This window comes from Pinus tabuliformis, chromosome 5_1, assembly GCF_031772625.1.
Source record: "Pinus tabuliformis cultivar Carrire ecotype Pingquan chromosome 5_1, CPIR1, whole genome shotgun sequence".
In the NCBI taxonomy this organism is placed as follows: domain Eukaryota; kingdom Viridiplantae; phylum Streptophyta; class Pinopsida; order Pinales; family Pinaceae; genus Pinus; species Pinus tabuliformis.
The window spans coordinates 156955607-157027695 of NC_142305.1; the positions used below are offsets into that span (position 1 = coordinate 156955607).

At 35.4% G+C, this 72089-nt stretch overlaps 3 protein-coding genes across 3 annotated transcripts; all 3 read right to left on the reverse strand.

Annotated features, from left to right (window-relative positions):
- Positions 1-1223: 1223 nt before the first annotated feature.
- Positions 1224-2620, reverse strand: LOC149163907 (heavy metal-associated isoprenylated plant protein 23-like). Its single transcript, XM_089430836.1, has 3 exons — positions 2422-2620; positions 2185-2260; positions 1224-1966 (listed from the first exon to the last, which is right to left on the reverse strand). Exons 1-3 carry the CDS (start codon positions 2500-2502, stop codon positions 1671-1673), a joined length of 453 nt encoding a protein of 150 aa, XP_089286962.1. The 5' UTR covers positions 2503-2620; the 3' UTR covers positions 1224-1670.
- A 2445-nt stretch (positions 2621-5065) lies between these two features.
- On the reverse strand, positions 5066-13684 carry LOC149163908 (uncharacterized). The gene is made up of 3 exons (XM_089429299.1): positions 13314-13684; positions 13106-13171; positions 5066-5254 (listed from the first exon to the last, which is right to left on the reverse strand). The coding sequence occupies exons 1-2, from the start codon at positions 13682-13684 to the stop codon at positions 13132-13134; spliced, it is 411 nt and encodes a 136-aa protein (XP_089285425.1). The 3' UTR covers positions 5066-5254; positions 13106-13131.
- Positions 13685-28291: 14607 nt separating this feature from the next.
- On the reverse strand, positions 28292-29462 carry LOC149163909 (heavy metal-associated isoprenylated plant protein 23-like). The gene is made up of 3 exons (XM_089430837.1): positions 29171-29462; positions 28915-28992; positions 28292-28695 (listed from the first exon to the last, which is right to left on the reverse strand). The coding sequence occupies exons 1-3, from the start codon at positions 29249-29251 to the stop codon at positions 28402-28404; spliced, it is 453 nt and encodes a 150-aa protein (XP_089286963.1). The 5' UTR covers positions 29252-29462; the 3' UTR covers positions 28292-28401.
- Positions 29463-72089: the final 42627 nt, after the last annotated feature.

Consider the following 72089-nt stretch of genomic DNA (forward strand, 5'->3'; position numbering starts at 1 on the left):
ATAAAAGTGGTTGCAGTAAAACCTAAATACTTTCAAATGTCTAATTCCATATAATATTGTTCTATAATTTATGCTTACTTGCCTTTATCTAATGACCTTTCAACTTCCCTTTAACACATTTGTTGTCGTGTTTTAATCATATTCTTAATAAGAAACTTTACTTTATCCATGTATGGTCTTCATTCTGATTTTTCATACAGAATCTTCCCTTACATTGCAATTTTTATACTTTCATATCCACGCTTTATATTTTTTAATTATACTTAAATTTATTTTAATTGTATTTTCTTTTTATTATACCTTTACCTATTTTGTGCCTTTATATTAACAATTTCGCATAGTCACCGGATAGTTAATAAGCACCCCCAATCCTGCATTGGTTGCACTATATCCTGGCATACTTATCATGTCATTTAACGTGCTTTCAAATATATGTTTCAATGCATTGTTTCGACATACCAAAGCGTTATTTTGACACGACAAGTAAATAATGCTTATAAATTCAACGATGAGCTCTAATTTGAAATATTTGATGAGACGTCATGTTCTTGCAACCAATGCCGAAAACCCATGTGCTAGGCATGCATTATGACTCCTGGGCAATTAATGGGAAGACTTGATTTGAGCCCATTGCCAACGAACGACGTTAGAAGGAATACCCAGTGTTGTTTTTTCATTACTTTGATCTTCTAATCTGTCTAGCAAGTGGCGTCCATTCCTCTCATGGTGTCGTTAATAACCTCAACCTCAGACATGGTGTCGTTAAGAGTCTTGCTAGTTCAGTGGGATGCATTGCCGTAAAGACACTCACATAGAACAATATGAAATGGGCTAACACTTGAGATTGGCATTGGGCTATTGATAAGTTACTGACAATTTAATATCAATTAACGGAGAAAACATGAATCACTCTTTGTTTATTATAATGGTTAGAAATCATTTTAATCAAGGTAAGCTGGTAATCCAACAGGGCAAATACAGCTGCCGGGCATTTATGACGGATTGGCAGGCTGGTCATTTTCAGTCTTAGGTTTTAGGGGACCAGTCAGGCCCACGCTGAATTGTATAAGTGTGATTTGATGGTACATATTGTTTTGAAGTACTTTTTAATTTAATGAGTTGAGGGTTAAAGGTTGCGATTTGATGGTACATATTCCTGTGCAATAATTTTCTATTTAATTAATTGACGGTGAATGATTTTCCAATTGTCAATCCAGAGTCCCTTCAATTAGAAGGGGCCCCTTATATTCTTACAGCGATCCTCTGCAGAAACAATTTTCCTGAAGACCCAACTTACATGGCTTTTGAGGTTTAACAATGCAATTGCAGGAAACCAAATCTAACATTGCACACACTCAATCTGCACCCTTGTGATTTCTTTGAAAGAAGCCATATCAACATAACGTGATATTATTTCGATTTTTCTGTCTCATGCTTTTCACGGTCCACAAGAAGTACAGAATCGTTTATCAAAAGTTCCCAAGGTTTTAATAATACTTCTTCATAACAATTCAAAGCAGCAGACTCGATGATCTTTACAATTAAAACCAGTCATGAGGAATATGACTAGAGTTCATTAAGATATTTCTCTAGTTTTGTGAATAAAATTTGTTCTCTCGATAAAGCTTCATAGATTATATCTATTTCAAAGAAATCTCTACTATTCAACCTTACATAATCCTGCAAGCATTCGCGTTGTCATCGCTAAAGAGCGTTGTGTACTGCTCGTCTGTGGGATTAGGGTTTGAAAAAGTGTTGGACTCGACCTTCCGAACATACCCAGCAGGGGCTTTCTTATCATATGCTTGGGCAGCGTAAGGCTGAGCAACCAAACTGTATGGCACATATGGCCACAGCTCTGCACGTTTCCCAGTGGCCTTCACCTTCTTCAGCACCTTGTTTGCCTCCACGTAACCTGTCACTGTCACCCTCTGCTCCTTTCTGTTTACATCCACAGACCTCACACCTGCAAGTAACACCAACACCAGCATTATGATAGCTTTCAAGAAAACTGCATTCAATTTTTTTAACAGAAACCAGACAGGTTTTAGTGGTGCTGCATTCTACAATTCATTATGAGAACATGTGTATGTCCATTCTAGTCCTCATTTCCATGTTTTATAAATCCACGGTTAAAACAGATTTACACTGATATTCCAAGACAGATTGGATCTCCATACATACCTTTCATAGAAGATACAGAGTTTTTCACTTTCAGCTCACAGCCATCACAGTCCATGCGAACCTTCAGCTCTACAGTCTACAATTCAAAAGTGAGATTAACAATGTTTAGGTTTTCGGATTCAGTGTATAGAGGGAAGCCCTACATTAGCATTTTACTCTACGTTATATTATCTTCTTGGGCTGATGGGTATGGACACACTGACAACATTGAGATCAAATGAGTATGGGTTTTTATACCTGCATCTGTTTCATCTTTTTGTGCTTCCTACTTCCTCTTCCGCTCAGCAGATCCGAGAGATACTCCAGTGGACCGGCCATCGTTCACAAATCTCTGATCTCAAACCACAAAATATATTTCTTTCTACAATGCAGAAGTTTTGCAATTCTAAGCCTTTGCTCAAACCATAGTAGCTAAGAAGAGCAAACTCAGACAATACAATTCGAGTTGTAGCCACCAATTTATACACGAAAGATGGAGTAGGATAATAGCCCTACGCCTCTGTGATAGCGGTGTCCAAATCAGTTACGCGAGCAACCACATGAGATGGAGGAACAACTAGTATTGAGACGTGCAGAATTTGGTTTTCCTTGAAATATATGTGGGCTCCCTGTTTGAATTTAAATATAGAAATCTGGGTTTTCAACAATAGCTTTCGGTCTCAAAGCAAAGAAAGCGAGGGTTTTAGAAACTAAAAGATGTATAGTTTGTCGACACGAAGCTAGCAAGAACGTGGTTGTCGTGTCAATTATATGAAACATGGACCGTGGTGGTTCTGTAGGGGCTTTAGGGGGGTACTACCTACGTTATAATTATTGAGCACTACATTATATAAATGGTATTGTACTTTATAGGAAGAATTGGGTTGGTGTGTCAATTAAACGAAGCGTGGACAATAGTGGTTCTGTGGGGGCTTTATAGGGTACACCTGCTTATAATTATTTAGTTAATATGTTATATAAATTTTATTGTGCTTTATCATGGAGAATTTGGTGTTATATGATAGGTTAATTTATAACTGAACAAAAATGGATTTATTTCGTCTCGAGGTATTTGGAGTTTTAATCCTAATCTTCAAATTTTAATTTTAAAAGTAGAGTGACCAAATATCTCTTGAAAAAAATAAAAAAATTGAACATTTTTATTTTCGAAAAGGTAAGATGATTTGAAATATTTATTACTTTGAATTTTATTTAAAAAAAATAGGAAAACTATTCGAATCACATAAAAAACAATTATATAATAAAAATGTGATGACCGCGGAAAAATGTAAATGTGGAAATGTTACTGTGGTAAGAAACTGATGTGAAGTTGTTGTTCAGTTATTGTTTAAAAAAAAAAAAAAAAACTATAATGACATTATCTTATTGATAAAATTAAATATATTGGAAATATATATTTCTTTTTGAAATGCTGGCAGCCTCTGGGTGGAGGATTTTAAAAGAAAAGAAATCAGTTATGAAACTGAAGAAACTACCCTTTCACTCAGGAAAAGTCCTGGGAAAGGAAACTCCTGGGCTGTTGGGACAGACAGGAGGGATTCCAAAGAAAAGGGAAGAAAACAAGAAAACGGGTTAAGTCTGGTAAGGACCAGATAACCCAAGCACTGTGTGCAGGAATCTTGTTGAGGGCTGTAGGCCTGCAAGATAGCTCGGGGGGAGAATCCATGTGGTGATGGATCTCAAGGTTGGGTGGTCAAGAGCAAGCTGAAAATGTAGGTGAACTTCTGGAGCACCAAATCCTGTAACTGGCAGACCAGGTACGAGTTTATCACAGAGATTAACTCAAATAAACTGTATACAGAATGGTATGGATAGTAGATATAGCCTGAGTCTGAATCTCTTTTAGTAATTAAAAAAAAAGAACTTGAGGAAACTGTAACAGTAGAATATCTATGAAGAAGGGCAGTATGTCATAGGTTAATTAAATACTTAGATACTACCTGTTATGAGTAGATAAATGCTCAGAGTCTATCTGTTGTAAACAAGCAGTAATATATATGTAAGTACGAAGGTATCTATGAGGTCCTGAGAACCCAATAGAATGACGTTTAGAACGTTAGAAAATTATTTAAACAATACAACATAATGAGTACCTAAAGGGCTTAGTGCCCAACAAGAACGAAAGGAAACAATTCAAGAGGTACATTATATCTTTCGGTACAGAGAATCAGTGTCCGTCAAAAGAAAACCAATTTTATTTCAACATTATAAGAAGGGTTTAGCTAACGAACACAAAAAGATAAATATATAGCAGATCCCTGCATCGAGGGTTCAGAGGCAAGAATCGCTTCATGTACCATGTATTACAGCGAATCATAAGATGTATTGTGTAACGCTGCGCCAGGGTTAGTCTGGCTAAAGCATACAATGAAACAGTTACAAGCACCACAGAAACTGTACCATACTCCACCTCAGAGCGAACGCACCTAGCCGTGGGTATACAGCCACATACCTCGCTATAGGAACAATCAAATATCGCGAAACAAATATATGCATACACGACTTTATAAAGACCTACATCAGAGTCAGTTCAACTCTGCAACAGTCGGAAACAATAAACCATAATACTGTAAGCAAGGGTAATGGCGTCATAGAACGGGAATTGACCGTTAATGGAATAGACCCAGCCGACTGTAGGAAACAAAGTAATATAAACACAGTATACGGGAAAAGCATGTAAACAGAACCATATTATTAACTCAACCAGTCGCTATAACCCTTAGCATATGAAGCGAAACATCCCATTGCAAATGCCCGGAGGACCGGGAATACATTACATATCTCAAAGAAAAACAAGTATGAAGTTCTGTAGAATAACCAGTAGACATCATATATAATATGAGAACAAGGGCGAGCGTTTGGTCGCCAAAATTAAACCGGTTCAATTAAATCGGCTTGGAGGCCGAAGAAAATTACTGTTCAAATGTATATACAACATGACCGGCATATATGCCAAGAACTACATCAGACAATAGCTTAAATAAAACCAAAAACAAACGCTGCCTAGGTTCCAGCATGGGATGGTCGGCCACGAACCATAAACCAATGGTATGGGTCGAACGCGGAAACCCTGGAGACAAGTGAAATGAGCGCCATGAAGAAAAACCTCTGGCAAATTCCCATACGGGCTCACATGTACAGAACATTTTATCATCGAGGTAAACCCAAGACTCGCTTCTGGTTAAGAGGATGTCATACCTGAGGGGTTGATGAGGTCGGTTCGGTCACACCGCAAATAGTGGAAAGGCCATGGCCGTGACCCGCCTGCACATCCCAAGTAGCCGAAGATTAGCATATATGCATTTCAAAGTAAACAGTTAACCTCAAGTTGAAACCAACGCAGGGCATACATTTATATATAGACTGAGCAAGAAAAATCTGTGCGGCAGGCGGCCTATACATACCTGAACGAGTGCGGTAGCAGAGTCATTTCATTCGGAGCAGCAATGGAGGGATAGCTCTCAGAACAAGTAAGCAAGATGCACCGCAGGACTGTCTGTCTCTCATACCCAAATGAACCAGGGAAATGAAACGATGGAATATGTATAAACCCTCCAAACCCTTGAACGCGTGAGGGCCCTTGGATGTGGATAGTGAATCCCCATCGTTGATTTGAGCGGGAGTCTTGGCGCGAAGACCAACGGCGTGGCGCCCAAGGAGACCACGTGATCACACAACTGTGCCAGGCCACATGGCAAGGGGTTGGTAAGGCCATCAAAGCTCAGTTTCCACCTGGCGCCGGAAAGGAGTCCGGATGGAATTTCCCGTTGGATAAATCATTCAAACGAACATTGACATAGTTTTTTAAGACTCATAAGCTAGGAAATAAACATATGCGCAACAACCATAGTGTATGTCAAGAACCAACATTCATGTTAATAATCTGTAGTGTGTGCCGATGCGTATAGGCTAAGAAATGACCAATATACTCATACATAATAATTGGAGATTGAACCATTGTGCTGGCAACCTGAACCGTGTGGTTGGGGTCTCATCCGTGTGTCCTTGTGTGGTTAGGAGTGTGACCGTGAAGTTTAAAGTAAGATATTTACTTTATTTATTATTTTTTTTTTTATGTAATAGCTATATTGTGGGGATCGTGACAATGTGGTATCAGAGCGAGGCTCCAATACTGTGGCCTCTGGAGCAGTAGTATTCAGTTGTATGGATGACTATCTTATATACATATAAAAGGGATTTAAATCAACTGACTGACTTTCTTGTTCTATTAATTAGGGGAATAGAGAAACAGTAATCAGCTAACAGTCAACAATAGAAAGTAGAAGAAATGCAGGGAGCTGGCAGCGTTCTTCGGGAAAACCCAGAGCTGTGGGTACAGCTTGGTGAAGAGACACGCAGTACCAACCTGGCGATATTAGAAACTGTTCAAGAGCTGAAAAATGAGATGGCACGTCTGCGAGAAGATAATGCGCGTTTGACGGTGGAGCAGGAAAGAATTCTGAAGAGTTTGTCGGACAGACAAAACCCACCGTTAGCTAATCCCAGTGCAGAACAACAGAGGGTAACAGAAGAACGAAATTATCAAACTGCACCTGAAAATTCAGAGGAGAAGGAGGACCATTCTGATAATGTACTGGAACAACAGACCTCGAAACGACAGAAGATGGAGTTGCAGGGGGAATTTCGAAAAATTAAACCTCCATATTTCGATGGGGAACAGGAGGAAGCGGCGGAGGCATGGTTAATTAACATGAACAAGTATTTCCAGCTGTATGAGTATGATCATAATTTGAAGGCTCGGCTGGCCATCTTCCAGTTACAGGGCAAAGCAACCCTGTGGTGGGAAGAAATTAAGATTGTTAAAGGAGTGAGTGAACAGATCATAACGTGGGAAAAGTTTCAGAAATACTTCAAGGAGAGATATCTAACCGAGCGTTTCTATGATGAGAAAGCACGAGAATTCCATGATTTACGACTAGGACAGCAGTCTATGGATGAGTTCATTAACCGCTTCACTTCCCTGCTTCGCTATGTGCCATATATTAAGGAAGAGAAGGCCAAGGTGCAGAGATTTGTGAGTAGCTTACCTGTCTATATAAGAGAACGAATTGAGTTTGACAATCCTAGAACAATGGATGAGGCTATCCGTAAAGCAAGAATCTGTTACCAACAGAATAAACAAAAAGGAGACGTTCCAAATAAAAGATGGAATGAAAGAAGGGGTAACAGAACTGCTGGTAATAACAAAGGGAGTCGCGGTAACGGCAGTAAGGGTGCTGGCAAAGGACAAATCAGCAGAAATGTAACAAAAAGTACCTTCCGGGCTAAGCCAGCCAGTGAGAGCAAGGTAAGCGAACAGCTTGCCAGACCGGAAATTGAAGGGATGGCCAGACCTCCGGTCCAATGTTGGGGTTGTGGAGGACCGCACTATGTTAAGAACTGCCCGCAGCGGAAAGGAGTGGACCAGATATCTCAGATTCACGAAGCATCGACCGTTGGGGAGGTGGCGCGCAGTGTACCAAGGATTAACGCAGCTTTGGATGATCGTCAAGCGGAATACCAGCCGACCATGGTGGAGTTTGAAGGTAAAATTTCAAATCTTTCTATAGCTGTTCTTATTGATCCAGGAGCTACTTTAAGTTATGTTAGCCCAAAGATAGTAGAACAGTGTAAGCTACAATCTGAAAAGTTCAGAAATCCATGGCTGGTACAATTAGCTACGGGAGCCAAGAGACGAGTCTTGGCAAAAATTAATAACTGCTCTTTAACAGTAGCAGGACAGCCAATAACAGTAGACCTGAATGTACTTCCGTTGGGTTCATACGACATTCTGATTGGTATGGATTGGCTGGAAAAACACTGGTCATTGGTAAATTGCAAGACCAAAACCATTTACTACAAATATGACCTTGGAAAGCAGCAGGAGTTACAGGGAATCAAGCACCCCGTGCAGATCCGACCCATTACCGCATCCCAGCTAGTTAGATGCCTCAGAAAGAAATGTCAAATTTACGCTATTCAAGTCGGCTATGCAAACCGGAAAGACAAAACATCTGCACTGGACAATATTCCGGTGATACAGGAATTTGCGGATGTTTTTCCAGAAGAGGTACCGGGGCTGCCCCCTAAAAGGGATATAGACTTTACTATAGAGCTAACACCAGGGGCAGCACCAGTGTCAAGGGCACCATACCGGATGAGCGTACCAGAATTAACAGAGTTAAAAATGCAGCTACAAGAGCTGTTGGATAAGAATTACATTCGCCCCAGCGTATCACCGTGGGGAGCTCCAGTATTATTTGTTAAAAAGAAAGATGGAACTCTCCGAATGTGCATAGACTATCGTCAGCTGAACAAGCTCACGATCAAAAATAAATATCCCTTGCCTCGGATTGATGAACTTTTTGATCAAGTAAAAGGGGCAAAAGTATTCTCTAAGATCGATTTGCGGTCTGGTTATCATCAAATTAGGATTAAAGAAGAGGACATTGCCAAAACAGCTTTTAGAACGCGCTACGGGCACTACGAATTTGTGGTGCTGCCTTTTGGTTTGACCAATGCACCTGCCACCTTTATGTGTTTGATGAATAGTGTGTTTCATAGATTTTTGGACAAATTCGTGCTGATATTTATAGATGATATTTTGATATATTCTCGTTCCCGAGAGGAACACGAGGAGCACCTTAGGGTAGTGCTGCAAACTCTCCGAGAACACCAGTTATACGCTAAGTTTAGTAAGTGCGACTTCTTCAAGGAAGAAATCCAATATTTAGGCCATGTAATTACCAAAGAAGGGATTGCAGTGGACCCTGAGAAGATAAAGACTATCATGGAATGGCCCATACCCAAAGATGTAACTGATATCAGATCCTTTATGGGACTAGCTGGCTATTATAGAAGATTTGTGGAGGGGTTCTCAAGGATAGCATACCCTATCACTTCCTTACAGAAAAAAGGGAAGGTGTTTAGGTGGACACCAGAGTGTCAGCAGAGCTTCGAACGGTTGAAACACTTACTTACCACCGCACCCATTTTGAGTATAGCTGATCCTAATAAGGATTACGTGGTATGTACTGATGCAAGTAAGGAAGGTGTGGGAGGAGTATTGATGCAGGAAGGGAAAGTAATTGCGTATGAATCAAGAAAACTAAAAGATCATGAGCAGAAATACTCTGCTTATGACTTAGAGTTAACAGCTGTTATTCATGCGCTGAAAATGTGGCGACATTATCTCCTGGGGAGAAGATTTCTGTTATTAACGGATCATCACAGCTTGACAAATTATTTCAGCCAACCTACCCTGAATACAAGACAAGCTCGTTGGGCAGATTTCCTAAGTGGATTCGATTTCGAGATTAAACACTTAAAAGGTAAAGAGAATCGGGTGGCTGATGCGTTAAGTCGTAAGGTGCAGTGCTTGTGTGAACTTTCGATCAGCAAGTGGCGGATTTCTCTGTTCGAGCAAATAAAAGCAGCAGCAGATCAAGATGCTGAATATCAACAAATAAAACAGCAGGTACAACAATCAGTTAATGGAAAAGTACAGCAAGGGTATACACTAGACAGTGCCGGAATGCTGTACTTCAATAAAAGACTGTATGTACCTGATCAGAATGACCTTAAGAATCTGATTTTGGACGAATTTCACATCAGCCATTACACTGGCCACCCAGGATACCAAAAGATGGTCACGACACTTAGAAAAGAATATTATTGGCCGGGAATGAAGAAGAATGTAGCCGAGTATTTGGCGCGGTGCTTGGAGTGCCAGCAGATTAAAGCAGAACATTTGCATCCGGCCGGGCTGTTACAACCTTTACCTATTCCGGAGTGGAAATGGGAAACCATTTCCATGGATTTTATAACCGGTTTGCCACGAACGAAGAAAAACAATGACTCCATTATGGTGGTGGTTGATAAGCTGAGTAAGGCAGCACACTTCATACCCGTGCAGTCCACTTATAAGGCTGTGCAAATTGCTCACCTTTTTATGCAGAACGTGTTCAGACTGCATGGACTGCCGAAAGTAATCATCTCAGATCGTGATGTAAAGTTCACATCCACTTTTTGGAGAACGTTGTTTGCTGAGTTAGGAACACAGCTGAACTTTAGCACAGCCTATCACCCACAGACCGATGGTCAAACCGAACGAGTGAATCAGGTGGTGGAAGATATGTTGAGAGCATATGTGATGCTGAAACCAAACCAATGGGAAGAGTATTTACACCTGGTCGAATTCGCGTATAATAATGGATATCATACGTCGACGCAGCTAAGTCCCTTTGAGGTCTTGTATGGACGGAAATGCCGCACACCCTCAAGTTGGGGTGGACCTGAGGATAAGCTGAGTTTGGGTCCGGATATGCTTAAAGAAATGGAAGACATGGTAAAAAGAGTGCGTGCCAATTTAAAGGCTGCGCAGGATAGACAGAAAAGTTTTGCGGACCGAAGAAGAAGATTCAAAGAATATCAGGTGGGTGACCATGTGTTTGTGAGGATCCAAGCCAGAAGAAGCACACTGCAATGGAGTGGGTGCGCCAAGCTGGCTCCTCGGTATTTTGGGCCTTTTCAGATCTTGGCAAGAGTGGGGCCGGTGGCTTACCAACTCGCCCTGCCAAGTCATATTAAAATTCACAATGTTTTCCACGTTTCTGTTCTAAAAAAATATGTGTACGATCCTAAACATGTGATCAGATGGCAAGATGTGCGGGTAAGAATTAATCTGGTTGTTTTCGTTAAGCAGTTGTGCTCAACAGAAACTGACTGAAAGTATTGTTGTCTGCAGGTCGAGCCGGAAGGCGAGGTTCTGGTCGAACCACAGAGCATTCTCGACCGGAGAGAAGTGCGGCTGCGGAAGCGAGTTATTACCCAAGTTAAAGTGCTGTGGCAGCACTACGGGCTTGATGAGGCTACTTGGGAGGACGAGGAACTCATTAGAAAAGTCTACCCGGACTTATTTAAGGGAAGTAGACATCGGGACGATGTCCAATCCCAGGAGGGGGAGATGTGATGACCCCGGGAAAAATGTAAATGTGGAAATGTTACTGTGGTAAGAAACTGATGTGAAGTTGCTGTTCAGTTATTGTTTTTTTTTTTTTTTAAAGAAACTATAATGACATTATCTTATTGATAAAATTAAATACATTGGAAATATATATTTCTTTTTGAAATGCTGGCAGCCTCTGGGTGGAGGATTTTAAAAGAAAAGAAATCAGTTATGAAACTGAAGAAACTACCCTTTCACTCAGGAAAAGTCCTGGGAAAGGAAACTCCTGGGCTGTTGGGACAGACAGGAGGGATTCCAAAGAAAAGGGAAGAAAACAAGAAAACGGGTTAAGTCTGGTAAGGACCAGATAACCCAAGCACTGTGTGCAGGAATCTTGTTGAGGGCTGTAGGCCTGCAAGATAGCTCGGGGGGAGAATCCATGTGGTGATGGATCTCAAGGTTGGGTGGTCAAGAGCAAGCTGAAAATGTAGGTGAACTTCTGGAGCACCGAATCCTGTAACTGGCAGACCAGGTACGAGTTTATCACAGAGATTAACTCAAATAAACTGTATACAGAATGGTATGGATAGTAGATATAGCCTGAGTCTGAATCTCTTTTAGTAATTAAAAAAAAAGAACTTAAGGAAACTGTAACAGTAGAATATCTATGAAGAAGGGTAGTATGACATAGGTTAAGTAAATACTTAGATACTACCTGTTATGAGTAGATAAATGCTCAGAGTCTATCTGTTGTAAACAAGCAGTAATATATATGTAAGTACGAAGGTATCTATGAGGTCCTGAGAACCCAATAGAATGACGTTTAAAACGTTAGAAATTATTTAAACAATACAACATAATGAGTACCTAAAGGGCTTAGCGCCCAGCAAGAACGAAAGGAAACAATTCAAGAGGTGCATTATATCTTTCGGTACAGAGAATCAGTATTCGTCAAAAGAAAACCAATTTTATTTCAAGATTATAAGAAGGGTTTAGCTATCGAACACAGAAATGTAAATATATGGCAAATCCCTGCATCGAGGGTTCAGAGGCAAGATTCGCTTCATGTACCATGTATTACAGCAAATCACAAGATGTATTGTGTAACGCTGCGCCAGGGTTAGTCCGGCTAAAGCATACAATGTAACAGTTACAAGCACCACAGAAACTGTACCATACTCCACCTCAGAGCGAACGCACTTAGCCGTGGGTATACGGCCACATACCTCGCTGTAGGAACAAACAAATATCACGAAACAAATGTATGCATGCACGACTTTATAAAGACCTACATCAGAGTCAGTTCAACTCTGTAACAGTCGGAAACAATAAACCATAATACTGTAAGCAAGGGTAATGGCGCCATAGAACGGGAATTGACCGTTAATGGAACAGACCCAGCCGACTGTAGGAAACAAAGTAATATAATCACAGTATACGGGAAAAGCATGTAATCAGAACCATAATATTAACTCAAACAGTCGCTATAACCATTAGCATATAAAGCGAAACGTTTCATTGCAAATGCCCGGTGGACCGGGGAATACATTACAGATCTCAAAGAAAAACAAGTATGAAGTTCTGTAGAATAACCATTAGACATCATATATAATATGAGAAAAAGGGCGAGCGTTTGGTCGCCAAAATTAAACCAGTTCAATTAAATCGGCTTGGAGGCCGAAGAAAATTACTGTCCAAATGTACATACAACATAACCGGCATATATGCCAAGAACTACATCAGACAATAGCTTAAATAAAACCAAAACCAAACGCTGCATAAGTTCCAGCATGGGATGGTCGGCCACGAACCATAAACCAGTGGTATGGGTCGAACGCGGAAACCCTGGAGACAAGTGAAATGAGCGCCATGAAGAAAAACCTCTGGCAAATTCCCATACGGTGCTCACATGTACAGAACATTTTATCATCGAGGTAAACCCAAGACTCGCTTCTGGATAAGAAGATGTCATACCTGAGGGGTTGATGAGGACGGTTCGGTCACACTGCAAACAGTGGAAAGGCCATGGCCGTGACCCGCCTGCACATCCACAAGTTAGCCGGAAGTTAGCATATATACATTTCAAAGTAAACAGTTAACCCCAAGCTGAAACAAACGCATGGTATACATTTATATATAGACTGAGCAAGACAAATATGTGCGACAGGCGGCATATACATACCTGAACGTTTGTGGTAGCAGAGTCATTTCATTCGGAGCAGCAATGGAGGGATAGCTCTCAGAACAGGCAAGTAAGATGCGCCGCGGGACTGTCTCGCATACCCAAATGAACCAGGAGGATGAAACGATGGAATATGTATAAACCCTCCAAACCCTTGAACGCGTGAGAGCCCTTGGATGTGGGCAGTGAATCCCCACCGTTGATTTGAGCGGGAGTCCTGGCGCGAAGACCAACGGCGTGGCGCCCAAGGAGATCACGTGATCGCACAACTGTGCCAGGCCACTTGGCAAGGGGTTGGTAAGGCCATCAAACCTCAGTTCCCACCTGGCGCCGGAAAGGAATCCGGATAGATTTCCCGTTGGATAAATCATTCAAGACGAACATTGACATAACTATTAAGACTCATAAGCCAGGAAATAAACATATGCGCAACAACTATGGTGCATGCCAAGGACCAACATTCATGTTAATAAGCTGTAGTGTGTGCCGACGCGTATAGGTTAAGAAATGAACCCAATATATTCATACATAATAATTGGAGATTGAGCCATCGTGCTCGGCAATTTGAACCACGTAGTTGGGGTCTCATCCGTGTGTTCTTGTGTGGTTAGGAGTGTGACCGTGAAGTTTAAAGTAAGATATTCACTTTATTTATCATTTTTATTTTTATTTTTTATAATAGCTATATTGTGGGGATCGTGACAAAAAAATTAAAGATAAAAATTTAACGGTTTTTATTTTCGAAAAGGTAAGATGATTTAAAATATCTATTACTTTGAATTGCATTCAAAAGAAAAGGAAAAAGATTTTAATCACATTCAAAAACGGTGGTATTAAAAGTAGTCATTATAATTTTCTATTCTGAAGAAAAAAATGGTTAAAGATTGAAGAAAGAAATATTTATAAGTGAAAAGACAAAATTTTAAATAAAAAATAAAAACTTTAAAAATGATATAAAGTATATATTAAAAAAAATCAATTTTCATTTTTCGAATGTAAGATATAAATATTATTTATTAAGGAAAATAATATCTAAAAAGTGATAAGTGGTTAATGAATTTCAATTTTCAAATATATTATACTACTTAATTTATCTTTACCTTTATTATAATTTTCAAATTTTGTCAATAAATAATAAATATATTATAGTTTTTAAAGATTAACAAATAAGTTAAAAGTCATTATAAATAAATTTTATTAAACCTTTAAAATATTATTATATTATAATAATTTTAATTATGCTAAATATAAATTATAAAACTATGTTTTTTTTAAATTATTCATTTACATTTATAAATTTTATTTAATATTTAAAATTTGATAAAAATAATATCAAAACCATTTACTATAATCTAACTCTTTTAATCTCTATATAATATAATCTGAAAATTATCTATAAAATATGCTTTAAATTTACTTTATTTTAAATATATACCTTTCTTAAATTCATGAGTAAGAAATTGTCCCTTTCCTTTGTCAAAGTTTAAACAAACTAAAATCATCATGATTTCTCAAAATAATTTATATGGTGAAAATAAGTTAATTTTAGTAAATTTAGTTGTTTTGTTTTGTTTGTGTGTTTTTTAAAATTAATACTAATGCAACTATTTAAATAAATTAGGTGCTAAACATCAATAAGTATCAGTCCAAGATATCCATCTAAACAATTAAAAAATATCATAAAAATTAATTAAAATAACTTTATTGTTATTATTATTATTATTATTATTTATAAAAATAATTTATATAAGTTAAACATATATACATTTTAAAAATATATGATAAGGTTCACCTCCACTTTGCCATGGCAATATCATGGCTTCTAAATACCACGCGTCCAAATAAAACATAACTTATCTCACATAATGCCTCATCATATGACATTTTTTTAATAAATAAAAAGAAAAATAAGAGCATAACTATTTTGGAAATAAATCTCAATCTTTCCTTTTTCAAATACCCAAAACTTTTGTAATATCTAGTGGAGATAAAATCAATACCATTAACCTAACAAGTATTGTAGGGTAGGGTAGTCCCTCCCATTGAAATTAAGAATTATGTTGCTACAAAATTTGCATATAGAAACATGTAGTATGATACATATAAAGTATTCTTTAAAATATTTAAACTAATATTAGTATAATATGGATAAGATTAATATATTTCTTTATATCAGTAAGATAATGAAAATTAATATTCTATGAAATTATTTTACAAAGCACTATTATATTCATATTTATATGACAAAGTTTGAAAATTTATATTTCCCCAAAAAAAACAAAATCTTGTAATTCAATTATGAAGTAGTAATTTTGGTGGGAGTTGTTCAAATCACATTTTCATTATGTGCATATTCTGCCTTGGTAGGGACTAATAAGGTGCACTTTAGTTATTAGATATATCCTATATTGCAATTTGGCATAATGATTTCATCAATATACTAGTGCTACATAGTAGCTAAATTAATCTTAAAAATAATAATTAACTAAAATTGAATATCTCATATCTCATGTTCCAAAAAGAATAAATTTGCATTTAGGCAAAAAATTGTAATCGCCTTTGATACATTTGTATACCATTTTGCCACAAACATTTGATCTAATGGTATATATATATATATATATATATATATATATATATATATATATATATATATATATATAAGCTACTATTCTTATTATATACATTTAAGAAGAAAATAGTTACAAAATATTTCCAAAAGTTTCAACCTACATGACTACAAAAACAAATTATTTACCAAATTAGTAAAACTAAAATCTTTTAACATTATTATATAAAAAATAATTTATAATAAAAAACACATAAAATTAATATTATCTATTAAATATTTCATTCTTTGTATAAATAAAATTAAACTCCATTTAAAAGTTTATTAAAAAAAATTATAACTCCATGACATTTATCAAAATATCAATCCACAAAGCCAATATTCATAATTTTATCAAGTAAAAATATTGAGGAGATTTCATTCTTTTATAAATAAAATTAAACTCCATTTAAAAGTTTATTAAAAAAAAATTATAACTCCATGACATTTATCTAAATATCAATCCACAAAGCCAATATTCATAATTTTATCAAGTAAAAATATTGAGGATTTTTTATTAGTAACTGCAAAAATTAAATTACATGTAAATTACATTTCGAAAAAATAAGATTTTTCTGAGATCATGAAAAGATTGGTTTGACATGGTATACAACAAAATGTCTTATAGCTTGAAATGTGTCATAAACTAGATTTTCCAAATTGTATTTCATATAAAAGAAAAAGGAGTCAAGTAAAAGGAATATTACTTGTAACAATAACAAGTAGAAGACTACAAGACTACAATTGAGTTTAAAGATCAACAACCCCATAATCAAAAGTTTAAGCAGCTTGTTAATTTTCAAATTTACAAGAAGTTTTATGTTCGGGATGGAAGCCTGGCCAAATACATTTCCACGCTCGTATAATTTTGAATGCATTTATGTAGTAAAAAAATTAGGCCAAAAATTCCAGTATAATTGCAAGCTTTATCATGTAACAATGTTGGGGATTATTGATTAGTAAGTGAAAAAATAAAATTACATATATAATTATATTTTAAACTATTGGAAATAATACTGAGAGGGCGGGGGTGAATCAGTATTATCAAATTCTTTTCAATATACCCTCTAGATTTATAATTTAATTTATTCTTCAGATGTTGACCATTAATTTGAATGTCAGTACCATATAATAATGAACAGGAACAAGAAAAACAGACAGTCACATCAAAGAAAACCAGATATAAGGTGGAAACCCAATGTGGGTGAAAACCACCTGCTGCAATGTGTCTCTATCTTCTTTCAATTAGAAACTTATTTTTACAATGGTTCTGTACTGGTGCAGTCCTTTACCAGTACGCAAGCTGCAACCTGCAGATAGCTACAACCCCTCTCGTTTTCCAGACTCTCCTGGAAGGGAGCTACAACCCCCTTAGCCCTTGTACTAGCTGAGCTACTAGTATGTAGGTGCTCACCTACTGAAGGCTTCAACCTTCTCTTTTCTTCCAGGGACCACGTTTAATAAATTTTCAGACTGGATCCATGAACATTAAACAAACATCAAGTACATGTGCATCAACGGATCTCCTTTCTACAATCCACTACTAAATCAACCACTAGCTTCTCAGAATGCAGTAACCAGAAAACAATACCAGTAACTAGACACTTATTCTAAACCCAGAACACTGCAGTAAAAAGCAGCAAAAATGAGTTTCAATAAAAGTCTGCAACTTCACCAATATAAACTTGTGGATATCCACACTCTATCTCTATCGATCCTACGGACCTCCGCACCTGCACCTGTCGGTGAACTGTGCACCTCCACACCTGCAGTTGTCACTAAACTGCGTACCTCCGCACTTGCAGTTGTCGCCAGACTGCGTACCTCTGCACCTGCAGTTGTTGCTAAACTGCGTACCTTTGCACTTGTAGTTGTCACTAAACTGCATACCTCCGCACCTTCACCCGTATGTGAACTGCGCTCCTCCGCACTTGGACTATCGACTTCTCCGTGCACCTCCGCACTTGGGGCATCTTCTGATCTGCGTACCTTCGCACCTGAACTGTTTCTGGCCTGCGGACCTTTGGATAAAGATAGTTTATCAGTCCTCAGATATACCCTCGACCGTCAGATTCACAGATCTGATCATGCGCCAACGAGATCACGACCCCTCAGTTGATCTGTCTTCTCATGCTCAAGTTCAACTATAACTCACCAATTGATTACCAGTATTTCAGATCTTGTTCGTCTTAAGATTGTTGTAGATCTAACCTAGAAATATTATAGATCTGATATGAAAATATAAGAGAATAAAAAATAACCCATAAATAATATGAAATGATTCTTTATTGATCAAAACCCTTGAGGTAGGGCAACACCATACATTCACTCCTTAAGGAAGGAGAACACTCCACAAGCCATATGCCTGTTCATACAATAATACTTCTCTTCATATCTCTCCATGTGGAGTCTCTAGCCTCTATATAGGCCTCATACATACAATATCATGCATCATTACCATGGTTTCCTCATACCATCAACTAATACCATGGGCCCTTTACATTATTATTAACTACTTGTGGTCCCTTACATGACATGGGTTAACCACTTTATTTATTACTATGGCCCATCCCATTATTACATTATTACCTTGGGTACCTCCCTTGGCACCCCATAGTATCCCCCTTAGGTATATAACGTTCCACTCCCCTAAGCATGTTTCAACCCCGAAACATGGGAAGAACACAAATAATAAGATCTATTCAAAAGAGTAGTCCACTGATACCGTGCACGTGCATCTAGCCATCCAAGAGAAAGGTGGACCCTCGATCTCGCTGGTGCCTCGCTCACTTGAGATGGAAGTTGACCGTGGCAGCTCTTCTGTGTTGATGTGTAGTAGGTGGATCGTCTCTCCTTTCTATCCGTCATGTGACTACTTGGTTTCCATCTTGATGGTTGTCTTGCAGGGTGATGTGGGTGATGATATGTTGAAGTTTTAACCCACGACGGCTTTTGCTTGACTTCACCCTGCTGTGGTGCCTGTTGTGGTGTCTTCTTTTTCAATATGACTTCAACCACTGAGCCCTCCTCTGATGTATCAGCACCTGTAACCTTTTCTTCTTCAGCCTCTATTTGTGTTTGATTGTTGATCATTAAGGGCTCATCATTTGATATGTCAGTCCCTTGAACATCTTCTGCTTCAGCCTCCATGTGCTCTACCTGTTTATGGATGGAAATATCCTGTAATGTAATTTTCTTCTTTTTATGCCATAGCTTCAGGAATTTCTTTTGCACATTAATATTGATAGTACCCACTAACTCCATCCAAGGGTATCCCAAAACAACATCCATGTTATCCATATCTGAAGCATAAAAATCACCATGAAACACATACTTATCCATAGAAAGCTTCAAATCCTTATAGATTTGAACATCCTTATCATCAACCTGTGTATTTTGAATTTGTTTTGCTGGGACTTGCAACTTTTTTGCCAAATTAACACTGATAAAATTATGTTTACAACTAGGATTGATAGAAACAATGATCTTCTCTTTCTGAATCAATCCATGAACCTGCAATAAGGATATACCAGTAGGAAATAGACCCACATGTTTCTCCTTATCTTGTTTTCTGGCATGAGACCATCTGTCTAAAAGTAACTTTTCAAATTCTTCATCGGGGAGGTTGGAACACTTCTTTTGGTTAAGTAATCCCCACCATGTGGTTGCCTCATCTGTAAAGTTCTGCACTACCCACCATTTCCAAACGGGTCTAACTAACCTCTTGTATTTATTTATGTATTCTTCAATAGTAGGACCATCATCTTTTCCTATAAAATATAGATCCTGGCTAGAAGCCATGAATGGTTTGGAAAAGAAAATCACTGACTTGGCGAAAATTTGAAAATGTCACAGTTTTGTCAATCTTGCTCAGAATCTCTATTATAACCTGTTTTTGGAAATGGAACAACCATTCTGCATCTGCCCATGTGATAGAAATCCTGATTTAGACACTGGAATTTCAGATCTGCGCTGCTACTCTCCCGCCGTCACCCAAAATTTCTGCAAAAAGAGCTGATTTTAAATCAGCGATATCTCCCTCATCCGGACTCCGATTCGACTGATTTTTTTTTTGAAATCATGTGTTTTTTCACAAAGATTCCAGATCTACAATTAGATCTTGCAGATCTGGCACCAGGACTTCTAGATCTGCGCCGCAACTCACTGTCCTGAAAATTGTCTGCAACCCCACTGATTTTTAAATCAGCGATATCTCCTTCATCCGGACTCCGATTCAATTGATTTTTTTTTTGAATTTGGGTATTTTTTCACAAGGAATACATATCTGCAATTAGATTCTGCAGATATAGCACCAAAACGTACAGATCTGATCTGCAAATTCGCCACCGCAGAAACCCTGCAAAAATGAAAAAAAATTCTCCACGGTCATAATTCAAAGGTCTCCCTGGGCAATGGTTTGGTGAGTATATCAGCAACTTCTTCCTTAGAGGGAACATACTCCAACTTGACCTTTTGTTCAAGCACTTGTTCCCGAGGAAAATGATATTTGATAAGTATATGCTTGGTCTTTGAATGCATGACTGGGTTCTTTGAAATGCTAATAGCACTTGTATTATCACATAGGATGGAGATAGGTGGAGTACAAGTGATTTGAAAATCCTGCAAAGTTTGCATCATCCAAAGAAGTTGTGTGCAACAAGATGCAGCAGCCACATACTCTGCTTCAGTTGTAGATAATGCTATTGAGCTTTGTTTCTTGTTGAACCAAGATACTAATATGGAACCCATGAAGAGTGCACCACCACTAGTGCTTTTTCTGTCATCCATGCTTCCGGCCCAATCTGCATCTGTATAAGCATGAAGTGTGAGATCTGTATCTCTAGGATACCATAAGCCATAGTTTTGAGTTCCTTGAAGATACTTGAAGATTCTCTTAACTGCCTGAAGATGAGTTTCCTTTGGGTTTTCCTGAAATCCTCCAACTATTCCCACTGCATGCATGATGTCTGGTCAGGTACCTGTCAAATAAAGCAGACTTCCAATCATGGATCTATAGGTTGGTTGATGCACTGCTGCTGATTCATCATTTGCACTGAGGCTGCATCCTGTAACCATAGGGGTACATACTGGTTTCGAATCTTCCATGCCATATTTCTTCAAGATCTGCTTGAGGTACTTGGTTTGAGATAAGAAGATACCGCCTTCATTTTATTGGATTTGTAGACCAAAAGAATATGTCAACTCTCCAAGCAATGAAATTTTGAATTCTTTCTGCATTACCAAGAAAAAGTTTTGACTCATAGCTTCTTCATTGCTGCCAAAGATAATATCATCTACATACACAACAAGTATTAGCAATTTGTCATTTTCAATTTTTATATAAAGATTGCTATCTGTTGATCCTTTTGAAAAACCTTGTTGATCAAGGTATTTGTCCAAACAATAGTACCAAGCCCTTGGAGCCTATTTAAGACCATAGAGAGCCTTTTTTAGTCTGCATACAAGATTTGGATCATCCCCAAGGATGAAACCATCTGGTTGCTCAATGTACACTTCTTCTTCTAAGTCTCCATTCAGAAAGGTTGATTTCACATCCATTTGAAATACTTTGAACTTCCGAAAGCTAGAGAGAGCAAGGAACATTCTGATGGCCTCAAGTCTAGCAACGGGAGCAAAAGTTTCTTCAAAGTCTATTCCTTCTTGTCGAGCATACCCTTTACAAACAAGTCTGGCCTTGTTTCTAATTACTTCCCCATTTTCATTCAACTTGTTTTTGAAGATCCATTTTGTCCCTATGAAATTCTTATCTTTTGGTCTAGGAACCAACTCCCAAGTGTTATTCTTTTTGATCTGCTCAAGTTCTTCATCTATTGCCTTGACCTAGCATTCATCTTTGCATGCCTCTTTTACATTTTGTGGTTCAGCGGAGGAGAGTAATGCCAAATAGCTTGAAGCTTCTACAATTGTTCTTCTTGTTTGTATACCTGCCTCCTTTTGCCCCGAAATTTGAGATTCTGGATGATTCTTTTGAACATACCTGGATGGAGTCTTTTCTTCTATCCTTATCTATTCCTCTGGTGCCTCATGGGTTTCTTCTTCATCATGAATCTGATTTGATCTTGATGGATAGTCCTCATCATCTTCGAAGTCTTCAGATCTTACCTGCCTCGGAGTGTTTTCTTCTTCATCCACCACTACATCAATGCTGTCAACAATTCTTCGAAGCCTTTTATTGTAACATTTGTATGCTTTGCTATGAGGAGAATAATTAAGGAGAATGCCTTCATCTGCTCTAGGTTCAAACTTGCCAAGATTTTCATCATTATTTTTAATATAGCATTTGCTTCCAAAAATTTTGAAATGTTTTACCAAAGGAGTCTCACCAGACCAGAGCTCATGAGGAGTTTGAGTGTTGTTTACCCAAATATTTGTCTTGTTGAGAATAACAACTACAGCAAATGCGGCTTCACCCCAGAAGGTTGCGGGAGTTCTAGACTCATGAAGCATAGCACGAGCCATTTGTTGAACCATTCTGTTCATCCTTTCGACTACTCCATTTTGCTGAGGAGTCCTAGCTGTAGAGAATTCCCTTCTTATTCCATGTTCTTCACAAAAATTGAAAAATTCATTCGAGGTAAACACCCCACCTCTATTAGACCTGAGGCATTTGATTTTGTGATCTGATTTGTTCTCCACCAAGGCTTTGAATGATTTGAACTTTTCAAAGGCTTCGTCTTTGTGCTTCATAAGTCCTATCCAACACATCCTTGAAAAGTCGTCAATGAATAATATAAAATATTCTTCTCCTCAAGGTGACCTTTTCCTAGATGGACCACATACATCAGTATGGACAAGTTCAAGCCTGCTAGCTGATCCTTCCTTCTCAGGGAAGTTAGTTCTAGTTTTCTTACCAAACTGACACGATTTGCATATTGTGTTATCTGGAATTCTGATGTCTGGAAGACCACAAACGGCCTGGTATTTGCATGATTTCCTTACCTCTGAGAAGCTAAGATGCCCCAATCTTATGTGCCATAACCAGTGTTCATCGTTCTTGCTCAGATAGCATTGATGTTGTCCTTCTTTGAATATGTATAAATTATTTGGAGTCCTTATGCCTTTGATCATTGTTTTTCCTGTATCAAGATCACGAACACTACATCCATTTGATCGAAATATTACCTCCGTTCCTTGATCGCACATCTGACTGACACTCAATAGATTATGCTTTAAGCCATCAACATACATAACATTTCCAGCTTTGACCTTTTCTTTCAACTGAACAGAACCTTTACCTTTTATGAGCACAGGGGTGTCATTTCCAAATGAGACCTTCTTCTCCCTTTCTAAGGCACTATATGACTGAAGTTTTCCTTTATCACCCGTCATATGTTTCGAACATCCACTGTCGATGTACCATTTATTTTCTTTCCCTTCCGCATATAAGGCTATACCACATCTTTCTGGTTGCGGTTCTTTCAATCTCCATGTTTTGGTATTTGAGGCTTGTTCCTTTGTCTTCCGAAACCTACTCCTGCATTCAGAATGTTCATGACTGAAGTTGTTACAAATAGAACATTCAATTTCATTCTCAAGGGCAGAAAAGTTATTGTAGGTTCTTTTCGTGATCCCAGTCATACTTCTTTGTTTTTGAGCTTCTCTAGTCATGATTGTCTTATAGGATACACATTGAGCTGCTTTGTGACCAAAGTTATGACAAGAGAAACCTTGGCCATTGAAAAACTCCTGCGATTATCAAATCTACCAACCGAATGATTGTAGTTTCTATCGACATCCATTCTTGAGGCAAATTGAGAATGTTTTACCTGTGGCTGGTTGTAGCTTCTGTTCATCCTTAAAGTAGATTGCCCCCGATTTACCTGGTAGTCTTTGTTCATTCTTGAGGTAAATTGTCCCTGATTTACCTGGTGATCTCCATAGTGCCTTTGCTGTCGATTGTCAATTTGTTCACTCCTCCTTGCTGCATCAAGATAACTTTTGGAGGTGGATGGTTTCTGCGCTTGAGATGCTTCTTCATTATATCCCAGACCTGTCTTGATTAGAGGAGAACGTTGCACATTGATAATCTCATCTAGAGTTTTAGATCCTTTAACAAATCTAAGATTAAGCGCTTTTGTTTTCTCAATCTCTTTTCTAAGACCCACAATTTCACATTCCAACTTTTCATGATGTTTTTCCCTTTCAGCCAGTTGGAATTGCAGAGTATCAATAATCATATTTTTCTCTTCTAAACAAATTTTGAGTTTAGAAATTTCTTCATACAGACCTTCTTCATCTATAGCATCCATGAAATCATCATCTTCAAAGGCCATTAAAAGTCTATAATTATTACCTTGTTCATCTTCATCACTATTTGAAAGTCCATCACTGTCTTCATGAGTGTAATAGCTTTTCTTATTTACATTATGTTTCTTGTTCCATCTAACAGGTTCCTTACCTTTGTTAAGCTTATCCTTATAAGGACACTTAGCAACATAGTGACCAACTCTTCCACAAGAAAATCATTTGAAAGGTAACTTACCTCTGAATCTTCCAGCACCCCGTTGAAGGTTCTTGACAAAATTTGATTCTTCCTCTTCTTCTGACATATGTCCTAACTCATAGCGATCTCCTTTGCCTGCAGCCTTGAATGAAGCTTCTCTCCTGTCTGATGGTCCTCCTTTCCTCATTTCGTACGCAGTTAGAATCCCGTGTAGCTGTGACATGGTAAGTTGCTGTAGATTCTGTTTTTCTTCTATTGCAGAAAATTTTGATTCAAACTTAGAGGACAAAGATCTTAGTACCTTTTCAACCACAATAGCCTCTTTTATTTCTTCACCCAAGTTTTTCATACAATTAACAATCTCATCTATACGTAGAAAATAGTTAGCCACACTTTCATCATTGTACATTTTGAGATTTTCATACTGAATTCTAAGGGTTTGAAGTTTTCCTTGTTTTACCTGTTCATCTCCTTCATAGCTCAGAACGATCTTATCCCATATTTCTTTTGCGGAATTGTACTGCATAACTTTGATGAACTCTGATTGAGATAAACATCCTAATAGAGTATTGATAGCCTTTGCATTTGTTTCATATTGCTTCTTACCAGCCGGATCTGTAGGTGTTGCTGACGAAAAAATGTACCTTGTATCTATGATATCCCAGACTTCTGTACCAAGAGATTTAAGATAGGAAGTGACTCTTACCTTCCAATATACGAAGTTTGTCCCATAAAAAATTGGTGGCCTAATCGATGCTTCTCTCTCGTAGTTGTTCATGATCATAGATATTCCTTCAAGCGATCAAGCTTTTTTTGAAGGACCTGCTCTGATTCCAATTGTTAGAAATAATACTGAGGGGGGGGTGAACCAGTATTATCAAATTCTTTTCAATATACCCTCTAGATTTATAATTTAATTTATTCTTCAGATGTTGACCATTAATTTGAATGTCAGTGCCATATAATAATGAACACGAACAAGAAAAACAGACAGTCACACCAAAGAACACTAGATATAAGGTGGAAACCCAATGTGGGTGAAAGCCACCTGTTGCAATGTGTCTCTATCTTCCTTCAATTAGAAACTTCTTTTTACAATGATTCTGTACTGGTGCAGTCCTTTACCAGTACGCAGGCTGCAACCTGGAGAGAGTTACAACCCTCTCTCGTTTGCCAGACTCTCCTGGAAGGGAGTTACAACCCCCTTAGCTCTTGTACTAGCTGAGCTACTAGCACGTAGGTGCTCACCTACTGAAGGATTCGACCTTCTCTTTTCTTCGAGGGACCAAGTTTTATAAATTTTCAGACTGGATCCATGAACATTAAACAAACATTAAGTACATGTGCATCAACCGATCTCCTTTCTATAATCAACTACTGAATCAACCACTAGCTTCTCAGAATGCAGTAACCAGAAAACAATACCAGTAACCAGACACTTATTTTGAACCTAAAACAGTGCAGTAAAAAGCAGCTAAAATGAGTTTCAAGAAAAGTCCGGAACTTCACCAATATAAACCTGCGGATATCCGCACTCTGTCTCTGTCGATCCTGCGGACCTCCACACCTGCACCTGTCGCTGAACTGGGCACCTCCGCACCTGCAGTTGTCGCTAAACTGCGTACCTCCGCACCTGCAGTTGTCGCCAGACTGCGTACCTCCACACCTGCAGTTGTTGCTAAACTACGTACCTTCGCACCTGCAGTTGTCGCTAAACTGCGTACCTCCGCACCTTCACCCATATGTGAACTGTGCTCCTCCGCACCTGAACTGTCGGCTTCTCCGCGCACCTCCGCACTTGGGGCATCTTCTGATCTGTGTACTTTCGCACCTGAACTGTTTTTGGCTTTCGGACCTCCGGATAAAGATAGTTTATCAGTCCTCAGATATACCCTCGACTGTCAGATTCACAGATCTGATCATGCGCCAACGAGATCACGACCCCTCAGTTGATCTGTCTTCTCGTGCTCAGGTTCAACTATAACTCACCAACTGATTACCAGTATTTCAGATCTTGTTCGTCTTAAGATATTCAACACTTGAGTGCACAACCAAATGATCTCATTTCCTTTTTGTAGGCAAGCCCTTACTCAAACCATGGACCAAAACCATAGAATTCCAATACAAGGGACCCAAAACCTGGGTTCAATACTTTAGGATGCAAAACCACGGACCAAAGCCATAGGATCAATAGCGTCAGACTAAATACCATGGATCAACCATAGAATTTCCCACGTGCACGCGTTTCTCTCCATGAAAGTGAGTGAATTTGACGTCCACATCTTTTGTTCAAAGATCCTGCAGGTATGTCCGCACTTCTTGTTCGGAGCACCTGAGGTCCGCAACATTTGTTAGGTGCACGTGCGGGTATCTCATTTTCTATCATTTTGAGGGCGTGAATATGATTTTCCAGTTGAGTGAGTTGCCATCAAGGACAACACTGATGGCATAGCGCCACATCTGTGTCATAATGCCAACAGAAACAAATAAGATTTTCACAACAAGAAGGGTTTGACAACATATTGATAAATAGTAAACAACCAAATTCCTTATAGTTTGAAATGTGTTATAAACTACATTTTACATATTGTATTATATATACAAGAAAGAGAAAGTCAAGTAAAAGGAATATTACTTGTAACCGTAATAGGTAGAAGACTACAACAAAATTTCAAGATCAATAAACCCATAACCAAAAATTTAGGCACTAGCTAATTTTCAAATTTACAAGAAATTCTATATTCCCTTGCAGAATCCTTTTGCATTCCACTACAATTTTGAATACATTTATGTACTAAAAAATACAGCCAAGAACTCTATTACAAATGTAAGCTTGATTTCTAAATTATGCTCCAACCCTATACGATGATAACTCTCTGTACAAACCAACCTAAAGACTTGAAAAATAATTTCATTAACGAAGCTTTTGTACCCTAGTGATGGAAGTTGAAGAAAATTGGGCGATGGCATAGAATTCCACTAAAAGAATGACTATATCATAATGAAGCTTTTGTATCTTAGCTTTTGTATTTGAGCCCCTTACCAGCGACACGACGTTAGAAGGAATACCCATTACAATCAATTAAAACATTTGTGGTACTTTGATCTTCTAATCTGTCTAGCAAGTGGCGTCCATTCCTCTCATGGTGTCGTTAATAACCTCAACCTCAGACATGGTGTCGTTAACGTCTGGCTAGTTCAGTGGGATGCATTGCCGTAAAGCCACTCAAATAGAACAATATGAAATGGGTTAACACTTGAGATTGGAATTGGGCTATTTTTGGGATAGGTTACTGACAATTTAATATCAATTAACGGAGAAAACATGAATCACTCTTGGTTTATTATAATGGTTAGAAATCATCCTAATCAACGTCAACACTTTTTAGGTTTGGGGACCAGTCAGGCCCACGCTCAATTGTATAAGTGTGATTTGATGGTACATATTGTTTTGAATTAATGAGTTGAGGGTTAAAGGTTGCGATTTGATGGTACATATTTCTGTGCAATAATTTTCTTTTTAATTAATTGACGGTGAATGATTTTCCAATTGTCAATCCAGAGTCCCTTTGATTAGAAGGGGCCCCTTATATTCTTACAACGATGCTCTGCAGAAACATTTTTAGTGAAGACCCAACTTACATGGCTTTTGAGGTTTTAACAATGCAATTGCAGGAAACCAAATCTAACATTGCACACACTCAATCTGCAACCTGGTGATTTCTTTGAAAGAAGCCATATCAACATAACGTGATATTATTTCGATTTTTCTGTCTAATGCTTTTCACGGTCCCCAAAAAGTACATAACCGTTTATCAAAAGCTCCCAAGGTTTTAATAATACTTCTTCATAAGAATTCAAAGCAGCAGATTCGATGATCTTTACAATTAAAACGAGTCTTGAGGAATATGAGTAGAGTTCATTAAGATATTTCACTAGCTTTGTGAATAAAATTTGTTCTCTCGATAAAGCTTCATAGATTATCTCTATTTCAGAGGAATCTCTACTATTCAACTTTACATAATCCTGCAAGCATTCGCGTTGTCATCGCTAAAGAGCGTTGTGTACTGCTCGTCTGTGGGATTAGGGTTTGAAAATGTGTTGGACTCGACCTTCCGAACATACCCAGCAGGGGCTTTCTTATCATATGCTTGGGCAGCGCAAGGCTGAGCAACCAAACTGTATGGCACATATGGCCACAGCTCTGCACGTTTCCCAGTGGCCTTCACCTTCTTCAGCACCTTGTTTGCCTCCACGTAACCTGTCACTGTCACCCTCTGCTCCTTTCTGTTTACATCCACAGACCTCACACGTGCAAGTAACACCAACACCAGCATTATGATAGCTTTCAAGAAAACTGCATTCAATTTTTTTTAAGAGAAACCGGACAGGTTTTAGTGGTGCTGCATTCTACAATTCATTATGAGAACATGTGTATGTCCATTCTGGTGCTCATTTGCATGTTTTATAAATCCACGGTTAAAATAGATTCACACTGATATTCCAAGACAGCTTGGATCTCCATACATACCTTTCATAGAAGATACAGAGTTTTTCACTTTCAGCTCACAGCCATCACAGTCCATGCGAACCTTCAGCTCTACAGTCTACAATTCAAAAGTGAGATTAACAATGTTTAGGTTTTCGGATTCAGCTCTACAGTCTACAATTCAAAAGTGAGATTAACAATGTTTAGCATTTTACTCTACGTTATATTATCTTCTTGGGCTGATGGGTATGGACACACTGACAACATTGAGATCAAATGAGTATGGGTTTTTATACCTGCATCTGTTTCATCTTTTTGTGCTTCCTACTTCCTCTTCCTCTGAGCAGATCCGAAAGATACTCCAGTGGACCGGCCATCGTTCACAAATCTCTGATCTCAAACCACAAAATATATTTCTTTCTACAATGCAGAAAACTCAGATTTTGAATTCTAAGCCTTTGCTCAAACCATAGTAGCTATGAAGAGCAAACTCAGACAATACAATTCGAGTTGTAGCCACCAATTTATACACGAAAGATGGCTATGCTTTAGCTAAATTGAGTAGGATATAGCCCTACGCCTCTGTGATAGCGGTGTCCAAATCAGTTACGCGAGCAACCACATGAGATGGAGGAACAACTAGTAATGAGACGTGCAGAATTTGGTTTGCCTTGAAATATCTGTGGGCTCTCTGTTTGAATTTAAATATAGAAATCTGGGTTTTCACCATTAGCTTTCGGTCTCAAAGCAAAGAAAGCTAGGGTTTAAGAAACTAAAAGATGTATAGTTTGTCGACACGAAGCTAGCAAGAACGTGGTTGTCGTGTCAATTATATGAAACATGGACAGTGGTGGTTCTGTAGGGGCTTTAGGGGGGGTACTACCTACGTTATAATTATTGAGCACTACATTATATAAATGGTATTGTACTTTACAGGAACAATTGGGTTGGTGTGTCAATTATATGAAGCGTGGACAATAGTGGTTCTGTGGGGGCTTTATAGGTACACCTGCTTATAATTATTTAGTTAATATGTTATATAAATTTTATTGTGCTTTATGATGGGGGAGAATTTGGTCTTATATGATATGTTAATTTATAACTGAACAAAAATGGATTTATTTCGTCTCGAGGTATCTGGAATCTTAATCCTAATCTTTAAATTTTTATTTTAAAAGTAGAGTGACCAAATATCTCTTGCAAAAAAATAAAAAATTGAACATTTTTATTTTCGAAAAGGTAAGATGATTTGAAATATCTATTACTCTGAATTTTATTAAAAAAAACAGGAAAACGATTTGAATCACATAAAAAACAATTATATAATAAAAGATAAAAGATAAAAATTTGACGGTTTTTATTTTCGAAAAGGTGAGATGATTTAAAATATCTATTACTTTGAATTGCATTCAAAAGAAAAGGAAAAAGATTTTAATCACATTAAAAAACTGTGGTATTAATAGTCATTATAATTTTCTATCCTGAAGAAAAAAATGGTTAAAGAGTGAAGAAAGAAATATTTATAAGTGAAAAAGATAAAATTTTAAATAAAAAATAAAAACTTAAAAAAGAGATAAAGTATATATTATAAAAACTCAATTTTCATTTATGTAATGTAAGACATAATTATTATTTATTAAGGAAAAGTAATATGTAAAAAGTGATAAGTGGTTAATGAATTTCATTTTTCAAATGTATTATACTACTTAATTTATCTTTATTATTTTTATTATAATTTTAAAATTTTGTTAATAAATAATAAATATATTATAGTTTTTAAAGATTAACAAATAAGTTAAAAGTTATTATAAATAAATTTTATTAAACCTTTAAAATAATATTATATTATTATATTATAATAATTTTAATTATGCTAAATATAAATTAAAACTATGTATTTTTTAAATTATTCATTTACATTTGAAAATTTCATTTAATATTTAAAATTAGATAAAAATAATATCAAAACCATTACCATTTACTATAATGTAACTCTTTTAATCTCTATATAATATAATTTGCAAATTATCTATAAAATATGTTTTAAATTTACTTTATTTTAAATATATACCTTTCTTAAATTCATGAGTAAGAAAATGTCTCTTTCCTTTGTCAAAGTTTAAACAAACTAAAATCATCATGATTTCCCAAAATAATTTATATGGTGAAAATAAGTTAATTTTAGTAAATTTAGTTGTTTTGTTTTATTTGTTTGTTTTCTAAAATTAATACTCATGCAACTATTAAAATAAATTAGGTGGTAAACATCAATAAGTATCAGTTTAAGATATCCATATAAACAATTAAAAAATATCATAAAAATGAATTAAAATAACTTTATTTTTATTATTATTATTATTTATAGAAATAATTTATATAAGTTAAACATATATACATTTTAAAAATATATGACAAGGTTCACCTCCACTTTGCCATGGCAATATCATGGCTTATAAATACCACACGTCCAAATAAAACATAACTCATTTCACATAATGCCTGTTCATAAGACATTTTTTTAATAAATAAAAGGAAAAATAAGAGCATAACTATTTTGGAAATAAATCTCAATCTTTTATTTTTCAAATACCCGAAACTTTTGTAATATCTAGTGGAGGTAAAATCACTACCATTGACCTAACAAGTATTGTAGGGTAGGGTAGTCCCTCCCATTGAAATTAAGAATTATATTGCTACAAAATTTGCATATAGAAACACGTAGCATGATACATATAAAGCATATTTTAAAATATTTAAACTAATATTAGTATAATATGGATAAGATTAATATATATCTTTATATCAGTAAGATAATGAAAATTAATATTCTATGAAATTATTTTACAAAGCACTATTATATTCATATTTATATGACAAAGTTTGAAAATTTATATTTTCCCAAAAAAACAAAATCTTGTAATTCAATTATGAAGTAGTAATTTTGGTAGGAGTTGTTCAAATCACATTTACATTATGTGCATATTCTACCTTGGTAGGGACTAATAAGGTGCACTTTAGTTATTAGATATATCTTATTGCAATTTGGCATAATGATTTCATCAATTCAGTGAGTGCTACATAGTAGCTAAATTAATCTAAAAAATAATAAATAACTAAAATTTCATATCTCATATCTCATCTTCCAAAAAAAACAAATTTGCATTTAGGCAAAAACTTGTAATGGACTTTGATACATTTGTATACCATTTTGCCACAAACATTTTATCTATATATATATATATATATATATATATATATATATATATATATATATATATATATATATATATATATATATATAAAAAAGCCACTATTCATATTATATACATTTAAGGAAAAAATAATTACAACATATTTCCAAAAATTTCAACCTACATAACTACAAAAACAAATTATTTACCAAATTAGTTGAACTAAAATCTTTTAACATTATTATATAAAAAATAATTTATAATAAAAAACACATAAAATTAATATTATCTATTAAATATTTCATTCTTTTATAAATAAAATTAAACTCCGTTTAAAAGTTTATTAAAAAAAAAAATATTAAATATTTCATTCTTTTATAAATAAAATTAAACTCCGTTTAAAAGTTTATTAAAAAAAAAAATTATAACTCCATGACATTTATCTAAATATCATTCCACAAAGCCAATATTCATAATTTTATCATGTAAAAATGTTGAGGATTTTTTATTAGTAACTGCAAAAATTAAATTACATGTAAATTACATTTCGAAAAAATAAGATTTTTCTGAGATCATGACCAGACTGGTTTGACATAGTATACAACCAAATGTCTTATAGCTTGAAATGTATCATAAACTAGATTTTCCAAATTATATTTCATATAAAAGAAAAAAAGGTTTTGTAACAATAACAAGTAGAAGACTATAAGACTACAATAGAGTTTAAAGATCAACAACCTCATAATCAAAAGTTTAAGCAGCTTGTTAATTTTCAAATTTACAAGAAGTTTTATGTTCGGGATGAAAGCCTGGCCAAATACGTTTCCACTCTCGTATAATTTTGAATGCATTTATGTACTAAAAAATTTAGACCAAGAATTCCAGTATAATTGCAAGCTTTATCATGTAACAATGTTGGGGATTATTGATTGGTAAGTGAAAAAATAAAATTACATATATAATTATATTTCAAACAAATAAGATTTCCACACCAAAAAAGGTTTGACAACATATTGATAAATAGTAAACAACCTGACAACATATTGATAAATAGTAAACAACCAAATTCCTTATAGTTTGAAATGTGTTATAAACTACATTTTACATATTGTATTATATATAAAAGAAAGGGAAAGTCAAGTAAAAGGAATATTACTTGTAACCGTAATAGGTAGAGGACGATCAATAAACCCAAATCGTAAACAACCAAATTCCTTATAGTTAGAAATGTGTTATAAACTACATTTTACATATTGTATTATATATAAAATATTATATATAAAAGAAAGAGAAAGTCAAGTAAAAGGAATGTTACAAGACCGTAATACAACAAAATTTCAAGATCAATAAACCCATAACCAAAAATTAGGCACGCGCTAATTTTCAAATTTACAAGAAATTCTATGTTCCGGATGGAGGTCTTGCAGAATCCTTTTGCATTCTGGTACAATTTTGAATGCATTTATGTACTAAAAAATAAGGCCAAGAACTCTAGTACAAATGTAAGTTTGGTTTCTAAATTATGCTCCAACCCTATACGATGATAACTATCTGTATAAACCAACACAAAGAGTTGAAAAATAATTTCATTAACTAATCTTTTGTACCTTAGTGATGGAAGTTGAAGAAAAGTGGGCGATGGCATAGAATTCCACTAAAAGAATGATTATATCATCACATGTTGTGAAGATGGAAATAAGACCTTGAAAATATGAACCAATGAGTGGATTACATACATATATATATATATATATATATATATATATATATATAGATATATATATATATATCATAAAGTTAAACATTATAGAATTTATTTCTCAAATCTTAACGAATGGGTAGTCTAAAGAAAATTGATTGCTAGAGTCCTACCTTGGCAGGGACTAATAATTATTGATAATTAAATTGAAATTTTGAAAGACCCAATCCAAAATAGACAAGCCTATCGGTGTAAATTCTGTAGCCATATAAATTAAAGGCTCACTCTAACTAATAAATAGACAAAATGATCTTCCCCCTGATACTATTTAGGGTGCCATTCATTTCTTGTTGTTTAGAATGTTGTTTTGAAAAGATAAATAGATTCAACTCCATGAAAACCCCCATGGGCGCTGAGTTTTGCAAGTAAAATATCTTAAAATTTTGATTCTTAAGAATCTCTACTAGGTTTTGGCAAAATTTGTTACAATTTAGGGCCAAATTGTGATTTCTTGTTGTTTAAAATTTTGTTTTGAATACATAAATGGATCCGACACCCTCAAAAAATCCCAAAACTCTTAACTTTGCAAATGAAATAGCTTAAACTTTTTATTCTTAAAAATCTCTAGATTTTGGCAAAATTTTATTTATTGGTTAGACTATGCTTAAATGAAATGGTTGACCTAAATATTGATACACATAAAAACTCTTACATTATGATAAATATCACCTTGTCAATATTAAAAAAGAAAAAAATATAAAAATTAACCAAATTATAACTTTATTTTAAATTATTATTATTCATAATTACAAAAGCATTAATATATGAGTTAAACGTATATATATTAAAAAAAGTTAACAAGATTCTTAACCATGGAAATTCCTCCCCACTTTTATCATGGATATTCTTAACATGTCAATATGTTTTGTTACAATACCATGGACTAATACCATAGTTTACTAAATGCCAAAAGACCAATAACACATGTTCATATGACATTTTTTTAATTGATCAATTTAATTAAAAATCCAAAAGGCACATAATTTCTTTTACAATAAATCTCAATCTTTAATTTGTGACTACTATTAATGTTAACTATTTACTATATAAATTTGAGTGATTATTATTTAAATATATTTTTATATAGATATTTGTAATTTAATTAACAAAAAATTATTAATAAAACAATATTTGTAATATAATGAATAAAATATAAATTTACAAATCAAATAATGTAATTTTTTTTTTAATTTTATTAATTGGAGAGTTGTACTTCAAACTCATAACCTTCACACAAAGAGTACCTTAATGAAACACCCTCTTACTATCTATTTTATTAATAACCTACACACAAAAATACCTTACTATCATCTATTTTATACTTCAAAAACTTTATTTATATACTACAAATATAATTTTTATATGCTTAGTCTAACTAATAGACAAAATGACCATGTTGTAAACACTCGTAATTTTTTTCTAACATTCGGTAAAGATTTTTAAGGATCATAAGTTTAAGTTGTTTAATTTGTAAAGTTTGAATGCCTGGGGTTTTTAGTGCATGAAATTGGTTTAAGCATCCCGGAATGTATTTTAAGTAATAAGAAATCACAATCTTACTTGAAATTATATATATAAACTTTATTTAAAAAATTTAAAACTTTCTATTATCCCTACCTCAAGTAATAACGTAATCAATATCACATTTACTATGGATTAATCTAAATTTGACCAAAAATTAAACAAGCAATTTGCAAAGTCTACTTTATAAAACATTTTTTTTTTTAATTCTATTTATTCAAAGCCTCATTGTCTCACTGAGCTTGAGTCTTATTGTGCAATCATAGTTGAGATATAACCGTCTTCAATTCATTCTCTTGTTGGCATCCATTGCTCAGGACGACGTTGTACAACATTAATCTCATCAATCACCTGCAAGTGGATTTTGACTCATTCTATAGGACGCCTTGCCCACCCTCCTATGTAGTTTTCATCGAAATTTTTTTTACCCCCACCACTAAACCTGTACGTTGAATTTTGTCTTGAAGACATCTGCAATAGAGCTTCCAAGAGAAACTCTTTAAACTGCAAAGGTTATTCTAGTCCAAATCAATCCATGTTGTCTACTTCCCAAGTGGTCATTGAAAAGAAGGGCTTGTATTTTAATGGTAAATATAAGTAATGTCCACCACCAATGCCATTAAGGAATGGATTAAGAAGATATTCGTGTAGGAAAGATCAACCTTCTACGCCATATTGTCGTTAAGCTTGCTCGACCAAATTATGAGGTATTGAAAATCCTTTGAGAAAGCTTTGTAAAGAAGGCATAAATGCGAGAAAGGCATATTGGCTAATCATTTTGAGGCCCCAATTCTGAAAAGGACACTGAAGGGGTGTCCTTTCTAGGTAGAGAACCCACCTCTGCCCTTCTATCTGATGGAGAGGGAGGACAGAGCTTTCCTACTGAATTGAACCATAACATATGGTCCCATAAAATCAATAATATTTTACCTATCTTGATCAACCAAGTTTTACATGAATATGAAAAATATTTTTGTTGAGCATGTTTGATCCGATCTAGCAATAGTGCATGAGAATATTGGGTCTACTTTGATTTTTGACCTGAAAAAGAAAAAGGGAAAAAGGGATAGAAGTTGATAGTCGGAGATCCTACGGTGAAACATTTGAGAGTAAAAAAAAAATTATGACGAGTGTTGAGGGACCAACCCATTACTAATAATATTTTTGAGTGATTTTTTTCCAATTAATTATCTTTTATAAATACATTTGTCAATCAAACATTTTAACTTTTAACTCATCGGGCATAATAACAATATTGAAATTTCCTCCTTGAAACTCCAAACCTAATTGTTCCACTTACCATCCAAAAAGATGATCAAACCCTAAAGACAACCTATCCACAGCTAACACAAAATCATGATGTGACCATAGTAGGATGGATCTAGTGCATGATGTGACCAAAACCATGTGGATCCAGTTCAGTATAGTTGGCATGTCACATGTATGTGATGAACTTTGTACCAACATCTAATCTATTTCATTGCCTAAACTTATTTGTGAAACCAGTTTGCACACCTAAACTATTTTTCATCATTATAAGCACACATATAAATACATCAATTATTGGTCAACGATAGAAATATTATCTTAACCACACAATCAATATGTTGAGATAATATCTCAACCACACACCTAAATACGTTTTAAGATCTTTGTTAGATGTAACAAAATTCTAAACAATGTAAATAACTTCATCGCATGACAAGTAGGAATTATATTTTCCATGTCCCCCCTTAATGACCAGTTGTCTCGATTTCAATAAGAAAAGTTTAGATTTGGTCCTAGTGTTTACAAATATGATTAAAAAGAATATGTCGATGTCCATATAAAGGAACAACCATCTACTAGAATGCATGGGTATCGACCGCTACAACCAACAGTCTACTAGGATGTCCTTCATGTACATGGTTCAATAGACTATACATGTACCTGTACACTTAGTAAAAATTGGAAAAACTCCTGACAGGGCCACTCAACCTCATCCAACCCTCCTGAACTATGCACTGAGTAATCTCAGTGCTCAAGCATCAACCTTGTCTCTTGGAACCGTGAAATGCATAGTGTCTGCCTCCCATAACTATGGATTTCATAACCTCAGTGGTCAAGCCCAGCCCTTAAGTCATAGAACTATGAAATCTTTCACTCCAGCTAAGCAAAAACTATGCATTGTGCAATCTTAGTCTTTAATCCTCATCCTTGAGCTCCTGAACTATGCAACTACATAATCACTTGGCCTCCTCTCCTTCCAATACTATGCATTTTACAATTTCAGTGCTCAAGCCCAGGCCTTGGCCTCCAAAAATGCACAATCATGCCCTCTAGCTAGGTCTGAACTATGCATTGCATAGTCTAAGACCTCAAGCCCAACGCTTGAATTCCTAAGCTATGTAATTGTGCAATGAATTGGCCTCCTCTTCCTTTGTGAACTACGCAGTTGGCTGAAACAATGCAAAACCCCTCAGGTTGGATTACTGACTCCCAAAACTGCACAATCTTCTTGCCCAATCCAGCCTAAACTTGGCATTGCACAGTCTCAAGGCTCAATATTCACTTGTTATTGCCTGAGCTGCGTAACTATGCATTTACTGAGCCTCTCCCTCAACCTGTCACCTGGTTTTGGCTCAGTCAATGGATAATCATGCAACATCTAAGACTGGGGTTTTATCGGAGTGATGTCATCTTGTCATGAGTGGATTGTGAATGCAAGTACTCTATGCTATGGAAAGAGAAGGAGATGGAGAAGGAGGACATGCTTGAATACACCTAAGGAGATGAGGAAATAAGATGATCATTAGGCAAGAAGACAAAGGAACACTGGACTATAACAGAATATGGAAGATCAAGACCACATTGAAGACTCCTTATATTCGATTCATAAGGATGAGGAAGAAGAAGAAAATGCACCATATTTTCAATAAGACACAAAGAAAGCAGTAGCAAAACGTGACCTGACATTGCCATGTCATTATGCAATCCATGTCATCAGTGTCATGTCATGTCATGTCATGAGCCATCATGTACCACATCATTCGTGGTTATGTAATTCTATATTGGAAAATGTAATGTGAAGTGGAAATTCAAGAGTCATATATGCAATGTGAAGATTCATGTAGGAAGTCAAAAAAATATGAGTGTAGTCCAAGAGTCATAAGCGAGGTGAAGGATCACCCCTTTTGTTATATATACACCCTCACTGTACATGAGAGTGACTTTTCACCTTGGCTTCTCCCATAAGGCGTCAAAGAGATAGAATTATTACTTTTGGGGAGAAATTTGTGCCTCCAATGCTCCACTATTGGAGCTAGTGATGCTCATTGCATCCATGTATCTTGGAACTTTTACTTAGTACTTGAAGCCTGATGGCCGACACATTTTCATGCATGGATTGGGAATATTTGTATGATTGTTATGTGAATATTTATGATTCATGTTTTTTTTCACATGTACTAAAGTGGTTGAACTATTTCATTTATGTTAGTGCATATCTAATTGAATATGTGTTGTAATGGTTGTAACAACCATCACATCTATGTGGACTATTCTGCTAGATGTTAGGTGCTTATGTTTTCACTTATGTTTGCTGATGGGGACCCAGCCCACGTGTCCCGCACTACCCAGTCCTATGTGGACCTGCACTATTATTTGGTTTTTGGATATGGTTTGATTGCGATTTTATGAAGTAGGTGATTATTAATCCACCCACGGTACTACTCTGCCTCTCCACGCTACACCTGTCCGTCTCGAGATTTGTCAAACCCTAACTCCATTCTTTACCCTTTTTCTCGGCCGGTTCGCGCTCATTTGGTCATTTTCACTGTGTTGTTTTGCTCTCTGTGGCTCTCTCCGGTATTCGGCACTGTCTCTGGGGTTTGCTCAGGTGTTCGGCTCCGCCTCGGTGGTTTGCTCAGGTGTCCAACTCCGTCTCTGGTTCTAGTCCAACATTCGGCACTGTATATTCAGGTGAGGGTTTGTTCTTTGTTATATGTCATTACTCTCTGCTCGAAATGTTGCTAACCCCTCGCAGCTCCTCTGTGGTCAGGTTGTCCCTTTGTTTCTGCGACTTATGGGTCGGTTTACAACAGGTATGGCTTCGCCCCGTCAGCCATACACGGGTCTTTACTCTCTGTTATCTCCTTTACGATTTCACTGTACTGCTTCTGTTGCGTGATTTTGGATGTGGTTATGACCCTAACGCTATTCTGTTGTAGTGGTTGCAGGTGACCGGTCCCGTGGCTTTGCAGGGACTTCGACTGTCTATCCTCCGGGTAGCTCTGTTCTTAACCTACCCTCTTCTGTGGCTCTTAGTCTTCACTGTATTTATTTGCTTCGGTGGTCTGTATTTGATAAAGAGTCAGGCCTTTGTAATGTATCAACCCGTATCTGCAGCTTAGAGGGTTTCTGTGGTTGCTTTCGTTTAATGGCTCGGTCCTTTGTATATTCGTTGTTCGGTCGTTCTGTAGCTGTGGATAGGAGGGTTTCTGGGTATTCGTTTACTTGGTCGTTGGGAATTTTATACCCTGCAATATATTTACACAGTGTATGTAATAACTATGGAACTCGGTGCTGTTGCTTACCAGTTGTCTGTGGACCGTCGTTTCTTGCGTTTTTTCTTGACTCTATTCGCCTTTCACTTGCTCTCGGCCTCGGCTGGTCATGAGATGTTTGGAGTTGTGATGCTCTGTTACTGTATCGACCTGCAATGTATTGAAATGAACAGAAGTATATATATGTATGTTTGCTTTTGGAGTAACGAGACTTGGTTGCTGTATCTGCTTGTAATGTGTGGACTAAACAGAAATGTATATGGATGTGAATGCGTAGGTTCGTGAAACTCTGTCACGGTATTTGTTTGTATTGAATGGAATGAACAGAACTAATTATGCATGCGTATTCTATCTTAGAGGACATAAATCTTGCAATCTGGAAATTAATTGTGCACTGAACAATTTATGAAGGAAATGAAATGTATTTTGCTATTACTCTTTTCAATGTTACGCTCCAGAACCCTTCTGGGTTATTTCCTCTGTCTTTTTATACAATAGTTCAGCAGTTAGATAACTGCTTGGTAGTTCTACATTACAGTTGCTTGACAGTTGCTTTCAGTTACGTGACCTGGCTATTTGTTTGCTTGCCTGTTTCTTCTGTCCCATAAGGGTTTAATGCTTACATTGATTATTGTCATTTATCTAATTTCTTAACAACTCTAGTTTAAGACCTATAACTACAGTCCCTTAACAACTCTAGTTAGGACCTGTTATTACAATTAAAACAGAACAAGTTAAAAAAGGAAATTTAAGCTAATAAACCAAATGCTGTAGTTGACCTTTGAAGAACAAAATAAAAAAAAATAAAAACTCTGACAGTCTTGCTGTCCATTTGTCGAAATATTCATTTCTCCTAATCTTCTTCAGAAACTTTGTCTGCCCCTTCTCGGTCTGCGCCCTGTCGACCAGATGCTCCTGCATCATTTGCCTCTAATAGGGTGGTACTGTTACCTCTCTCTTAGAGGATAACCTTCCCTCCCTCCATAACAAAAGAACCTAGATACGCCTGCAACCGACCATTCACCAGGTACACTTGCTTTTCACAAAGGCACATATATGCTTCTCTCTCTTGCTAACAGTTAAAGCCAAGGCAAACATATAAGAAAATATGACAACTAGGCCAATGCTCCAGATGAAGATCCTATTCCAAATGGTGTGAGGTATAATTGGGAATTCACATCAGTGAGACCCCTTTGGTTGATAGATTTCTAGCACCGTCAACAGGCACACAAACACGTTGAGAGTGTAGGAAAACTGATATTTGGTAGGGTCATTCATGGTAAGGAGTAACTGTAATTCCCTGCAAGAGAAAGTGCTTATCCATTCAAGTATAAATTATGTCCACACTAAAGTCCAATATGGAAAAGGTCATTTATTTTAAGACTTCAGAAGTTATGATTCTTACGTGGTACTATCTTTGAACCAAACTAAAATTTGGACCAGTTCTCATTTATGGTGCATCATGGTACCTTGTTGGCTGCCATCTCGACCTTTAAAAATATATAAGGCAGAAAATATCGATCATTCATCACTGGCAGAAAAATATTTGATTTGGTGGTGGTCGTAGGAAGGTAGAGGATCTATAACAATCTCTACACAGTTTACCTAATGTGATATGCCAACCAGAAAAACCACACACGTTGGCTCTACACAGATATGGATCTTTGTGTTGTTCCCCCATTTTTCATGACTCCTTACAGCTCCAACAATGACTTGATAGTTGCAGTTTCCAATATACATCGTAGAGTGGATCTTAAGAGAAACAAAGGGAGGGTAAGAAACCACTAACACAAGGAAGAACCAAAATCGAAAGCGAACATAACTAAAATGAGCTAGGGATAGACATAATCTCTTTGACAACAATATACAAGTAGGCTCATCTAGGAAAATGATCGATCTGCCACTTTCAACAGTGTTCCAATCTGATATGGCATTAATGTGCCTTCAAGTCCTAGCTGGTCATCACCATCGTTGGATTGTTGTAGCTCCAGGTTGGTTTATGTCCCACACTCTAGCACAAATGACCACCATAAATTACATGCACAATACTTTATTTTAACACACCTTCTCTAATCTATTCAGACAACAAATAACTCAAATATATCTCTCATCTCTATCATAGATATTGGGGTCTCCCTTAAGGGAGTTAGCCCAGAGCCAGTGGCTTTGATACCAATTTATGAAACCATTTTGCACACCAAAACTATTTTTCATCATTATAAAAACACGTAAAAATATATCAAATAATGGTCTAATATAGAAATATTATCTTAATGACAGAATCGATATGTTGAAAGAATATCTCAACCACACACTTGAATAGGATCTAAGATCTCTATTAGATATAACAAACTTCTAAACAATGTAAATAACTCCATCACAAGATAAATAGGTATTATATTTTCTAAGTAACTTTTAGCAAACTCTTTATGTATTTGAGTCCATATATTTAAAGATAATGCTCCACGACATATATTTTTTGTGATGGATTTATTCATATTTCTAACTTGACTATTTTACATGCAGTGTCGCATGTATTTGTTGCTCATGGAGGTATGCTACTTGATATTTTTTTGGGGGGATAATATGTGCCCATGAAAACTGTAATCATGAAAAGGCTATGTGCATGCATGATAACTGTACTATGTTATCATTATGATTATTTTAATAATAATAATAATAATGAATTTACATTTTGTAAAAAGAAATCAAGTAAAAAGTGGAAATGATAACTGTAATATGTTATCATTATTATTATTTTAATAATAATAATAATAATAATAATGATGAATCTACATTTGCAAAAAGAAATCAAGTAAAAATGTTGACTTTCCGTATAAATAAAAATAAATTATTTGAAAAGGCAATATATTCATAAAATATAAGAGAATATCTTACACCTGTCTAAGGTAGCTCCTAAGAAATTATGGAGGCAAATTCTAACTAGGAAAACTAAAGATAATAATAAAATTGCTTCACACGACTCGAATTCCTATCTTAAAAAGATTTATGAATCTCCAAATGTCATGGATAACTTTGAAACCCTACTCACAACAAAATAAGTTTTCCCATTAGAAGACATTGATTTTTGGGTTAATCGCTTGCCTAATGGGAAAGGTAAGGACATTGAAGGTTACCATGCAGAAATCATAAAAATTGGAGGTCCTGTCCTCATCCCCCACATTCACAAGCTTTTCAATCAAGCGATCAAGCAAGGGTTCGCTAAACCATGGACTCAAAGCCTCATTATCCCTATTTTTAAAAGTTGGGATACAAATAACCCCTCTAATTATCGGACAATTATGATCGGTCCTCTCCTAGCCAAGTTATATGGTATTATTTTGGAAAGGAAGTTGAGCATATGGCTTGAAAGTGAAGGTAAGCAGGCTAAAGGCCAAGCGGGTTTTAGAAAGCAACACTCAACAATAGACCACCTCGTTACGCTTAGGATCATTGTGGAGGAACGCCACAATGATAAATCCAATCCCTTTTGTTGCTTTGTGGACTTTAGAAAGGCTTTCGATATAGTTCCTAGAATCAACCTTTGGAACAGATTAGAAGAGATAAAGGTTCCTTTTGAGTTGAGAGATATCACTATAAGGTTATACAAGAATGTAATTGCCAAGTTAAAGAGCAATGAGGGGTGGTCAAAAGATATGAAGTGTAATATCAAAGTTAGACAAGGTTGCCCCCTCTCCCCTACCCTATTTGGCATTTACATCGACAAGCTAGAAGGTTGTTTAGAGAAAGCAGGATGTGCTTGGACGATCGTAGCTGGGATAGTCATCATCCTTCTTCTCTACGCTGACGATATTGTTCTGCTCGCAAGGTGCCCATCTGATCTTGATAAGCAACTTATACTTCTTAAGGATTTATGCTCTACCATAGGTATGATTGTTAACACTGACAAAACAAAAGTTATGATTATCAAATCCAAGAAGGACACTTACGCTAATTTTATGTATGACAATAGTAACATGGAGGAAGTGTCTTCCTACAAGTACTTAGGAATTGATGTTCATCACAAGCTCAAATAGAACTATAGCATTGAGAAAAGGATTAATGGGGGATGGAAAGCTTATTTTGGTCTTGAAAATAATTGTAAAACGAAAAACCTCGTAATGTGGGATAGAAAGAAGTTCCTCTTTGAAACTTTAGTCACTCTGGTTATCTTATATGGATGTGAGGTTTGGGGTTGTAGCATCTCTAGAGAATCCTAGAGAAGCATTGAGCAAATCTAGAAGCATTTTATAACGTATAACCTCAAAATTGAAAGCAACACACCCTATCCTATTCTTCTTATAGAAGTGTGTCTTTCCCCTATCAAGAACCTAGCTATGACTAGGCTTCTGTTGTACAAGCACAAACTCAATAACATAGGAGACCATAGACTTCCTAAGATAGCTTTAAATTCTAGCCAAAACCACCTAAGGCTCAAACGAGGTTGGTATAAAGACACCAAGGCCTTGTTCAACCATTGGGAGATCGATGAGAATGTTCCATTGCAAAACATTAATAACATTAAAAATATTGTTACTTCTAAGTTCAAAGAAAAAATCTGGTGTGAGAAAGATTTAGCAACTAAAAGAAAATTAGGATATTATAAGGAGGTCATCAACCCCACCCTAGAGGATGAAAAGTATCTCTCTGTTTTAACTAGCTCAAAGAAGAAAATTAAAATAGCCAAGATTAGAACGAACTCTCATGAGCTTCATAGTGAAACGGGTCATTGGGTAGTTTCTAAAACACCATGGATGGAAAGGTTCTGCCATATCTGTGAGAATACGAACATCGAGGATGAAAATCACTTCCTCTTAGAGTGCCCCGTGTATAACCACATTAGATCTCAGTTTCGAAATCTTTGTTGCAATACTGGGCTTCCTAGCCTTTTACGTTGTCAAAATTACAGTGAGCTTGCGAGGCTTCTCTCCAAGCTTTTTGAGCATAGGAATAGAATCTTAAATCAAACTAAATAATTCATTTCTTTAGGTCTGATAGACCAAAGTTTGGTCTCAGTGGACGTTAACCACCACCACCACCACCACCGTCATCATCAAAAGTGATAATAAATTTAAATTCATTTAAGCATAATATTTAAAAATAATTTATTATTTTATTATTAATTAACAATTTAATTCTACTCAATTTTATTATTTGAAATAACTTAATAACATATTAATCTACAAAAATTTACTTAATTTTAATTATAACATATTTTAATAATATATTAATCTACACTAATTTAATTAATTTTAATTATAACATATTTCAACTAAATATATATTTGAGAAAGAAAAAATAATTTGAAACACAAAAGCAATACACACTAAATTATGTGCAACTATGTTAGAGATATTTTTTAATATGAATTCACTTCCATGGCCCAGTATAATATATATGCACCAATGTGAGAGTTCCTTATTAGTCTCTTTTCCTTTGGAAGTGAATGGACTGTAGTGATTGTTAGAATTATATTCATCAAAGAGATGACAATAACCATTATACATTGGGAGAGCCCATAAACAAATTAAAGAGTAAATAAATAGAATTAAAAAAAAAAAAAATGTTTTCTAATTTTAACTTTAATTTTTGGTCAAAAATTGAATAATCCAAGGGTCAATTCATATAGTTCAAATGGAAATTTTTTTGTTTATTTGTTTCAAATGTGATAACTCATTTCCTCGCACAAATGATATAACTATAGTCAAATGATATAACCATAGTTGAATTATTTCTAGTTTGTCATAGATATATCTATAGTTATATTATTTCTATAGTTGCGGTATTTCTAGTTTGTTATTGATATAGCTATAGTTGTATTATTTCTAGTTTGTCATTTTTGTTCATTGATATATTATAATAAAATTGTGTTCTACTCAATTGAAATCAAGTTAAAAAGGGGAATTTTTTTGGTGAGAGTTCAAAGGAATACATATGTCACATCAATTTATCTAAAAATAGTTTACAAATCATCACCAATGAAAGGGATATTAATTTTTTTATAAATAATTTCTTTAATTTTCAAAGATTACAATGTTCAACTATAATTTCTAAAAATAAAAGTCCAAAACATTCATAATATTTTTCCAAAAATATTGAAAGTTTTCAAGAAGTAGAAGGGTAGTCAACCATTAACCATTATTCATGGCAGTAAAGGGATATTAATTTTTATATAAATAATTTCTTCAATTTTCAAAGATTAAAAAGCTCAACTATAACTTCTAAAAATATAAGTCTATATAATTCTTAATTGAGCCAAGATGTTCACTCTATAGCCTAGTATGATGTGTAACATATACGTTGGTCATCAAAGTTGAAATTTTGCTCATGTTGGCCCAAATAAAAATAAAAATAAAAATAAAAAAATTCAATGACTATACAAAATATTTAAATAATATCAGTTCATAAAAAAAATTGCACGTGAAGAAATTGGATACCTCTCGACTCATGTTAGATTCGTATTTAAGATGAATCTATGTTGTTGGTATTTTTCCAAATATATTAAAAAATATCACTTGAAGAAATTGGATCCCTCTCGGCTCATGTTTATTTTTCCAAAAATATTAAAAAATATCAAGAAGTAAAAAGATACTTAACCATTATTCATGTTAGATCCGTATTTAAGATGAATCTATACTGGTATTTTTCATAAATATTAAAAAATATCACGTGAGGAAATTGGATCCCTCTCGGCTCATATTATATCCGTATTTAAGATAGATCTATGCTGATATTTTTCTAAAAATATTAGAAAATATCATAAAATAAAAATATACTTAACGGCAAAGTAAAATGATACTTAACTATTATGAATGACAGTTAATTCATACTCTCCAAAATTCGATAATTAAACAAAGTAACAGTGAATACTAACTATACTACCTTCTTTAAATTTTAAAAGCCTTTAATTTCATATAAAAAGAATAATATAAAATCCGAAGAATAATATAAAAGGGTGGAAACTTTGTATAAAACACCTCTTGTAATAAGTCATAGACGTAAACACGTTAAAATAACTCAATGCTAATATAATTTGATTTGACCCGTAAAATGATATTAGTTTACGAATTGAGATTTCCCGTGCAATAAGATAGTGGCCCTTTCGTCATTCATCATTCATTTACTCCCTATTGTGTAAATGCTAATTTGGAAAAGCTTCTCTACCAAGATAGTTAAGTGTTTTAAATAAGTTAAAATGTGTAATTTAGTCAACATTGAAGTCGTTTTTGGTTTATGATCGGGTTAGACTGAAAAAAATTTAAATTAAAATTTTCAATGAAAATATGGAAAAGTACATAATTATTTTTTTTGGGTGAATATTTTTTTTTTCATGAGGTTTGGATACATAGTAAAATGAGTGCTCTTAAAACACTCGAATGTAAAATTACCAATTCAATTCCCCATGTCAATCAAACTAAACTAATATATTAAACATGTTATAAATATGATCCCACCAAAATTAAAAAAATAATAATGACATTTGTTCATCATTAAATTTATTCTTAAAATTAATATAAAATTATTTTTATTATTTTTTACTTAAATATATATAATTAATTAAAAAAATATCCGATATAAACTCTAAAGAATCAAATTCCTTTTCATTTCGGAACTGTTTGGCTAAGACAATAGGAAAAGAAAAATGTTTCAAGCAACTTTTAACCATAAAAAAAAAAGTCTTAGAATAATTTTTTTAAATATATTATATTGTTATTTCAAAATTAAATATTTGTATTTCATAATTAATTAGTTAATTATGTTATTATTTTTAAAATTAATATTAAAAGATATGTATGTGTTTTAAAATAATATTTTATAAAACATATAATTTAAACAATGTGAAAAAATTTAAATAAGATTCTTTTAACAACTAATCATATTTTTATATTTTATTATTTATTCAAAATCAAAAATTTATTAACTCATTATAATACTTTAGATTCGCATTTGTGTGAGGTTATCTGCTTAAAATATATTTATTTATAATATTTCAAAAATTGAAATTTCACAAAATAAAACAATAAAATGTTAATACTCATTAAAAACAACAAACAATCATATTTTTATATTTTATTATTTATTCCAATTAAAAAATTTGTTAACTCATTATAATTTTATAAAAAAATCTATTCGCATGAGGTTATCTACTTAAATATATTTATTTATAATATTTCAAAATTTGAAATTTCAAAACAATAAAATGTTATAAAATGTTAATAGTAGCTAAAAACCACAAAATACTAGAGTTTGAACGCTAATTTCTTTAAAATAAAAAAAATATAAATTTGAAAGAAACTTACATTAAAAGCCTAGGCAAGCTTTAAGCGGAATGTAATATTTCCTTGTTTTACGAGCATACTTTTGAGATATGTGTTAAATTTAGAGACAAATATGTTATTTTTTTTAAAGATTTTGTAACTGATTTCCATTCACAGAATAAAATATTACATTGATAGTATTTGATGTTCTATATTCCAAAAAGAATATTTTGGGAGTCTATTACTTCAACCTAGTTTATCCAAAATGGACTATTTTGGGAGTCTATTACTTCAACCTAGTTTATCCAAAATGGCACCATTTTTACCCGTTCAAAATTAAGATACAAAAGTTGTTATTGTCACAGAAACAAAGAGACCAAGCTAAATTTACTAGACTTGTCCACTGGCGCTCTTGAAACTTTTGACAAAAACTAAGGACATTGACAATATAATAACAAAACAAAAATAAGCCTAGAAGTACAACCTTTCCCATCGAACTGAATGAAAAATAGAGATATGATGAGGAAAACAATATTTTGTTGATTAGGAAGACTCTGAAGCAACAAACTAGTTACATTACATAGTGCTATGCTAACAACCAATTGTAGAGACGAGCGAATAAAACCATCAAATTCCATTGGTTAGAGATAATAACAAGAGAGAGGGGAGAGGAGTTTGCATGTAGGGAAGTGACAATGGGAATAGACATTGAGTGGGGGAGCATTAATAATTGTCAGTGCTTCATTCATCTCCTCAGACTAAGTGTCTGAGTCTGAGACCACGTATTTCTCCACTCTTTCTAATTTCGTCACAATGTCATCCAGGTAGAAGTGAATGTTTTGAAGAATTCACTTCATGTCCTCCTGACATGCAAAAAAATTGTAATTGTCTACATGCTTGTCTCAAAAAAACATGTGGAGTAGTGTTTCCATTTGTTGGTGGACTGTGAGTGAGTGAAGGAAGTGGAGCCTATGCTTCCTAAATGTTCCTGATTTAGGAATCCATTTGAGATGATTATCTCTGACCTCGGGATCAAAGAAATATGTTAGGTCACTGAACTCTATTAACTCTAGGAGGAGAATATCCTTCCTAACTTCAGGAGGGACTGATTCAAAGTAGTTAACCACTAATTCCCATACAAATGGCCATTAGTGAGAGGAAGATGATCCAATTGCACCACATTGGCCACTAGTCATTCTCTGTCGAGGAAACATAATACTAGAGCATAAGGATTGATACAACAAATGAACATAAAACCAAGGCGAACATGGAAGGAAGTAGACTTACAAGTAGGAGGTAGCCGACTCACCAAGAATGTCATCATAAACAAAGGAATAGAGAAGGGAAAGTGGGTTTGTTTGTGGAAACAAAAGTAGGGAAATTTCCCATAATTTTAACAAGCCTATCAACCTAACACTAAATATATCTTGTTTTGTGAGATACAGAGAAAATGGAGAATCAAAGACCTAAAGCAAGCTATGGTACTAGATGAAAAAATAACACCATCAGAACCAAATGGAAAACTAACCTAGGTAACAAACCCCACAAACCAGAACTAGACAATTGAAGGAAATGCCCGCAGAATCAGAATCTTGAAGCAACAAGGTGGGTAGAACTACCACCGGTTGAAAGGATGGACCAATACCTATATTATGAAGAAAGAGGATGAAAAATATTGACCCTTACCTAAACTCCCAACAAAATAGAGACAATACCAGAAGGATTTATTTATAGAAAATGGACAAAAATTATAATAAGGATGATAACGGTAAGGAAACTAACCTCCCCCAAATCCTGAGGATATCAACGACTACAACTAAGAGCCACATGGCGAGGATAAACCCTTTTCACCAGCGTAGTTAACATAACTATAATTCCACCTTGTGAAAATGCCTATGCATTTATAAAGGGGAACCGACATGAGAAGACCCAACATTTGAAGGTAATTACTAGAGTGTGTGAGTTCCATGGAAGGACATGTGTACGACCTAAAACACTCTTTGAAGACCACAAATCTTCCATAAATCATACTCCCATGAATGATAATTGTACATTGTATGTTAGGATCTCCACCAACCATGGCCAATCTGTCCTGTGAAAGCCTAACCATATCAACCACTAAGTGATGATCCCATATAGCAAAGAGAATGTAATACTCTATTACAAATGTTACCACCTACAAGCATTTAAAATGACAGGACTGAAGTAGGTGATCCCAATGCTATGATTGACAAATGTGCCAAGCGAGTACCAAGAAGTGGCAAGTGTAGGGTGTGGCTCTCATTCCAAAGGCCGCCAACCTATGCTTCATTTGTATGTTTGACATGTTAATAATGCTTCCTATTATTATAGTGAGTCTTAATAACACCCCATCGGGGATTAGAGATATACATGTAACTTGTTGTTTTGAATGTATTTTTACTATCACAAAGGGAATATGTTATTTTTAAGTTAAAGTAAAATAGCTTAATGAATTATGTGAGTGAGATAATTCTCATATATTATTTATTTTTTAATATTTTAAAACTTGTAATTATTGGTGGGTCTAATTGCAAAGAATGTGTGTTTTATTTTTTATGGAAAAATATAATTTTAAAAAGAAATAAAAGCAGGAACGATGTACATCTCATTAAAATAAAATTATTATACAATTTCAGTTTGTAGATAATAATAATTTTTATTTGAAATTTTCCTCTTTAATCAATAGAATCAATATTAGCAATCACTATATCATATAAATGATCATCATGATATTATCAATATCATTTATGTAACAAGATATCCATGGAAAGAAAAATACACAAATTTTCATATTTTTATTTCAAGATATTAAAGGATACTTTACATTAATCACCTGCCTAATTCTATCCCTCATCATTTCCTTTCTCACACAATCATTCCTTTTCTCATTTCAAATTTTCTCCATGATCTACTATTCAAATTGGAATAGTTTTTTTTAATATTCTTATCCCTCATTATGCCCTACTTGATTATTGCGTTCATTTCCAAGTACATTCTCCACATAAGAAAACTCAAATCACTTATGGCCCTCTTCACCACAAATGATAACAATGTATCCATTATTAATAAGACTGAAGCATCTTCCTTGTTCTCTAAATCCACTAAAACATCTATATCAATTTATTTTTATTTCCCTATTTTCATTGGTCTTCTCTGACTTCTCTTTCCACACTTCTTCTAGTTCTTTTTAGAATGAAGTTATTCTTACTAGTGTTTTATGGTGATTATAGTTACATGTTTAACACGAAATGATATGGTGTTTTTAATGGAGATTTTTTTTGCCAAATACTTATATCTAGAATAGTGATGTTCAATTACTAACATACTTTAAAACTAGTTGAGTAGGTTCTATCCTATATGGAGTGCTTATTTATGTCTTATATCTTTTTCTAATCACAAATATTATAATGATTTGTATAAAATCTATAGAATTTTTTTCTCTCATCAAATTAACTTGGCCCTTCAATTTTGTAATCATTATCTTCACTTGGTTCTTAAATTTGGTAATCATTATCTTCATTTTTCAAGAATTTTCCATTCTCTCAAATTTAAAATATTCTTCATATCGTTAAGTTAGTAATAGTTCTCCCAATATGTATTTAGACCTCTTATATAAGAATAAACTTTAGCTTCTATTAGTTAGCTCAACCACCTTGCAAATTATTATGCAATATCTTCTTCATCAAATTTTCTATCTTCATCCTTGTCTCATTTTTTAGCCACTCTCTTTAGCTTCTTTAGGTTTTTAATACTCCCCCATTCTTCTAATTTTATTCCTAACACCTATTATTTTTTAATCAATTTTATCCTTCCTTCTCTTATCACAATCCCTTGTAGTTGACATTAGATTTTAATTGAAATGTATAGTGAATAAGATATATGAATAAAAATATAATACAATCCTTGTTGTAGGGATCACTCTTAGTTTAATATTTATATAGAATTTTGAAGTGAAAAATTGTTTCTAATAATTAATTTTGAAGAACGTTAAATGCTTCACTTAGTAAATGTGACCTATGAAACCAAACAAAGCGTTAAACTTATTCACCAGTGAAATTTTGGGGTTATAGAACAATTGACCGCCTTTATAACACACACTTCTTGACTATGCCCAAATGGTTAAGTTTTTTCATTTCTTAAACATTTGTTTGGGGGGGAGTGAAGAGAGATTATTGCTTGTGGGACTAGATTACATAGGGAATATGTATAGAGAAGTGCCTAAAACCATAATCACTTTCATTTTATTCAAATTCACATGTATTATACTAATACACAAAGTAGGTTCACTTGAGGTTTTATTTCATACTTTTTCATTGTTCACATGTTAAGCATGTAGCATTTCATACATTTTCATTGTTCACATGTTAAGCATGTAAAATTAATAAGAAAAAATATAGGAGGCTACACAAATAGTTGTGATTTATTATTGTAGCTAATCTAAAATGGGGATTTGGGTACTAAGAAATATTTCCACTATCTATTCCATAAATTTGAACAAGAGTAATGTCAATAAGTTGATCAATAATGAAGGGAAATATGAAGCTGATGAATGCAAATTTTCAAGTGGTAATACTAATACAATGAAAAAATTTGCAATATATTCAAACACAAACATAACAACAACGAATGGTTCCATGGGCTCTCAGAAAACCAATGAATGCATCTATGGTGCAAGCCTTAACCTTTTAAATATCTTATATATGGCAAGCTAAGCCCAAAAATGCCCCTTTTATGTCCGATTCCAAACTAGAACCACCATAGTCGAGTATATATATATATATATAATTAAAGGAAAGGCAATATAGCCAAAACCCTAAAAACCACGACAACGAAGACTTTTATCAATAATCGAAAGAGGAGGGTCTTAGGTTTATAAAACCATCAGGCTCAAGCATTTTTTATTAGCCACCACAACTAAGCTTATTTGTTAATCCAAAATCACAACCCACTTTATAGCTCCTAGCACTTACGTTTCCATTTGTTCTTCACAATACGACCACACCATAAGACTTAGGTCTAACTCCTTTATTTTGTCATCTTGTACATGTAATCTTCAGCTTATATCACTCTGATTTCACTAGAGTGTGTGCAAAAGGAAACCTTTGGGACACAGACTCTAGGATTTTCCCATCAAGGGTCAGCCTCGACTCCCGTCAGTTGCTGATCTTGGCCCTTTTTAAATGTGCAAATGCTAACCTCTTGGTAGAGTTAGCGTTATTGCAGTCCCAGTCGCACTCCACAATAGCCCAACTTCCTTCTTATTGGAAAACCTCACACATCAACCTGGCATCTAGTCAACCAGATTGCTCCCTTGTTCTCTTCTCTTTTGACCTTTAGGGGGAAAACCCCTAGGACACATTAGCCCAACATCATCTCCTGACATATTCTTATTAACAGAAAACTGGCTCCAGCACCTAGCCTCTGTTTATATGCAAATTTTAGTTGTTTGTTTAGTAATTAATTAGTCATTTTGTACTAGTGAAGTGTTGGACTTCCTCCTGTGTATTTTATTTCAGCCCCTGCCAATATTGTAACATAGGGCCATATGGACTATTACATCATTGTGAAACCTCTTCGTCCATTATTACGATTCAATTCAAATCCCAACACAACAAAGACCATTGCGATATTGTTGATATATGTGTGTGTGTGTGTGGGTGAGATCAATGAATTAAAGAAAAATGATTGCAGAATGGTTGGTGACAAAATTTGTCTGAAAAATAACTCCTACCTCCCACACACACACTGATTCTTTTATTAAATAAATTAATTAATTAATATAGGCTGCCCCAGTTACATGGAAATCAGATTGAATGGACATTTTTTTGGAAAATGAAACAAATTACAATAATTAACTAATTTTAATAAACTATATAGAAATCCAAACCAGCTCTATCCTAACAAATAAAATTATTGAGAAACCAACTCCTCTGGTAAATAAATTATAACTTCTTGGTTGATGAGTCTTTTACGAATTCCCATGCATAATACTCCCAAGAAACAAAGAATTCATGGGATCCTACCCACAAGGTCTTCAAGAGTTCTACCACTTTTATGTAATAATGTGGAATTCATCCAAGTTGCATCAAATACTAGATGGTCCTTCCACTTGACCAAATACTCATAGTATCCCTTGCCCCCTATCTTCTTAATCATTCTTTTGTCTAAAATCCACTATGGCTGCAAAGGATATGTTGTTAGTAACTACTTATTCTGTTGAATTTGTTGATTTTGTTATCATCCATTGTCTATATCTCCTCTCCTAGATGATACTTATATAGGTATACAACATTGAAGATGGGGGAGATACAGATCCTCAGTGGAAACTCTATCTCATAAGTGTTGACTGAAAAATTCCTAACGATCTTACAAGGACCAATTTTCTTTAATTTTAGTTTATTGTACTCTACTTTAGGAAATCTTTCCTTCAGTAAATGTGTTAACACTAAATCTCCCACTTCAAATATATGTTCTCTCCTATTTAGATTTTCTTTGTTTTTATATTTGAGGTTGATCTCCTGCAATCTTTGTCTCACTTGTTCATGGACTTCTTGCATAGCTAAAATAAAATCTTCCCCTACGACACTCCTTTTCTCTGCTCTTTCCACACTTCTCAATTCATGTAATCCTCTTGGATGCATTCCATATATAATTTGAAAATTAATTTGACCATTGATTTTTTTATAGAGAACCATTACAGGGAAATTTTTCCTGGGCAAGCACCTAATCCCACTGCTTAGGATGGTATCCAACCAAGCTCCTCAAGATATTCACCAAACTTCTATTAATTAATTTAGTCTGCCCATAATCCTGAGGGTGATAGTTTAAACAAAAGCTTAAGTCACTTCCAAGATTCTTCAATAAAGTCCTCGAGAAATGTCCCAATAATCTGGTATCTCAACATGAGAGAATCCTCTTGGGCACTCCATGAAATATCACCACTTGTCTAAAGAACTAGTTAGCAGTATGGGTAACATCACCACTTTTAAATCAAGGGATGAAATGGGTCATTTTTCAAAATCTATTCACTAAAACAATCATTGCATCATTAACCTTTTGATTCTTTCGGAAAACCAATACAAATTCCATGCTTATTAGATCCCATATTCTTTCTAGAATTGGTAATGGTGTATACAACCCTATATTCTAGATCCTTCCTTTTACATGCTGACAAATTCTACAACTACTCACAAACTTCTGCACATCAGTCCTCATCTTGGGCCAATAGTAAAAATACTTCATCTGATAAGTCTTATCATGTTCAAAGTGTCCACTAAGACCACAATTATGCTTCTCTTTTATTAAATTATCCCTCATCGAGCATTTTGGAACACATAGTTGTTTATTATTAAACAATAGTACTTCTTAAAGCATGTAATTGAGGCACATACCCTTATCTTAGATTGTTGGGTTTTTACAAGCTTTATAGGCCTCTTTAAAATCTAGATCTTCCTCATATAGATTGATGACAAAAACTTTTCCACTAAAAACCCCCATTTTTGGCTTAAGAAGTTATCATTTTTTACTCCTGACTTGTCTTACCAATTCGAGTATAGGTAATTTGCATTTGTTTTCAAACCTTGTCTTTTCTATTTATGAATAAATAACTGAGGGAGTTGATTAGGAACTTATGTGTGTATGGCTTACATAAGATCACATTATCTATATATATATATATACAGATATATATATATCAAGTGTGATTTGAATAAAATGGCTCAAGGTATTGACTCATAATCAAAGTGTATTGATTACGACACTGTTTATGGTCTCACACATGGTGTTATTCAAACATTCCTATGGATAGCCCTGTTTGGTAATTTAATTGTTAGTTAAATTACATCATTAAATTGTTAAACCAAGGTTTGTGTATTTGTGAAGTACATGTGCACAATATATGCTATGAATTATATTTTTTATTATAAGATTAAAATGTAATTATTAATTTATTGAAGAAAATCGAGAACCTGAGTTAAATCAAGATTAACTCAAATCAATTATATTCACATCTTCTCTCCATTAAACTTGTTTTTTCTTGAAATTCTATTTCATTTAACAGAATTGAAATTTGTTGAATTGAAAATCTATACTAATCAAATTGACGTAATGTTGAATTTCCATGATCTAGGTTCTAGGATAGAATCTTAGAATATTTGACGTTACTAAACTAAGAATACCAACAAGAATTACTTTGCACAACATAAAATATACAACATTAATTCATATATGCACAAGTATACACGGTTTTTAACAAAATATTGTACAATAATGTATAACTCAATATTCGTTATATTAAACCAATATGAATAATACAATAGTCTATGCAATACAATATATAATGGAAATCATGTTGTATACTCTATGTCATATCTCGTCGTGTCAGTCCTCCACTCCCGTTCTTCTCTCTAGCTTCCCCTTAGTCCATCAATAGACAACACATAGAGTCTCCAAGAGGGATGCCACCTATCACTGTTGTAGGTCACTTATGCTACAATGAACACGGGCTGATTCAATCTTTGCTCTAGGTTGGCCAACACCTGAGCTCCAATCTATCAGCCTCTTTCGTCCATCAAAGGGCTACACATAAGGCTTCAACCTTCAGTTGTCTACGTCACTTGAAGACTACTTATCTAGGGATACTTTTGGTAGCCAACATGTTGCCCTCCACTAGTCCAATGGTACCTAATCGTTCAATGTGAAATATTATTCTCGTTGAAGTCTTAAATCACCCAAGACAACTTCAACTCATTGCTTCCATAGGCTGCAATAACTTTGATCCAAACTAGGACTGATCCTCCAACATTCAATCCTACACAAAACACATCAACCATACAAGTCCCATGTCACAAAGGGCTGATGTAGACTATTGTTCTTGACTGTTCCTAGCTAAGGCACCTGGTACGCTACAACAACCCTAAAATATTCTCCCAAACAACCCTGAATTGCTACGGATTCCTTTCACAGTGATCTCCCAACTCTAGGCTATAGGTCTGGGCTAAAATCAGCCCCCAAACAACCCTTTTCACACCCCTGTACACCTACGACTTCTCTGTATTCCTTAGAGTAGAGATTAGGCTCCTAGTACATGCGTTTTTAGGCCTATGAAATACCTATACAGCATAGCTAAAGTTACAACCTACTTAGAAGAGTCACCCCATACAAAAATCACCACAAATAACCTTCATTACTTAACTCTTTCCCTGTTGCTCCTCCTGAGGTAACTCAGACCTGTGATAGAGGAAGAATCTTGCCAAAGATAAGTGCTTTCTCCTCCATGTCTTGCCCTCCACTCCTACGTTGTCTTAGATATGTTTTCACAAGAGATGAATTCACTTGGATGCTCAAATGGCTTCCAAACAACTTATATTTATACCAAAAATAAGGGCTCTATGAATTTGTTGAAGAGACGTGTCTTTTGAACCAGGCCTAGATGACTTGACTATCCAATAATTAGTTGTCAACTTTGAAAATTCATATCTCCATTTCTAGAACTCAGAATCGTATGATTTTAATTGTGTCGATTTCGTCTCAATGAGATTTGTCATCCTCATCCATCACAAAGTTAAATGTGTCCATGGTTTTATCCCAAATAATGATGGGTGAAAAACCCTAAGCTTGACTTCTAAGCCCACAAGTGACTCTTGTGGTGGTCCACCCTCCAAACCTAGAACCCTAGGGCTTGGAGTACCTCCCAAGCTACTAAAAAGTCAACACTCTATCTTAGTGAGGGAGGTACTTCCAAGACTAGGAAGTAACCCATCATCATCATTACTATTCACAACACCTGCCCAACTCTTGGCGCTCACCGCTACAACAATCCTTGAAGCATGAACTACGCCTCTTTAGAAGTTTCACTATCACTGGAAGCATCCTGCTTCTTCTTCTTCTCTTGTATCACTTTCCAATCTCTCCATGATTCCTTCTTGGGAAATGTGGAATAAACCTTGCTCCCCACTGACCACGCACTCTTCTTGGGCTACAAATTCTCCCTCTTAATCTGCAAACTCCCTCTAGAACTTGACTCTCCCTAAGCCTCCAAAACATGAAACTTCTCCTCTAGAACCTGTACTTATACCTTTGAAGCATGCACCTAAAACTTCTTCTCTGGAACCTACATCTACTCTTTCTAATTCTTCTTCTAATGATCCATATGTTTTCTCGTTAGCCTCTATAGAAAATACTCTCTAACTCCAAGCATAATCCCATCAGAGTTAGAGCTTCTAGGTCTGAGTCTTACCTTCCCATCATGGAACAAGAACTCAAACCCCTTATTCTTGATCATCGAGACATATATCATGCTATATTTGAGTCCTAATACAAATAATACATCCTCGACCTTCATCACCCATCTTGTCTCCATCCTAAATGGAACAACTCCCAATCCTAGGATCTCCTTCTCACTCTTGTCGCCCAACACTATGTACAACATCGAGTCCCATTCATCTAGAGTCTCGAAAACTTCTTGTGACCCTGTCATATGTTTCGACAAACCATTGTCCACCTACCATCCATCCTCATCGATAGTACCCAGAGAGAAATGAGAGATCATAGCAAAGTCCTCCTCCTCCAGCCTCCTGTTGAGAGAATTTATCTCATCAGAAGCGGCAACACTGATGACCTACTTTCCTTTCTTCTTGTTGTCATCTCCCTTCCTCTTCATCGGACATCTTGACAAAAAATGACCCATCTTGCCATAGTTAGAACACTTGATTTCACTCAAGTACTTCTTCACGTTACCCTTCATTTGTGCTGCAAGTGCCCTTTCATTATCTGAAGACCTCTTCTTCAGATGAATATCCTTGTTTCACATCTCTTTTTGAATTAAGTCGTCCCACAACACATTCCAGTCTAGAAACTTCTCTCTAGAAACAATCCCCTTAATGAAGGGCTTCCATTCCTTGGTGAACCCCTTCAAAGCAATCCTCATCATATTAGAATCTGAAATAGGCACACTGACGACAACAGGATCATATTTTCCATGAGACAATATTGTAAGATACAAAGTCACTCCTTCACCCTGTATCATCTTGGTGGACTTCAACTTATCCTCCAATACTAGTACCTGATTCTCATTCTTATTCTGGAACAAATTATGAAGAGACATCCACATCTCATGTGCAGTGTTCTTCCCAAAAAAATGAGGTATTAGGGGACCCTTCACACCATCAAGGATGATCAATCTTGCCCTCGTATCCAAATCCTCATACACTTACAACTCCTTTGGGTCAGTTGGATTTTCGATGGATTTCTCGGTGACCTCTCAGATCCTGTTGACCTGCAAGACCAACTTGATCCTTTCCTTCCATGGACTATAGTTGGATAACCCCTCCAACCTGTCCTCATACCCGAGACCAACCTACAACTTTAATGTTGTCACCTACAATGTGACCAACTCACTCTTAAGTTGTACTTCATTGTGCACAACTTTTATTCATTGATTTCCAAAGTAACTCAGACATGCTCTAAAACCATGTTGAATTTCTACAATATTGGGTCTAGGATAGAATCTTAAAATCTCCAATGCTACCAAACCAAGAATCTCAACAAGAACTACTTTGAACAATGTAAAATATCAAGGAGTAAATCACATATGTACAAGTATTCATAATTTAAAAAAATTATTGAACAGTAATGTACAACCCAATCTTCGTTATATTAAACCAATATGAATAATACAATAATCTACAAAATACAAGATACAATGACAATCGTGCTCCAAAATCTATACGATATCTCTTCCTACTAGTCCTTCACTCCTGTTATGCTCTCTAGCTTCCCCTTAGTCCATCAAGAGAAAACACATAGAGAATCCAGGAGGGTTGCCACTTATCACTGCTGCATGTCACTTCTACTACAATGAATACAGGCTGATCCAATCTGCTCTCAAAGTTGGACAACACCTGAGCTCCAAACTGGAATCCTCTTTCGTTCATCAAAGGGCTACACATAAGGCTTCAATCTTCACCCAAACTTCAGTTGTCTATGTCACTTCAAGAGTGATTATCTAGGGCTACCTTGGGTAGCCAACACAGTGCCCTCCACTAGTCCAATGGCACCCAATCCTTCAATTTGAAATATGCTCCTTGTTGAAGTCTTCTATCACCCAAGTCAACTTCAACTCATTACTTCCACATGTTGCAATAACATTGATCCAAACTAGAACTGATCCTCCAACATTCAATCCTATACAAAACACATCAACCATACAAGTCCCATGTCACAAACTTCTTATGTAGACTCTTGTCCTTGAATGTTCCTAGCTAGGGCACTTGGTGCACTGCAACAACCCTAAAACATTCACCCAAACAACCCTAACTTGTTGCGGACTCCTTTCACACTGATCTCCCAGCTGTAGGCTATAGCTCTCATTCCAAATCATCCCCAAACAACCCTTTTAACACTCTTGTACCGCTGCGGCTTCTCTGTATTCCTTACATCAAAGATTAAGCTCCTAGTACATGTGTTTTTAGGCCTGCGACATACCTATAAGGGACAACTAAAGATGTGGCCTACTTAGGAGATTCACCCCACACAAAAATAGCCACAAATAACCTTTAGCACTTGCCTCTTTCCCTGCGGTTGCTTCCGAGGTAACTCGAACCTCTAATATGAGGAAGAATCACGCCAAAACTCAATTATTTCTCCTCCACGTCTTGTCCTCCACTCCTATGCTACCTTAGATGTGTTTTCACAAGAGATTAATGCACTTGGAATCTTAAAAGACTTCCAAACACCTTCTATTTATATAAAAAATAAGGGCTCCATGTTTTTGTTCAAGAGACATGTCTTTTGGACCAAGCCTACATGACTTGACTATCCAATAATTAATTTTCAACTTCAAAAATTCATATCTCCATTTCAACAACTTGGAGTCGAATGATTTTCATTGCGTCAGATTCATCTCGATGAGAGCTATCATCCTCATCAATCACATGTCTAAATGTGTCCATGGTTTTGGCCCAAATCATGATGGGTTCCAAACTCCAAGCTTGAGTTCCAAGCCCACAAGTGACTCTTGTGGTGCTGCACCATCCAAACCATGAACTCTAGGGCTTGGAGTACCTCCCAAGCTACTAAAAAATAAACAAGTAAATCTTACGCTAAATGCTTGAAATCATATCTATTCTAAAACTACATAAATAAGTTAACTAAGGAGCAAAATTAAAGCAATGATCCAAACTACAAGCTTTGATAGATTACTAATGTGCGCAATTATGACTAGAATCAATTTGAACATCAACTCTTAAATCTAAGACTAAGAAGAGAATTTGAAATGAGTAAACTAAGAAAGGAAATATATTTGATATTTTGGATTTATGAGTGAGCGCTCAACTATCCAAACAGGACAATGTTAAATAAACCACGACTAGAAACATATCAGTGGCAAAAAGCATCTAACTTTCTCTAAATAAAAGTGAAAATACTCATGAAATAATGATGGTCAACAACTATACTAACTAACAACTCTTCAGGGGGGCCTCTTGTTGAGTGTAAGGATGAAATAGCTTCAATCAACTAATTATTCAACCACACATTTGATCATTCAAGAAACTAAGTAATTGTATTAAAAACATAGATCTCCAATAGCAATGGTTACAAACTTAGGAATGTGTATTTGTCCTCACTTCAAGGTTGTTTATAATATTTCTTACAAAATATTTCTAAGAGTTACAAGCTGAGGAACTAGTTTATAATTGAAAACTAAATGATTAGATCAAAGCAGAAACCATGCTTCTCATGATTTTCTACAAGAAGAGAAAATCATGAGAATATTTCGAATTAACACATAATAAACTTTAATCCCAATGTTTTCTCGTTCAATTCCATGCTCGCTTGACCTTGCCATGATCTGCCTTCAAACTGTACACAAGGATAGAGTGTTGGAACGAGAGTTGACTTCTAGTCTCATAATCAAGATTATTGAACCTTATGATTTTCTAGATCGGTGTAATAGGTGGATGTCCATATATTCAAAATTTGTCATCTACTTATATGATTTATTCTTCTTCCAGCATGCTAGAGCTTACCAAACCATGGATTGAGTCGCAAAATCTCTAGTTCACTGCAGAATCAATGCATTTCAATAGCCCTACATATTGTTTGATTAGATTTCACAAATAAACTATGGACTATAAAATATGAACAAATGATACCTTTTATTCTATCTGAGAATATCTGAAGTGACCTTATAGCTTGAAAATGTAGCAAAATTATCATGAAAAATATGGAGGTGAAGATAAAAAAGTATAAAAAATAAGACAATTCAAGATCTCAACATTCCCCACACTGAAAATTTTATATGTCCTAATACACCAAAACTTGAAAATTAGAAAAAAATGCTCAATTTACTGAATTTATATGTCCTAATACACCAAAACTTGAAAATTAGAAAAAAAATGCTCAATTTACTGAATTTATATGTCCTAATACACCAAAACTTGAAAATTAGAAAAAAAGGCTCAATTTACTAAATTGTTTCTAAAACTTCATTTAGAACATGCAAACTAAAAAATCCTCTTTAACTCTTAACCTTCCTTGAGCGTGAGCCTCGAATTCCTCATTAAGATCCTTCCCTGCGGTCCTTTGATTTTGTTCTTGAGAATCTTATTGTTTGCTTTGAGCTTCCTATTCTTCGTATACCAATGACACATCTTATTTTAAAATTTTATAAAATCTTATTTTAAAAACCATGAGAAGTTTTACTTGTAATGTAACTCTCCCTTCTTTCAAGTTTTTTTTTAATATATCTCAAACTTAGAAATATATACCAAACATTTTGTTATCCATATATGTGTATTCTATAAGTGGGAACATGCATATTTTTATGTAGAAGTCAAATACTTCTGATGAAGGCGTGGACGACAAGAGAGTTATTTTAGCCCTTTTGCTTTTTCTCAATTAAATTAAATTATATTATATTGTATATATATAGATATAAAATTAAAAAAATAACCAACTCTAAATTACATAAATTCCTTTTTAGTAAAAAACATCAAATCTTGTTTAACCTTAGAGACTAGGTAGAAGGGAAAATGTGTCTAGCAATTTCTTAGGTGAGAAATATATCAATAAATTATCAAACTTTCATATCACATTCTCATTTCAAAATTAAATATTATTTTATTAATTTTAAAATTAATTTTAGAAGTATGTATATTTTAGTTTTTCGTATTATGAAATATATATATTTGAACTAATGCGAAAAAAATACCTTAAATAAACTTTAATTTAGTAAAAAAAATTCTAAACAAATAATAATATTTATTTATTTATTAAAAATAAATATTTTATTAATTTATTATAATATTTTATAAAAAAATATTTACACTATTTTGAGTTATGTATCGAAAATATATTTATTTATATGGTTAAAAGAATTGAAATATAATAAATAAAACAAATTTTTTTTTAAAATACTAATACTAATTAAAAGTAAAAAAAATATTATAAATTGAATATTAAATATTATAATTTTTAAAATAAAAATAAGATTAACAAAACCTTTATTAAATACGAGGGAAAGGTTTAGTTGTAGTTTAACTCAGTGGGAATATTTGAATATGCATATTTAGCAAAAGAAAATAAGTATGTTGAGTCACATTATTTTTATATATTATTTATTTTTTTACTATTTCAAGATTTATAAGTATTAGTAAGTCTAATATTTGAGAATATGTAGAAATCTTTTATTATGTATGTTTTTTTTATTTGTTAAGTTGTTTGTGATCTTCTAACTTGACTTGTGGCATGAGGAGTTGCGCCTAAGAGACACCTAATCCATAAAAGTCATCTGGGGATCGCAAAGCCCTCTAATACGTCAACCATCAAAGTCAGCTGGAAATTGCACCCGACCCTATGACGATTGCACCCGACCCTATGACTAGATGCTTTAGCATGTCTCTTCCCCCTAGCAGAGAGCCCACACAGTGAGGTTTGATCTTGGGTTGCCTTGCTAAAAAGACCCATCCTCCACTAGTTGTGTTAAAGAGACTTACCTTTTATCATTATATATATATATATATATATATAGATAGATAGATAGAGCTAATTTATTATATATTATATTATCAAAATAATGCATAGTTTTTTTTCAAATAATATATAGTTGCTTTTTAAAGTGGTGTGGTGAGATTGAAATAGTTTAAAATATTAAAGAAAAGAATTATCACATGAACCATTTTCCATTTTAAAATTGAAGAAGAAAATCAAGAATTGTAAAAAGGACAGGGAAAGAAAATAAAATTAGGTGTGAATATATATATATATATATTATATTTATATTTATATTTTCTTATTACTTTTCAAATAGATATACCCTATATCATAAATTGTAATGATGCTCGTTTATATAAAAATAAATAGATAAAAATATTTAATTTAATATAAATATTTAATTTATTAAACTAAAAAATTAAAAATAATTATTGAAATATTTCAAAAGATTATAATAATAATTAATATTTTATATATTAAAATAGTTTAAAAAATAAAAAATTATAGAAATAAGTTTCATTATTTATATATAAATCTTGCTAAATGTGAAACCATAATGAAGATGTCAGTGTTGACACTTTGATAATCATGCCGCCGAACCTAACACACTGATTACCACCCACCATAACTGACTTTCTAGCTTCACCGTGCAGCTATGAATTTCATATGAGGAGAAATCTAGAACTCATTTTCGATGTATAAATTTGTAATCTTGCCTCTGGCTGTGCAATCCAAGCAAGGCAAAGGCCTTGAATCTAATAGAAGTTTGTGATCTTGTTCTCAAGTTGTTGTTTGTTGTTTTATTTCTGTCTTGAATTTTGTTGTTTCTGTTTGATCCATTTTATCCTATGTTGTGTTCTTGATCAATATTTTTTCCATCTTAATGCATCAACTGGTATCATAGGCAGGTTATTCACTTCATCCATATTCAGTGGCTTTCGTGTTGAGTTTTCGGGGTTTTTGGACCGCCTCAACACCATCATTTAGCTACCCCTGTTTGTAAGTCGATCAGATTGCTCAGTATTGTTTGCAGCTACTGCGAAGTGATTTTCTAGGGCACAGGTGCTAAGCGGTTTGATTTTGTTTGATTATGCAAGAGAGGGTGTATAAGGCCTATGATGGGACCAACCTGTAACTCCGCTTTATTAAGTTTAACAACGATATAACAATGCTTTAATCAACGATTGAATGATTAGTAAATGATTTGGGGTTTAATACATTTGATTAGGCGCTAATCATAGGATTGTTCTGGATATTTGTTGGATGGAATTTATGTCTGATTTTAATGATGTTGTGTTGGCTGTACCCGCCTCGGTTACTGTTTTCCCGCTCTTGGTTTTCACCAAAACCCTTGGTTCTTTGTCACTTCTTCATTTTTCACTTGTGTTTTCGCTGCGACGAGGGTTTGGACTGGCAGCGAGGGTTTGTGCTGCGACTATATGGGGTTTGACAGTGGGCTCTACATGCACCCAGCTATGGATTCTACTGTCTGTAGGCGTGATACCTTCACTTGTTCTTGTGACTTCGTTGCTCGATTACTTGGGCACGGTGTGAAGGTTCTCCTCGTCTGTATAAGAGGGTTACTGTTGTTTCTCTCTGCTCGGTTACTACACTTTCCCCTATTCCACTGTTGTCATTTCGTTATAGTTCTTCTGGTTATTAGCTTTGGTTAATGGGTGCCTGTTCTGCGTTCTACAGGTCACGGTCATGGTGGCCTCCTCAGCTTCACGGTTCTGATAAGGTAAGTTGTTCCTCCATGATTTTCTTACCCTCTTCGTTTTCCTCCAGCTCTAACAATGTCTGCTCCTTGGTCTTCAGGGTTTCACCATTGGCTATGGCTCAGTGGGGTTTCAGTCCTCCCACGCGAATACTCTCCAGGTAAAACTATTTTATTAACTGTGCGTTCAATCTCCTTCTTCTTAGGTTATTTCTTGGCTTTACTCTGCGTGCATGTAGCTAACAGTACTCCATTGGCTCGCTTGTGCAGGTGGAGGTTCGTTCACCGGCGTGGTCGATGAAACTACTATGAGCTTTGCTCTGGTAGGCTCGTTCTCTGCTACTGTTGTCAATTTTGTTAATTAGGTGGCCTTTGTCAGTTTATTGGGCAAGTCCTAGTTCTCCTCTGTTTGGTTTTCCTTGATGTTGTGTGACCTGGAATTCAATTTGTATATGAAACTTTGTTTGTATCCTGAGAAATTGTAATTGTGGTCCACCTTTTGATGGTGGTTGACCAAACCCTCACTCTCAAGGTTATGCTATTTCATAATATTCTTCCCTCTACTTTTAATGGGTATCTAAGGACTGTTGAATGTATACAAATATTCTTTTGGTTATGAAAAGGAATTAACAGGAAACTCTTTTTGTATAATTCGTTTACCTCTGTCCTGGGGTCATCGTTCAGTGAATACACTCTCGTTCATTTTCGATTGCTTGCACTGTTGTTTGATTTCGTTTATGGAATTCAGTTGTATTTTGCTGCCAAACTCCATGCTGGGAATGCTTGTTCAATTTCTCTATTTGCTCTATGTTCTTTAGAAAAGGAAACAAAATGCAATAGGTAGGAACACACAATATTTACTTATTTTTCTTACTCAATGACTAGGGGAAAAAGTAAATGAATGTCACAACAAACTATTACAGATGGAGTTGAACATTTGGCTTAAAGAAATTACTCTTTTTATTGTATTCTTCTCATGTACTGAACCCCTCCAGAATGTATTACATTGGTTTTTATGTTGTGTTTAAACAGTTATTCAAACTGCTCTCGGTTACCATATAGTTACTCTTTGTAGTTACACAATCGATAATCATGCTGGGCTTTCTTGTGTTGTAAGGTTTATAATATTATACTTTTGTTTATGAACAGACATCTGTAAGATGGACTAAGAAAATGACAAAACCATGTAACTGCTATGACACTATCCTAACTGTACTGTTCCTAATATTCCTTAACTAATAATAATAAAATAAAACTAGTTTCTAGACATTGTTTTATTCATTAAATATAAATGAAATTAAAAGACATTGAACCTGTCCTCCTTGGCTGAGACCAACACCCGGTCATGCTGCCCTTAGCTGGATGCTCTTGCATCAGGCTCCCGGGGTAAGAAAAATTCATGACTCCGGTCCATGAGCTTCTCGACTGAATAACTCGCCTACTCTATCTGTTTAGCGTTAAGCCATGAACTGTCCTCAATAGGACAGTTCTTTCGCTTGAGCAGATATTGTAGATACTCTTTCTGCCGAGTTTGCTTGGCGACCTGAGTGTCGAGGATCCTCTCATAGCCCTCTAATATGCCATGTGGTACTGTCTTCCTCTGGATCAGCAGTGTATGGAAACAGTCCTGCCACATTAAAGATGGGCGAGATGCCTATTCTTGGTGGCAGCTGTAATTCATAAGCATTCGCTGAAAATTTCTGGAGAACTTTGTAGGGCCCCATCTTTTTGTACTTCATCTTGTTATATGCACCTTTAGGAAAAGGCTCATTGCGCAAATGTGTGAGGACTTCATCCCACACATTAAACTGCACCTCTCTCCGTTTCAAATCTGCTCACTGCTTATATTCTTGATTGTTGTCCTGCAAGTTTATTTTCACCTGCTCGTGTAAATCATTCATCGCTTTAGTGAAATCTTCCCCATCAACACTCTGTCTTTCCTATTGTCCTAGATCTCGTAACTCATGCACTCTGCAAGGATGCATGCCATATAAGATCTAAAAAGGACTGTAACCCATGCTGTGATTGGGCGAGTTGTTATAAGCGAACTCTGCCTAGGCAAGTACTCGATCCCACATTCATGAATTTTCACCGATCAAACTTCGTAGCAGGTTCCCCAAGCTTCTGTTTACCACCTCTATTTGCCCGTTGGTCTGCGGGTGATAAGCAGAGCTGAAACTTAACTGCGTGTCCATCTTCTTCCACAAGGTGCGCCAGAAGTTCCCTGTAAACTTCACATCCCTATCAGAGAGAATGGACTTAGGTAGATTGTGTAGCCTGACAATCTCTGTAAAGAACAAGTGGGCCATGTGAGTGGCATCGCTAGTTTTTATGCAAGGGATGAAATGTGCCATCTTTGAAAACTGGTCTACTACTACCATCACTGAATCATAACCCCACTGTGTCCTTGGTAGACCCAAGATGAAGTCCAAGCTAACTGAGTCCCACGGTCTACCTGGAATGGGCAATGGCGTGTAGAGTCCCATATTTTCACTGTGTCGTTTTTCCAACTGACACACTTTACATCTGGTCACAAATCTCTGTACATCCCTTTGCATTTTTGGCCAATAATAAAAATGGTTGAGCTGCTCTAATGTTTTGTCTATGCCGAAATGTCCGGCTAGACCTCCATTGTGCTTCTCCTGAATGATATTCTCTCTCATTGAGCAATCGGGAATACATAACTGTCCCCCTCTAAACAATAGCTTCTCCTGCAAATTATAGTCCAACCACGGGCTACTGTTTCTCATCAAAGGATTTTGACAGGCTTCATAAGCCTCTTTGAAATCTGTGTCGGTCTGATTCAAGTCTTCCAAATGCTCAAAGCCCAGCACTTGTATCGTACTCTCCTGCAGGAGCAAGGCCCTTTTGCTCAACGCATCTGTCACCTTGTTGGCCTGCCCATTGATGTGTTTCAACGCAAAGGTGAAACTCTACAGATATTCAACCCACTTAGCATGCTTGTGATTCAGCTTCTGCTGTTGCATCACATATTGCAGTGCAAAATTATCCAAGAATAAAACAAACTCATTCCCCATCAGATAGTGTCTCCAATGCTTCAGTGCTTGGATGACAGCATAGAATTCCTTGTCGTAGGATGAATACTTCTACCTGCTTTCATTCAACTTCTCGCTGAAAAATGCAACAAGTTTGTCTTCTTGGCTAAGTACAGCTCTGATGGCCATACTGCCTGCATCACAATTAACCTAAAAAAGCTTTTTAAAATCTGGCAATCTCAGGATTGACCTTTCTGTGATCTTCTTCTTCAGTAGCTGAAAACTCCTATCTGCTACCTCGATCCAACGAAAAGGCTAACTTGCCTTCTTTATAGTGTCCAACATAGATGCGCAGATTTCACTGAAATTTCTTATAAATTTACAGTAAAAACTTGCCAGTCCATGAAAACTACGTACCTCAAACAGACTTTTTGGGGATGGCCAGTTGACAATTGTTGCAATCTTCTCTGGGTCCATCTTCAACTTGTTTTCTGCAATCACGAAGCCCAGATAAACCAATTATTTTTGCAGAAAAGTGCATTTTTTCAGATTTATCAGCAACTTATTCTACTGCAATTTTTCTAGCACACTTCGAACATGTCGAAAGTGTTCCTCCCTTGTCTTGCTAAAAATTAATATATCATCTAGGTACACTATTACAAACTTTTTAATGAATTCTTTCAACATTTCTTTCATCAGTCGCATAAAGGTACTGGGTGCATTACTCAGTCTGAATGGCATTACCAGCCACTCATACAGTCCTTCATTGGTCTTGAAGGCTGTCTTCCACTCATCCCCTTCCCTGATTCGAATCTGATGATACCCACTCTTTAAATCAATCTTTGAAAAATATGTTGCCCCACTCAGGCAGTCCATCATGTCGTCCATCCGTGGCAGTGGAAATCTGTACCTGATGGTAATATTATTGATGGCCCTTAAATCTGTTCACATTCGCCATTCTCCTCCTTTCTTGAGAGCGAGAACTATTGGAACTATGCAGGGGCTCAAACTCTCCCTTATCAGCCCTTTATCTAGAAATTCCTACACCTGTTTTCTGATCTCCTCATTGTCTTTGGGGCTCATCCGATATGTTGCTTTATTCGGTAGACTTACTCCGGGTATAAAGTCAATATGATGACTTATACTTCTCTTAGGAGGCAATTTATCTGGTAAGTCGTCCACTACTATATTGCTGAATTCCTGCAGCATCTGCTAAATTTCAGCAGGAAAATCTGACACCTCTATGTAACAACACCGTCTTTTCTCTTCTCACAACAGCATAGTTCACTTCACTATCTTCAATCTGCTTCAAAAACTGTTTTCCACCCATTAGTAACACTCTTGTCCCGCTTGTTTCCACTGTCTCTTCTTCCTCGATGGGCACAAGTGTGTGCTTGATCCCATCTTTGACAAAATTATAACAATTTGTTTTCCCGCCATGCACTACCTTCTTGTGATATTGTCGTGGCCTTCCTAGCAGTATATGACATACATCCATCGACATTATATCACACATAACCTTATCCTTATATCTTTCAATATGGAACTCAACTTCACACTGTTCATCCACCAACAGCTGATGGCCTTTTTGCAGCCATGATACCTTGTAAGGAGTGGGGTGCTTCAACCGCTTCAACCCCAACTTCTCTACCATCTCCATGGCAACTAGATTATCTGTGCTCCCACTATCGATAATCAGCTTACAACATTTTCCGTGTGACTTACAAACTGTCTGGAACAATGCTTTCCTTTGAGTTTGTTCAGCTGTTTCTTTGGCTGGTTTTAGCAACACTTTGTTCAAAACTAAGGCTTCCCCTATTTCTGGTACATTTTCTTCTTCCTGGGGGGTGCCTCTGCTTCCTCTGGCTGCGCAACATATGCACCTCTTTGTCTAGGTTGTTCCGCTTCAGGACACTCAAAATATTTGTGCCCCCACTTGTGGCACTTGTATCACTGATAGCTAGCTCCTCTTCCTCGATCATTTCCTCTTCCTCGTTGATATGGCCTGCCACCTCTAGTGCTATCACCTTTTCCTACTGTCCTAGAAGTTTTGGAACTGCTGCCTTCTTAACTATTGTTGGCAGTTCGCCCTCTGCCATAAGACTGTCCTCTTCCTCTGCCGGTTTGTTAAACACACATGGACAACAAAGAAAGATATGAAAGATAATCATGCAGTACATTTTTTATTAACAGGAGATATACATTTATAGTACATTATATGACTCTTGGGTTTCAGATCCCAAGGTCTCTTGGACTGCTTTTGTCCATTCGACTTCCACACTAACCCATTTAGGATTAGGTGTCCAACATTCCCCCCCTTAATCTGAAGGGTTATGTATGAGTCCAAGAAGAGAGCTGTAATACAAAATGTGAAAAAAATGCATGGCAGCACTAGGCTGAATGTGCTCTATGAAATGTTGGTAAAAAAGGGCGGTGGTTTAAGGATGACCACCAACACTGGAACGCTTAGTGCAGTTCCCGGAACTCTTCCAAAACTGGCAAGAAGCTGGAGTCTTCTGCTAGAGGAAGTGTTCTTAATCTGTGATGGTTTAAGGATGACCAACAACTCTGGAATGCTTAATGCAATTCCTGGAACTCTTCCAAAACTGGAAAGAAGCTGGAGTCTTCTGCTAGAGGAAGTGTTCTTAATCTGTGATGGTTTAAAGATGACCAACAACTCTGTGATTCCTGGAACTCTTCCAAAACTGGCAAGAAGCTGGAGTCTTCTGCTAGAGGAAGTGTCCCAGATTGCCAATTGAAGGCATGTTCAGGCATCTTTGTCTTTGGCTACAACTCTGAAACTGGTGTGCCAGGTTGTGGCCGAGGCTCGCTTGATGTGACTTTGAAGCTTGTAGATGACCATCATTTCCCCCCCTATCAGATACAAGGTGAGAAGATGGAGAAAACTCAACTGCAAGACTGTTCAATACTCTGGAACAAGTTCTGACATGTGTTTGGAATATCTTCTTGGCTATTGATGCCCATTGCCAAGAAGCGATCCATCCAAGATGAATTTTGTTCTTGCAGGACGTTTGTTTTTGAAGCATCTGTGTGAAGAATGGTTGGTTTTATGACAGTGCTTACATGGATGAAGATCAAAACAATGATCTTTCAAATGGCCAACTCGGTCATAGTGTTGGCATTTCACGATCTGTTGTTTTTGTTGTTGTTGTTGCTGTGGAAGAGGGGCAGAATCTGGAATAGTTGAAGCTGAA

What these genes read in the sequence shown, in the direction of transcription:
- LOC149163907 (XM_089430836.1), bottom strand. Translation starts at nt 2,502, where the DNA reads ATGGCCGGTCCACTGGAGTATCTCTCGGATCTGCTGAGCGGAAGAGGA. An exon ending in AAAAGATGAAACAGATGCAG is followed by an intron (nt 2,261 to 2,421) that starts GTATAAAAACCC and finishes TTTGAATTGTAG; the next exon opens with ACTGTAGAGCTGAAGGTTCG. An exon ending in CTCTGTATCTTCTATGAAAG is followed by an intron (nt 1,967 to 2,184) that starts GTATGTATGGAG and finishes TGTTACTTGCAG; the next exon opens with GTGTGAGGTCTGTGGATGTA.
- LOC149163908 (XM_089429299.1), bottom strand. Translation starts at nt 13,684, where the DNA reads ATGATTTATCCAACGGGAAATCTATCCGGATTCCTTTCCGGCGCCAGG. An exon ending in CTGCTACCACAAACGTTCAG is followed by an intron (nt 13,172 to 13,313) that starts GTATGTATATGC and finishes GTGGATGTGCAG; the next exon opens with GCGGGTCACGGCCATGGCCT.
- LOC149163909 (XM_089430837.1), bottom strand. Translation starts at nt 29,251, where the DNA reads ATGGCCGGTCCACTGGAGTATCTTTCGGATCTGCTCAGAGGAAGAGGA. An exon ending in AAAAGATGAAACAGATGCAG is followed by an intron (nt 28,993 to 29,170) that starts GTATAAAAACCC and finishes TTTGAATTGTAG; the next exon opens with ACTGTAGAGCTGAAGGTTCG. An exon ending in CTGTATCTTCTATGAAAGGT is followed by an intron (nt 28,696 to 28,914) that starts ATGTATGGAGAT and finishes TTACTTGCACGT; the next exon opens with GTGAGGTCTGTGGATGTAAA.